This window comes from Cryptomeria japonica, chromosome 4, assembly GCF_030272615.1.
Source record: "Cryptomeria japonica chromosome 4, Sugi_1.0, whole genome shotgun sequence".
NCBI lineage: Eukaryota > Viridiplantae > Streptophyta > Pinopsida > Cupressales > Cupressaceae > Cryptomeria > Cryptomeria japonica.
Window position 1 is genome coordinate 129,796,963 of NC_081408.1, and position 72,089 is coordinate 129,869,051.

Genomic DNA, 72,089 nt, shown 5'->3' on the forward strand with positions numbered 1-72,089 from the left:
ATATTGTTAATATAATGAGAAAGAGAAAAAGTGCACAATGACAATGACAACTAGAGAAAGAATGAAAAAAAATAGAAAGAGACAAATAAAATAAGAGGGTAAAATAAAAAAGAAAGGTAGATTTGAGAGAAGTGTGCATAAGAGGAGGAGGTGACAAAATTTTCAATTAACCATTACCTTCCAACAATCCAAATATTTAACATAGCTACATTTGAGACACATCATAATCTAATAATTACTTTTAAGACCTAATGTACTTATTAGACACCATAATACAATTATTTTTAATCCTAATAATAATTCTAATCTTAACCCTTATTCTAACCCTACCTCAAACCGTAACACTAACACTAACCCTATTTTTATTTATAATTAATAATTATAATCTTTAATCCTAACCCTAATTATAATCACTAAGATTAACCCTAATCCTAACCTGACGATAACCCTAACTGCCATTATAATTATAACCTTATCCCTAACCCTATCCCCAATCCTAACCCTAAATCTAACTTAGAGTACAACTATAATCACATACTATCTCTAACTGCAATTTCTTAACTATAACCTAACCCTAACCCTAACCCTAACCCTAACCTTAAACCTAACCCCAATCCTAACCCTAACCCTAACCCTAACCTTAACCCTAACCCTAACCCTAGCCTCAGTTGCAATCTTAACCCTAACCTTCAATCTATCTCTAAGTCGAAACCTAACCCTAATCCAAACCCTGAACTAAAGTATAACCCTATCCATTAACCTAAACCTAACCACAATATAAACCCTAACCATAATCCTAAACTACAACTCTAACCCTAATCTTAAAGTCTAACCCTAACCTTGACTTTACGCCAAAAGATAACCCTAATACTAACACTATCCCAAACTATTCTAAACCTAACCCTAACCTTGAATCTATCTCTAAGTCATAACCTAACCCTTTAATCCAAACCTTAAACTAAAGTCTAACGCTATCCATTAACCTAAACCTAACCACGATATAAACCCTAACCATAATCCTAAACCATAACTCTAGCCATAATCTTAAAGTCTAACCCTAACCCTAACCCTACCCCAAAATCTAACCATAATACTAACTTTAATCCTAACCCTATTTATAACCATAATACTAACCATTAAATAACGTTTTATACTATCATCAAATAAAGTCTACTATATATCTTACATTTTATTTTTGTATATGTTTTAATCTTGCAACACATATATTTTTATTAAAAATAGTCTAAATGAATATATAAAATTTCATATATCTCCACATAATAATATAATAATACTATAATATAATTTAATTCAAGAAAAAAGATACTATTTATATACTACATTTATTTTATGTTTTTCATGTCGCTTTGCCAGTGATATCTTTCTAGAGACCTCTCGAGGTACTTTATATAGATAGATTAAATTAAAATTTAAGGTATATATGCTAATGAAATATATTTATTTAAAATATAAAAAGTCCCAAATCAGTCAATGACGTGTATATTGATGGCAAGAAATAAAGAAAAATGGTTTTTGACTACTAATTGGGCTGTGTGTAAAGCGTTTTTTTTCAGTCAAACAGCCCCTGTCAGGTGACAGGCTTTGAAATTCAGAGAAATTTCAGCTCTGACTGCAGCAAGAATTTTAAGACTGAATTTCTGAAATGTGGCGTTAGGCGTATATTACATGAGATGAATGAGAGAAAGTAGTCAACATACAATAAGAACTCGCCACGTAGATAGCTTCGTGGCGAAGCCTCGAATAAGATTCCAGAATGTACTAACTACCAAGCTCTTTAATCGAGTAATAAAAGGACAATGATTACGTTGTTGAATTTCGTGCTAGATTGCACATAAATATGGTCGTAGTATTTAAAGGGAAGGTAACTTTTGTTTGCTCAAACAAGGTAAGAGCGCGGATTCAAGGACAGTTGATAAAAATAGAAGATAAATGGTTTACGGACATGCACCTAAATTTTACTTTTAAAATCTAACAGGTACTTAACTATTTTTTAAAATCTTTTACTACTATTGAATAATATTTTATTTTTAATATTGAATAAAATAATTATAATAATGAAAGCCAGGAAATCACTATTAAGATTATAGGAAAGATAAATATATATAAGCTAATAACAATTTTACATTGATTAAACTTGTTACAAAATTAAAATTTTAAAAATGAAAGAAATTTGTTTTTTAATTTGTTGAAGTTAAATTCTTATCTTAATATTTTTATTTTAAAATTTATTTTAAAATTTGTTGAAAATGATCTATGATCTTAATTTTTTGTATAAGTCTGAGAATTGTGAAAATAGAAAGAAATGTGTAAAATCTTAGAAGGTGTTAGAAAACACATCAACATATCTAATTTCTTTTAAAAAAATATCTGATGTAATAGAATGGACATTTCTTCTTTTCTTTGTATAAAGGGTTTCACATGGATAACTTTATGGAACTCCTTTCTATTTGGTATGAGGTATAGAGAGCCTATGCTTAGGGTTGGAGAAGGGTTACCTGTGAATCTGATTCACAGGTGATGGTTTGTATGTTGACTATGTGGCAGTTGGATGAGGTCAATTGGTAGATAGCTCAAGTTCTTTGTGATTAATAATTTTTTACCCCTTTTTGAAAAAAGAAAAGAATATATATTCTTCTTTTTCCTTTCTTCTTTCTAATGACGAATCATGGAGTTTGATCCCAAAGATGAAAGAAATAAATCTCTCTCTATATAAAATATTAAAACTTAAAATTTAAAAGCAACATTATTTATCAAATAATTTTTAATAATTTATTTAAACTTTTCTTTTAAATATTAAGTCTGTCTTATTTTAAGATATAAAATAACTCTACCTGAAACCTACCACTTTGAGAGATACAATCTCCTTAAAATTTAAAATTTATTATAAAAATAGAAATTTGCGACCATCAAAATTGGCTTATTTATTAAATAAATTAAAAAACACAACACTTTTGTGATTTTTAATTTATTTAATTGTCTGCTGCTTAGTTTATTAAGGAGTACAGATGGGACAAGTAAACACACGAACTTTGAACCAGACAACTGTGCGCTCGTATATTCTTTTTATTACGGCGCACACGTTTTATACTTGCTAATTCTTCGTCTTATAAAATGAAATGTACAAAGGCTTTTCAAAGAACAACAAATCAAGTGGCAGTTAGCTTAAAATATGTCATGAAATCTCTCAACAATTGACTTTGGGTTTTATTGACAGGTCTAAAATGGTTGATGAGTACAAGGATTCTCATGATGATAATGTTCCTGCAGAATCTCTGTTTTGTGTTGGGTTGAAGAAATGTATTTGGATTTGGTGTTTTTGTTCCACAGCGAGGTGTCCATTGTTGGTGTGCAATGTGTGTGCATTGTGAAGTGGTAAGGAAACAACTCTCACATTCAATCTCTACAGTGATGATCAAATTGAAGGTGAAGGTTCCTTCAAGTTGTTTTGTTTCTAAATTGTCTTTGCCAGAGAGAAGGTCACTCAGTTTCAAAATTTTAGCTCCTCATAACTGTCAAGATTAAGGGACTGTTCCTCTGTATGTGAGGTATTCACTCTTATTTGTTTGTCTTGTTTTTGGGTGGCCTAACCCATGGATATCATATAAATTCAATTATTTATCTTCTCGAGAGTTGTTTTCTGGTTGCCTTTATTATCTGAACTGGTTTTGCTCAGAAATCATGCAGGCCTGGATATTCTAGTCTAAGTTCTCAGATTATTTTTCCAGAAAAGTCTCACTTTTATATGGGGCTGGATAAATGTACTGAGGATATGAAGGGGCTTTTGTTCCACAGTGAGGTGTCGTCATTGGTGTGCATTGTATGGGAGGTGGTGGGAAATCAACTCTCAGATTGAATTTTTGTAGTGACCCTCAAACTAAAGGTGAAGTGGTTGTTCCCTCAATTTTTTTTGTTCTAAGTCGTCTTTACCAGAGAGAAGTTCACCCAGTTTCAAATTTTAGGTCATCATAACTGTCAGGATTAAGGGCTCTGTTCCTCTATATGTTAAATATTCCTTTTCATTTATTTCTGACTTTTTTTTTGGGTGGCCTATTCTATGGACTTCATATAAACCCAATCATTTACCTGCTCCAGATTTATTTTTTGTTTGCACCTATTGCCCGAATTGGTTTTGTTAAAAAATCGGGCCTATGTGAATACTCTAGTCTAAGTTCTGAAATGGTGGATGTTTCCCTGCATTCTCATGATGATAATGCTCCTGGAAAGTCTCAGATTTATGTAGTGTTGGGGATGGATATTGCAGATTTGAAGAGGCATTGGTTCCACAGCGAGGTGTCGGTCGTTGGTGTGCAATGTATGGTGGGAAAACAACTCTCACATTCAATCTCAACAGTGATACTCAAATTAAAGGTAAATTGTTGGTTCCCTCAAATTTTTTCGGTTTCTAAATTATCTTTACCAGAGAGAAGGTCACCCTGTTTCAAACTGTTAGGTCCTCATAACTGTCAAGATTAAGGAGCCGTTACTCTGTGTGTAAGCCTGTGAGGCATTCCCTCTTATTTGTTTGTCTTGTTTTGGGGTGACTTATCTTATGGATGTAATATAAAATTCAGTTATTTATTTGTTCCAGAGTTTTTTGGTTGCATATATTGTCTGACCTGGTTTTGTTCAGAAATGATGCAGGCATGAATATTCTAGTCTAAGTAATGATTTCCATGCACTTTCATGATGATAAAGTTTCTGGAAAGTCTCAGTTTTATGTGGGGCTGGAGAAATGTATTGAGAATTTGAAGGGGCTTTTGTTCCATGGTAAGATTTCGGTTGTTGGTGTGCAATGTGCATTGTATGGGAGGTGTGATGTGAAAACAACTCTCACATCGATCTCTACAATGATCCTCAAATTAAAGGTGGGGTGGTGATTCCCTCATTTTCTTTGTTTCTAAACTGTCTTTACCAGAGAGAAGGCTACCCTATTTCAAATTTTTAGGTCCTTGTGACTGTCCTAATTAAGGGATCTGTTCCTCCGTTTGTGAGGTATTCTCTCTTATTTGTTTCTGTCTTGTTTTTGGGTGGCCTGTCCCATGGACATCGTATGAATTCAATCATCTGTTCTAGAGTTGTTTCTTGGTTTCATCAATTGTCCAAACTGGTTTTGTTCAGAAATAATGCAGGCATGAATACTCTAGTCTAAGTTCTGAAATGGTGGATGATTCCACACATTTTCATGGTGACAGTGTTCCTTGAAAGTCCCAAATTCTGTGTGGAGATGGAGAAATTTAATGGGTATTTGAAGGTGCGTTTGTTCCACAGTGAAGTGTCGGTTGTTGGTGTGCAACATATGGGTGGTGGTGGGAAAACAACTCACATTGAATCTCTACAATGATCCTCAAATTAAATTTGAAATGGTGGTTCCCCCAATTTTCTTTTGTTATTTAGTTATATTTTCCAGAAAGAAGATCACCTCTTTCAAGTTTTTAGGTCATCATATCCGTCAAGATTAAGGGGGCTATTCCTCTCCATGTGAGGTATTCCCTTTTATTTGTTTCTGACTTGTTTTGGGGTGGCCCATCCCATGGATATCATATAAATTCAACCATTTTTCTCCTCCAGATTTACATTTTGGTCACAGCTATTCTCTGAGTCTGAACTGGTTTGTGCAAAAATCGCGCATTATTGAATACTGTAGCCTATCTTCTGAAATGGTGGATGATTCCATGCACTCATGATGATAATATTCCTCGAGAGTCTCATATATGTTTGGTGTTGGAGAAATATATTGCCGCCTTCAAGAGACCTTGGTTCCACAGTGAGGTGGCGCTTGTTGGTATGCAGTGTATGGGGGCTGGTGTGAAAACTACTCTTGCATTGAATCTCTATAATGAACCTCAAAATTAAAGGTAAAATGGTGGCTCCCAGAAAAGATACCGTCTCAAAGTTTTAGGTCCTCATAACTGTTGAGATTAAGGGGGTTGTTGCTCTGTATGGGACGTATTCCCTCTTATTTGTTTGTCTTGCTTTTTTCCTGTCCCAGGGATATAATATATATTCAATAATTTATCACTTGAAAGTTATTTTTTGGTTAATTTATTGTCTGAACTGGTTTTGGACAAAAATCATGCAGGCATGAATACTCTCGTCTAACTTGGATAGTTCCATGCACTCTCATGATGATCATTTTCCTGCAAAATCTCAGTTTTATGTTGAGCTGGAGAAATGTATTGAAGATTTGAAGGGACTTTTGAACCACAGCAAGGTCTCAGTCGATGGTGTGCAGTGTATGGGGGGTCATGGGAAAACAATTCTTACCTTGGATCTCTAAAATGATCTTCACAATAAAGTTGACATGGTGGTTCCTTCAATCTTTTGCTTTGTTTTGAAGTTGTCTTTACCATGGGGAAGAACTTTTGGCTCTCATAGCACTATTCCTCTGTATGGAAGGTATTCCCTCTTATTTGTATTCGTCTTGTTTTTGGATGGCCTATCACATGGATATTATATAAATTCAATAATTAATCTACTCCAGAATTTTATTTTTGGTTCCATCTGTCATCTGGACTGTTTTTGTTCAGAAATTATGCAGGCTTGAATATTCCAGTCTAAGATCTAAAATCGTGGATGATTCCATGCACTCTCATGATGATAAAGTTCCTCAAAAGCCTTGAGATTTATTTAGGGTTGGAGAGCTGTATTGGGGATTTGAAGGGGCTTTTGTTCGACAGCAAGGTGTTCAGTCTATGGGGGTTAGTGAGGAAACAACCCTTGCATTGAATCTCTACAAGAATTCTCAAAGCAAAGGTGAAATGGCTGTTCTTTTAATTCTTTTGTTTTGTTTTTAAGTTGTCTTTACTAGAGAGAACGCCACCATGTTTCAAATTTTTAGGTCTTTATAGCTGTCAAGATTAAGGAGGTTGTTCCTCTGTATGTGAGGCATTCCCTCTGATTTTTTTGCCTTGTTTTGGGTGGCCTGTCCCATGGATATATATAAAATCAATCATATCTCTGCTGACCAGAGTTGTTTTTTGGTTGCATTTGGCATGAATGCTTTAGTCTAAATTCTGAAATGCTGGATGATTCCATGCACTGTCATGATGATAATGATCCTAGAAAGTCTCAGTTCTATATGGGGTTGGAGAAAAGTATTGAGGATTTGAAGGGGCTTTCGTTCCACAATGAGATGTTAGTCAATGGTATGCAGTGTATGGGGTTTCATTGAAAAACAATTCTCACATTGAAACTCTGTATTGATCCTCAAATTAAAGGTGAAATATGCATTCCCTCAATTTTATTTTTGTTTTATTTTTAAGATGTCTTTACCAGAGAAAAGGTCACCCTGTTTCAAATTTTCAGGTACTCTTAACTTTTAAGTTTAATAGAACTGTTCTTCTTCTGTGTGTGAGGCGTTCCCTCTGATTTGTTTGTCTTGATTTGGGGTGGGCTGTCCCATGGATATCATATAAATTAAATCATTTGTCTATTCCAGAGTTGTTTGTTGGTTGCTTCTATCATCTGAACTGTTTTTGCTCAGAAACCCTGCAGGCATGAAAATTGTAGTCTAAGTTCTGCAATGGTAATGATTATATGCACTCTCTTTATGATAATGTTTCTAGAAAGTCTCAGTTTTATGTGGAGTTGGAGAAATGTATTGGGAATTTGAAGGGGCTTTGGTTCCATGGTAAGGTGTCAGTTGGTGGTGTGTAATGTATGGGGTGTGGTTTGAAATCAGTTCTTGCATTTAATGTCTACAATGATCCTCAAAGTAAAGATGAAATGACAGTTCTGTCCTATTTTTATTTTTATATCGTAAGTTGTCTTTACCAGAGAGAAGGCCACCCTGTTTCAAATTTTTAGGTCCTCAAAACAGTTAAGATTTAAGGGGACTTTATCTCTGTATTTTTGGTATTCCCTCTTATTTGTTTGTCTTGTTTATGGGTGACCTATCTCATCTTTATAAATTCAATCATTTATCTGCTCCAGAGTTGCTTTTTGGTTGAGTTTATTGTCTGAACTGGTTTCGTTCAGAAATCATGCAGGTCTGAAAGCTTTAGTCTAATTTCTGGAATTGTGGATGATACAATGTACTCTCATGATGACAATGTTTCAGGAAAGTCTCAGTTTTATGTTTGATTGAAGAAATGTATTGGGAATTTGAAGGGGCTTTTGTTCCGTACGAAGGTGTTAGCAGTTGGCGTGCATTGCATGGGAGATGATGGGAAGACTACTCTCACATTGGCTCAATGCAATGATCACAAATACAAGCATTCTTTTCCCTTTACACATTTCTTCAATATGATGAGAATATAACCTATATAACTAGCAGTCATAATTAATGCAAAAATGTTCTAATTGGATTTCACTTGTGATTTATACACGCAGAACCTATGGAGGATAATCACTGGCAGAATATGAATATCCCATAGACAGAGGCTCTTTATTCACTCTTTACTTCGACAGAATACTTTCTTCCCCTATATCTGGAATCCATGAAAAAGCTAAAATTTCTGATGGTATTCAATTGGGGTACAAAGAAGGCCACAGAGAAATCCAGAGGAAAATTGAAAGAGATTAAGACAACCTCAACTCTCCCTCAATTTCTTGAGTTGTCCTATTTCCATTGAAATCCATATTAAGTTTTCACATCAAATGAACAAAATTTCTGATGGTTTACATCACTGCTCTTAAGAAAATTTCAGTATGCGATGGCTTGAAATAACTTCAGAGGAAGTAGGACAACTCGAGAAATTGAGGGAGTGATATGAGAGAGTTCTGAATCGTCGAGGTTACCTACAACAGTTTGTGAACTAAGTTTCGGAGAAGATTGGGAAGCAGTGGTTACTGACCAAGAACATTTCTATTCCAGATCTTACAGCTGAAATTATGGAAAGACACTTCAGTTTGGATTCTTTTCTCATCCCATCATGAAGCACAAGATCCAAGAATCTTGACATTTTGTAGTAAATTTTCATATTCACTTGTACAAATCAGTAGAAGGTGCTGTATATTTTCAGCCTATGATTGTGATAAATTAGTTTGGCATGTTCAATGCAGTAAACATTTATGGTGATTAGATAAATCCTAATGCACACTGGTTTTCACAGTACTCGGCGGTTTAGACTCTAGCCATTTTCTGTAAACTTAGATTAATCCAAATGATAATAAGTTTTGAACCAATTTTCACCAGTCTTGTAACTTGTAGGTACATATTTTGTAAATTTTTAATTAAAAATTATCTTCTTGTATTTGCCTACTATAATGTTTACGAGCTTGAGCTTGTGTATGGTGTGATATTAGTTCCATGCCTTTATTCTAGAACATCCAAGACGGGCTATTAATTTGCTGGAATTAACCATAATTAAATTTTATGGACTAAAATGTCATTGACCTACTTAAATGGGTATAGAATTCAATTTTTTTAATTTTTTATTTCTTTTACAGAAGGGGTAAAAATTTCTAGAGAGGATGTGGCATTGATCATTTGGTATTAAGAAATAGACTCCTCTCACAAATTCATGTAAAAATTATGAAAACATGAAAACATGAAAACATTTAAGACGAAAAAATTTTCAAAGCAAATTTTAATAATTTGGATCAATTTAGAATTCGTTCATATTGTTTGGTTGTGGGACTTAAACCATGTTTCAACTCAATTGTTAATAATGTAATGCATTGTTACCAATGTATTATAAAGAAACATATTCCTTTCATAAATTCTTTGATTTGTATTTTTTTGCTGGTTTGAATTCAATTTTTAACAATGTATTATGTTGTTTCCTATTCAATATAAATCTATGCAATCTAAATAGAAAATATGCAATCGGCATATAACAATGATATTAGGTACATAGTTATCTTTTTAGATTTATTTGTAGTCAATATAAATATACACTCCATAAATAACAATGAACACATATACATTGGTACATTATTGTCTTTTAGACTTGTTCATAATCAACATAATTTATACCCTATTCATGTGCATGACATTTAAATTGTGCATTGTTTGACAACCTTAGGAATGAATGACCACCATCACATAACCAATGTGATCCATACGACTTTTAAGTTTTCATGTAGTCCTTGTGTTGTTATTGTCACTAATCTCTTCCTTCTCAAGATTGTACTATAACATAAGAACAATTAACCTTTAGACAAGATTAAATAATTGTAGATCAAGTTATTGATTAATCTATTGAATGTGACTATTATTCAACCTATGTTTAACATACTAAAGAAAGGACTTCAATGAAAACATAGATACCTAAACTAAGAGAAAAAAATTATTCTATATCAAAGCATGCAAATATATAATGGTACCATATAAGATTCTAAATTTAATTAGATTACTCATATAAGAGCTACAATTTGGCATTTATAAGATGTGCTATCGAGAGATGTGAATTTACAGCTAATGTGGGATAATATGAGATGAAGTCACATGTATCTCCACCAAACTAGGAGAGTTCCAATCAAATCATGCAAATATAACCTACCTAAGCAAGTTAATTCTATCTCAAGTGCATACTATGTAATAAAAAATTAACTAAATGCAAAAATAAAACAAGTGCCACATAGTGGCTTTTAGATTTGTAATAGTAATTGAAAATGCTTTAACAAATAGAAGAGATTAATAATTTTGTAACGGTAACTTTAATTGAATCTTAACCCTAACCTTAAATCAAAAGTTTTGCCTATAAGCCTAATTGATCCTTAACCCTAACTCCAATTTAACTTTATACCAATCCTTAGACTAATTAAATATTTACCTTAACCATGTTTGAACTATAATCATAATTTAATCCTAACTCAAAAATTTCTTTTATAACTTTAATTTACCACTAATCAAATCACATTTCTAACTCAATCAAACTAGTACACATAAATGTAAGGAAGCAAAGGTGTGTAGAAACGCTTCCTACGCTAATCTTGAGAGGACGGTTATGCAACTTTCAACTTAAATATTACTAAGATATCAAGGAATGCACAATAAAGAATAAACAAAATAGCAATGAACACATAACACAGTGATTACCGTGGGGAAACCCTTATGGGAGAAAAACCCCACCCTCCAAAACTCGCACAATGTATTATCAAATCAAGTTGATTACAATACACTTGCAATGCAAGTTCTTACAGGAGCGCATCACCACAACTCGAACTCAGAGAGACTTCTTCTAGCATCGAGTCTTGCAAAAACTCAATGATCAAACTCCTCCCCAAGCCCTCCTTTTATAGTGATTTTACAACCTGGAAACCACTTGTGGTTTTACAAAACCATGGGCTTAACCACCATGCCACATGGTGCCCATTTTTGACATTTACATTTCCAAAATGGAAAAACAACCAGGTTAAAATAGTAATCCCGTCCATAATTTTGTCCCCTAGCTTAGACCCTCTTAAAAGTCACAAAATGAGTCATTAAGGCTCTAAAAATGGCCCACCTATATTCTACTATGGACAAGACTCATTTTTAACAACTCACTAACCATTTTCCAATGCATAAACATGTGGAAAACTACCTCAAACAAATTCTGGAATTTTCCAGAAAAAAGACTGCAAGGTTGAGACACATGTTTCTCAACAATAAATGTAGTAAATAAATGAGAGGCTTAGTAAAGCTATTAATTATATAATTTTTTTTTTTTTTTTAAAGGTAAGTGCTATCGTTAATGGGATAGCTCCCTATATTGCTGGAAAAAGAAGATTACATATATTTTCATGAATCAGACTAGACTAGCCTGTGCCTACTAGACACGACTATAGACCCCCAAGCTAGACAACCTTATATCCAGTCACATCTCAAAATTAAAACACAGACCTATAGCCAACAAGCCCATTACATTTGTCCACCAATTGCTTGGTATATATCACAACCGCATATTCACCTACATTGATAGCATTGCAGGTGGAATTCTCAGGAAGCCACCAATATTTGGATTCACTCAACCTTCTGAAAGGTGCTATGTTCCTGTTAAACACAACACAACTGAACACTTCCCATGCATTCTCCCCAAATGCCTTTATTCGCTCACACTCCTCCTTCCATACCTCTCATCTGGCCATCTCACATATGGAGTCACTATCGACGGAGCCACCACTGCTCACTTCATCCGTTTCCTCAGTTTCCTCCTCCGATTCTGAGGATAAGTAATTTTCAAACTAGAAATACACCTTCAAAATGCTCACTTTGACTCCCTCTTCTAGACTTAATATGACATTAGCAACATTGTCTGCAATGAATGGCTTCACAAATCCATCAAAGAGTTCGATCGCACATTCCCCAGAATCAATGACATCAACCAGGGGCATAAGGACTGCCTGCAGCACAGCTGCATCACACCAGTGTCTCTCAAAATTGAGAGTGATGCCCATTAGCCCTTAGATAACATCATAAACGTGATCTTCGATGATAAACAGGTTTCTTAGTTGTGTTCCCAGTGCATGTTCACAATGACACAACTAACCTCACCGAAATGAGCCATCCGCCACAACCTTACCACTGTGTACACCACACTAAAAATAGCACATTCAACCGCTGGGTTACATATCTTCTAGAGAGCACTTATAGAAAGATGCAAATTATAGATCTCAATCATTACAACTTCGCTAATATCTACTACAATCTAACTCTGAACTGAAGCACTCCCGAAGTGATGGGGTGTCCCAAACTATAGACAGTACTTTCCAAGGGGTAGGGCAAGACTTTTCCATGTGATGAACCTTTCTACCGCCAAATTTTAGATATCAATATTAGAACAGAGACTCCATCGATCCCAATAATTAGAGTCGTATGACTCTTTAAACTTCCGAGGCATATATCGGTGTCACCTACAACCCAAGATTGGGTGCTAATCCATATAAAGCTAGTTTATTACCCGACACCTTGGCATGGGGATTCATGGAAGTCCTTCAAGCATTGTCTTTTAATATCCTCCACAGCTGAGACTCGACTGAAAGAGACAGGATCATCATTATGTCCAACCCCAAGATTCGCCAGGTAGTTCGCCAATTGATTGCCTTCTCTATAAACATGCACAATTTCGTAGCAATCGATTGATTTAAGGTGGTCGTTTATTAGTGGCAACGATTTACTTAGTTTCCAGTTATGAAAACTTGACTTAGTAATCCCATTTATAATAATTTGTGAATCTCCTTCGATAATGATTCAAGAGATCCCATGCAGAATACAGAGGCATAATCCTGCCTCTAGTGCTCAGATCTCAGCTTCGTTGTTTGTGGCAACTCCAATGCCACCAAACAAACCATATATAATATTATCATGTTCAGCTCAGATCATGGTGCCAATACCGGACTCCCAAGGTTCCCCTTACTAGCACCGTCAAAATTGAGTTTTTCCATTAAGGCATCCCAGTTATTGTATATTTTAGGGCCTCCTTTTAGTATCTTTCCATTTATCACTTCCTCGATTGCAACTTTTATTTTGTCCACTAGCATTATATTTGATGGTGATGTTTCTTTGAAAATTCTTCTGTTTCTCTCCTTCCAGATGTACCATACAATCATGGATGGACCAATCATCCATAGATCTCTCCATTTTGACTTCTGTCTAATTGGCCAGGAAAGAAGGAAGTCAAAAAGCCTTTCATTTTTAACCGTAGTCCAATTGATCTGGTCAAGGAACCAGTTCCAACAAAATTCTGCCACTGGACAACTGAAGAGTAGATGGTTGGTTGTTTCTTCGTCAACACAACACATAACACAATGACTGGGACCCAAGATGCCAATAATTTTAAGTCTATCACCAGTGAGGATTCTACCATGTAAAGCAATCCACAAAAAATCCCCTACTTTTGGTAGTATTTTATTATTCCAACATAATTTATGCGGCCAGGTGTCACAGGAACCCCTTTGTCTTTGAACTTCGTACCCAAGTTTGGAATTGTACTCCCCAGATTTTGAGGCACACCAAAAAATGTTGTCATCTTCACTAGAGGCCGGTATTTTCCCTTCTTTTGTTGCTTCCCAAAGTTTTTCACATAATGAAGGGTTACCAATATTGATTTTCTTCCATATTTTTAGACCGTTTATGTCCTCGTGGTTTTCCATGTAATTGCATACATGTTGCCCTATGCAGTTCTCAATCATATTTATCCACTCCTTATCTTCAAATGATTCAGAGAGAGATGGAAACCCGTCCCATGAGTCTCTCCAAAACAATGTTGTTCTACCATTACCAATTTGCCATGAATTATGCTCTATGATAATGTGTCTGCTATCCCATAATAAATTCCCCGTAGCCGAGCCCCTTTTTGAATTGGCCACTGGGTAAGTGCACAAAGATGGTGGTCAAAAAGGGGGGTATAAGTGGACACTTTTTTTCTGAAATCAGATGAACCTGAACTTGGAGGCAAAATTTGAAAGTTATCCACTCAAGATATGAAGATAATCAAAGAACAAATATTGTAGTACTCTGAATCTAGTTTCCAAACTACTAAACTTTTTCAAAATTAGATAAGATTAAGGGGGTCAAATCCTTCGCGCACGAAAAAATGACCCTATTTTTTTTCTTCTAAAAAACATAACATAGTGTTTGACGTGTGCATCAAAAAATTCATAGTTAGATTTAGTATTTTGACAAATCCTTTGACAGAAAGATAGTTAAGAGTGAGCACTAGAAGATGTGTATTTTTTTGTAATTTTTTGTTGAGTATTTTTTTTGTATGATTTTTCCAATCAAGCACATCCTGAAAATTCGGTACCTGTTCGTGCGCGAAGCATAAGTTGCACTAAACAAATCGAAAATACATTTTTTTTTAAAAATTGTAAAGAATCAAGTGCACTACAATAATATATAATTTTTTTTAAATTTTGATACGTATATCAAAAGTTATTCAAAAAATGGTGCACCTATGTCTGTGAGAACTATGGAGACACTAGTAAAAGAAATTCAATAATAATATGTTATTGTTGTTCAAATTGAAAACAAATTATATGGTTAGAAAGCTTAGAAGATGGGTGAAAATATGGTGGCAATTTTAGAAATACCCACTTTATGAAGTCTAAACCTGATGATGACAAAGTCGATAAACTAAGTTGATAGAATAAAACACGTCAAAAATGAGAGAAATAGAGGGAAATCAAACTTCTAATCGGTACCTTTGTCATGCAGGCTTATTTCCAAGCCTAAACAGTCAAAAGCACGTATGGGGTACTTATCGTTTAAAAAGTGCGTACGAGGTACGTATAGTGTAAGTAGCGCGTACACGCTTGTTTCCCTATAAACAACGCGTACGCACTATCTTTACTATAAACAGCGTGTACGTGCTATCTTTACTATAAATAGCGCGTACGCGCTATCTTTACTATAAACAGCACGTACGCGCTATTGTATAATATGTGTATATACATACCCATGAAAGAAATCAAGTGTGTAATTTAATAGATCATTTTATTAGCCCACTATATGACCCCTTAGGTGTCATTAGAGGTCGTCTTGTTTCCTAAGAGGTCATATGGTATCCTGTGATCCCTTAAGACCCCTCCTCTTTCCCTCCCCTCTACTCCCCCCCTCTCCCTCTCTCTCTCTCCCTGTCCCTCCCTCTACCTCTCTCCCTCTCTCTACCTTCCCCTCTCTCTCTCTCTCTCCCTTCCTCCATACCCCTTCTTCTCTCCCACCCCCCTCTTCTCTCTCCCTCTCCCTCCCTCTCCCTCTCTCCCTCTCTCTACCTTCCCTCCCCCATCTCCCTCTCTCCCTCTCTCTCCCTCTCTCTCTACCTGTAATATGTTTTTCAGAAGAAAACAACAAGTAGGAAGAGAAAGAGGGAGAGTAACACAGATGATGTCCTGTAGAATGATAGTGGTGGGAATGCGAGAGTTCCCATGTTGTTAGACAACGCCTATCACCTAAAGAAATTAAAGTTTGTTGTATGCATGGCAATGGTAGTATATGATGATCATCACTTGTCAAACAGTTTGGAACGGTACATACCCATGAAAGAAATCAAGTGTGTAATTCCTATAGTCACAATCGAGATCAGCCTTATAACCTTGCAAATTTAATAGCATCATATGTTTTAGAACTTAGGTAGTACTCTTAGGGTTAGGTCAAGCTCTTACACTTTCTTTTTAGTTGTAAAGCATAAAAATCAAACCCTAGTTGCTCTCCCCTCTTCCAACTCCAAAGAGAGAGAAGGGAGGTCCCTAGGGTTGATGGTTTTCACTTGGGGGAGACTTTACATTCAAAAGAGGGGTTGAAACCCACAAGATCCAATCCCACACAATGCAAGATTGGATTCTGAATGAGTTTCAAGGGTTAAGACAGCAAGGCTACCCTCTTTTGTAAAGAATGTAGATAGAAAGATTAAGCTAGGAATGCATGAAAAGTGAGAAAGATTCACTTATAAACTAAGATAGGAATATAGGATGAAGCTGCGGACCTGGAATTAGTAGTAAAATGTCGAGACGACGTTGTCCTACAAATTTGAGCGAAAGTTGACAGGATGATGGCGCCCGGAGTGCACACGGTCCTTCGAAAAATCTGCGAAACGAAGGGGGATTTGTTCATCTCTGCACAAGGATTCCAAATCTTCAATTTCAGCTGCGTAACTGCAACCTACACACAGAAAAGCGAAGACGATTGGGGGGTTAGGGATTAGGGGTTTGCCCTTAGGTCAAACCCCGGTTTTGGAATTAACCAAGAAATGAGAAATGCTGTAAATGTAAATGATTGTAATGTAAAACAAGTACTAGTACCTTGTTGTAAGAATGTTTGTATTCTTACATGCGAAGGTGTAGATGTTGTTGTATGTTGTATGTTGTATGTAGTATGTTGTATGTGATCTCCTCTTCAATGGTTGAATCCTTGTCTTGAATGCAACACTTAGCCTTGAATGGAGACTTAGAATGATCAATTGCTTGAAGGAATGCTTGAATGTTTGAATGTTTTCCTAGCGCTTGCGCCTCTTGTACACATATGTCCTTCCTCTTCAAAATGGGAGACGAAATGTAGTTTATATACTTGCCAATTAGGGTTGATAGACTGATTTTTCCGACCTTAGGCCGACCAGGAAACAATATTTCCCGAATTGCAAACAAAAGACCCGAAGCCCCAAAAGAGACTGGGCCCAAAATAGGGCCAGGGACCAGGGCGCTGGGCGCCATGGTCCTGGGGGACCAGGGCATTGGGTGCCCTAGTCCTGAAGGACCAGGGCACTGGGCGCCATGGTCCCACCTCTAGGGACAACATGGTGCAAGGAGGATCAGGCCAGGGTGCTGAAAAAATGCAGTTTTTGGTGTCGTGGACAAGTTTCGGGGTCTCCATTCAGGTTCAGTGTTGCATCGCCATCGTGAAGACCGAAATGCAGTTGAAATTGCAAGTGTCACAATTTTAGGACGCTACATTAGTGAAGCCTCGTTGTTTGTTCGCTTGGAGTCTCGTTGTATGGTGTTCTATTCATAGCTTTAAATTTAATATATCATTTTATTAGCCCACCATATGATCCCTTAGGTGTCATTAGAGGTCGTATTGTTTCCTAAGAGGTCATATGGTATCCTGTGATCCCTTAAGACCCATCCTCTTTCCCTCCCCACTACTCTCCCCCCCCCCTCTCTCTCTCTCTCTCTCTCTCTCTCTCTCTCCCTCTCTACTTTCCCTCCCCCTCTTCTCTCCCTCTCTCCCTCCCTCTACCTCTCCCTTCCCCCCATGTTCTCTCCCTCTCTCCATCTCTCTCCCTCTCCCCTCTCCTCTCCCTCTCTCTCCCTCTCCCCTCTCCTCTCCCTCTCTCACCCCCCCTCTCTCTCTCTCTCTCTCTCTCCTTCCCTCGCTCCCTCTCTCTACCTTCCCTCCCCCCTCTCCTCTCCCTCTCTCCCTCCCTCTACCTCTCCCTTCCCCCCATGTTCTCTCCTTTTCTTCATCTCTCTCCCTCTCCCCTCTCCTCTCCCTCTCTCCCTCTCTCCCTCTCCCCTCTCCTCTCCCTCTCTCTCCCTCTCCCACCCCCCTCTTCTCTCTCTCTCTCTCTCTCTCTCTCCCTCTCTCCCTCTCTCTCTCTCTCTCCCTCTCCTCTCTCTCCCTTCCCCCCTCTTCTCTCCCTCTCTCCCTCTCCATTCCTCCATACCCCTTCTTCTCTCCCACCCCCCTGAGTGCGTACGAGGTACTGAAACTATTATTTCCCTGCCCTGCCATAACTTTTTTAAGGCTTAGTAGCACGTACGCGGTACTTATTACTCATAAGCACGTACGGGGCACTATTCCCATTATTCGTTACCCTGCGATAACATTTTTAGGTTTACTAGTGCGTACACGCTACTTATCAGCCCAGAATGGGAAAAAAGAATACCGTTGGGTTTGTCAACATTTTATGGTCTAACAACGCATACACAGTTATCAATGTAGCAGGTACACAGTTTATAGACATAGTTTTAGTTGCCCAAGAGCCTCAACGACCTCAAAAGAAGTTTTTGAGGTTGTTGAAGGCCCCACTAGAACTGTGTCTGCACTTCTATCACTGTTGTATACATAAAAGTAAGTGAATTTTTTGTTTTTGCATGATTTCAAATGATTGAATTGTTGTTTTTATTAGTTTTTTGTTTTTGCATGGTTTCAAATGATTGAATTGTGATTGTTTAATAGTTTGATTCCAAAAAATAGTGATAAGATGCATATTTATGGTTATTTATTTATTTTTGAACTTTTCTTTATATATATATATGTAATATGATTCTATTTAGGTCAACCGATCTCAACCATGGGAAATAACAAGCGAGGAATGATGGAACAATGAGAGGCTCAAAAGGAAAGACAAAGGCAACGCATGAAGAAATTATGTGGCATAAGAACAATGGGAGAAGAAGGTATTTCAACCTCAACATCTCAATTCGATTTACCAAATGAATATAATGCACCTAATGCAATTGAAGAAGAAAATTTGATAATTTACCATTTGAACCTAATGCAATTGAAGAAGAAACATTTGATAATTTACAGTTTGAACCTAATGCAATTGAAGAAGAAACATTTGATAATTTACAGTTTGGACCTAAAGCAATTGAAGAAGAAACATTTGATAATCTACCATTTGAACCTAATGTAATTGAAGAAGACACCGCATTGAATAATCAATTAAATGATGAACATATTACACCTTCTCTACTTGATGAATTGAATGTACATAATGCACTGATGTTAACACCTCCTAGAATCATTCATAGGAAACCAAAGTATCTAATTGACATTGATGAGAATATATTGAAGCAATGCCCAATAAAATGAATGAACGAAGTTGTAGGAGAATGGTTAAAAGAATATGGCAAAACTATTTTAAAAACTTAAATCAAAACACAATATGTCAATTAATTGTTCAAATGATTAAAAAATTAAATTTTAGAGAGACAATGAAAATTCTAGGCCTAAGATCATTTGAAAGTAACAGTGAAAGAACTATTGTCAGAAATCTATTTGATGCATATCAATCTATTGGTTCAAAATCATGTAGTAAAGATTCTAATGCTACTCGATGTGTCATTACATCAACCATAATGAGCAAGAAAATAAAAAAAGATCATTTGGTAAGCAAAACAAGTAAGTCATTAAACGTTAGTTGAACAACATTAAGTAAAGCATTAAAGAGGCGAGAACAAATAGAGGAACCTAACAATAATTCTCTTTGGGCATTCTCAGGTAGACTACCATGCAAAGACAAGGTTGTTGTATATGCACTAAAAACATTAATTGAAATTTTTTGGCATGACAACACAAGAGTATCGCCCAACCAAAGAGATGTTGTTAGAAGGCGAATTGGGTCTAAAAATCATGAGCCACATGCAAAACACTATTTGGATATGACTCAAACTAAATTTTATAAAAGATTCCTTCAAAAGTTTCCTCAAATAAAAATTTCTCAAAGATTTTTTGAAATGGCAAAACCTTTTTATATTAAGATTAATCATGTACGCACCACGTGTTGTTGTAGGATGCATATTGAATTTTCCATGCATTATGATATTTTTCATCATATTTGTTCTACTTTGCACACTAACATGTTTTGCAGGAATGTAGTATACAAGCACCTCCTAAGTTGGCAAGAGAATTTATTTCAAGTGTGTTATGTAATAGACATGATGGTTGCATTTATTATAAGATGCCTTCTTTGGAAGGTTCTTGTGCTATATGTGGTGGTTTGCAACTTCTACCAAGATGCATACATTTGGAGAGCACACATGAAATTGGTATGAAACTAGTTTCTTTCAGAAAATACAAGACAATCACATATGGAGTTAAAGATGGACAAACTTTGAAGAGATGTGAGCTAGTGAAAAATGATATATGTGTAGCTCAATTTATGAAAATGTTTCAAGAGAAACTAGTTTATGAGTACATAATGCATACACATAGAGCTCGATGGTTAGATGAGCAATTCAAGTTGTGTAAGGACACATTTCCTCTTGGCACCATTGTCTCTATCGTTGATTTCGCTGAAAATTATACACTACAACCTCAAAATGAAGTGCAATCCATGTATTATCACTCTACACAAGTTTCTATTTTTGTACACATAGAATTTATGCATGCAGATGATAGCACAGAGGAGGATAGAAAGGTTTTAAGAGAGTATCACTTCTATATAAGTGATGATCGTACTCATTCATCGAAGTTTGTACAAGGATGCTTTAAAGTTTTCTATGATAGTTTAAGGGAAAGGAACATATGATACAACCGACACTTAATATGGTCAGATAATTGCACCGCACAATTCAAGAATGCAAGGATGTTTTATTGGTTGACAAGGATGCATGTGACAAGCGGTGTACAACATTTTTGGAATTTCACTGAGGCTAGACATGGTAAGGGAGAGCACGATGGTGCAAGAGCATTGTTCTATATTCATTTTTTGTATATATAAATGCCCATGAGCTGATTTTTACATGTTTAGGGGCATAATTTTGTATATTTAAGTGGAAATGAGATGATTTGTACATATGTACATGCCAAATTTTGTATATTAAAATGGCGATGAGCTGAATAGCACATATTGTAATGCCAAATTTTGTATAAAAGCCCATGAGATGATTTGTATATAAAAATGGCGATGAGCTGAATTGCATATATTGTAATGCCAAATTTTGTATAAAATCCCATGAGATGATTTGTAGGACAATTTTTTGTATAACCAAATAGCTAAGAGCTGATTTGACCATATTTAGAGGCAAATTTTTGAATAATATGTGACAATGTTTTGTGACTATTTTGTGTGTCAATGTTTTGTGACTATGTTTTGAGTATATGTGATGTGTCCCTAGTCAATCACGAGCATTCTTGATTCTTGTATAATCATGGATAATTATTTGAGTCATTATCGGGTCATAGGGGTCATATATTGAGACTAGATACAATTTGTGCAAAAATTGTCATTGTTGTCAAAAAAATTGTCAACAAAGTTGTCAAGCAACTTCTACATTGCGGCGGTAGGGTATGACTCTCGATGTTATGGTTCTTTGGGATGCACGATAGGGCCATGCCTAGCGTAAACATGCCCACCCGGATGCGCTCACGACATTAGTTTGTGCACACAAGGAACAAAATCAATTCTAGTCAATCTTGCAACTTTTCCTTGCAAGCAACTGATGGTTTTTTGAGCAGGTGAAAAAATGCTACTAATTGAAAATGGCTCTGAGTCATCGAAAACCAAGATAGGCCATTTTAGAGGAGCCTCACGTGACCCCATGGGATCAAACAGATCAACCGTATGTATCGTGGATTGGAAGAAACAGTCCGTCAAATTTTGATAATTTTTTGGACTCAGGGCACTTGAGAGATCGCATCGGTAGGGTATGACTCTCGATGTTCTGGTGCTTTGGGATGCATGACAGGGCCATGCCTAGCGTAAACATGCCCACCCGGATGCGCTCGCGACGTTGGTTTATGCACACGAGGAACAAAATCAATTCTAGCCAATCTTGCAACTTTTTCCTTGCAAGCAACTGACGATTTTTTGAGCAAGCGAAAAAATGCTACTAATTGAAAATGGCTTCGAGTCGTCAAAAACTGAGATAGGCCATTGTAGAGAAGCCTCATGCAACCCCACGGGATCAAATAGATCGACCATATGTGTCGTGGATTGGAAGAAATAGTTCATCAAATTTTGATAATTTTTTGGACTTAGGGCACTTAAGAGATTGCGCCGGTAGGGTATGACTCTCGATGTTCTGGTGCTTTGGGATGCACGATAGGGCCATGCCTAGCGTAACAAATTCCCACTTGGACATGCTCGCAGTGTCGGTTTGTGCACACGAGGAACAAAATCAAGTCTAGCCAATCTTGCAACTTTTCCTTGCAAGCAACTGACGGTTTTTTGAGCAGGCAAAAAAATGCTACTATTTGAAAATGGCTCTGAGTTGTCGAAAACCGAGATAGGCCATTGTAGAGGAGCCTCATGCGACCCCATAGGATCAAACAGATCGACCGTATGTGTCGTGGATTAGAAGAAACAGTCCGTCACATTTTGACAATTTTTTGGACTCAGGGCACTTGAGAGATCACATCGGTAGGGTATGACTCGACGTTTTGGTTCTTTGGGATGCACGACAGGGCCATGCCGAGCATAAACATGCCCACCCAGATGCGCTCACGACATCGGTTTGTGGACATGAGGAACAAAATTTGACCATTGCGAGTGTGAGGGTGCTCTCACACCAAACACATTGTTGTTTATATTCATGTTGTTGATTTTTGTTGTTTATATTCATATTGTTAATTACATATGCAAATATTCATTTAAATTTATAAAAGGGCAGCACCAAATACAACGAATACACAATAATGAACTAAATACAAGGAATTTTGTAGGGTTAATTCAACATTTTAGAAATTTTATCAAATCATATTCCATGATTGCAATGCTTTATATCATATATTTTTGTTGTTTATATTCATATTGTTGATTACATATGCAAATATTTATTTAAATTTATAAAAGGACAACCACAAAATATAATGAATACAAAATAATGAACTCATTACACATTTATTGGATCGAATATCGATATTTATATATATAAAAAAGGTATGTTTGCCAAGTCAATACAAGTATTACAAAAATGTGGCATATGCCATGTCCAAATCAATATACAATAAAAATGTAGAATATATCTACACGTATTGGTCATTCTATGACCAAAACTAACACTATATAATCCTAAACTTGTGGTGGATCATCAAAATCAAGCCTCTTCGGTGTAGTACGCGGCTCTGTAGATGGCTACAAAACCACAATTCAAAAGCCAAGTTAGAATTCTTTTGTAGAAAATAGTTCACAATTAACAACATAACTATGCATTTAACTTTAATTCCTTTGCAATTGAAATTTAGATTACCTCATTAGCTGATCCGAGAGCTAATGTCTTCGTTCTCCTCTCCTTGTCACTCTTAGGAGTTTTCTTAAAGACATACTTAAATTGATCCACATTATGGTCGTATCGCGAAGGAGTCTATTGTAGATTAAATGTACAATTAATACAATGTACTAACATAAATATATCAAAAACACTTAAAAGCTATAATATAGAGAACAATGACGCACCTGTGCCTGAGATGCTTCTCCAATGGACTAAGGATGGCTCACCATCGATGTAGAAACTGTCGCTATTACCTATACAAAAAATGTACAAAGATTAAATACAATTAATATAATGATAAGCATTGAAGGTTGAAAACAATTAATTTTACATATCAAACAAAAGTGTACCGGATCCTGAGATGCTTCTCTAGTGCAAGGAGGAGGGTTCACCATTGACGAAATAGGTATGGATATTTCCTATATGAAAAAATTATAAGATTATAATATATCACAAGTTTACATGTACACGTGCATATAATCATGAAATCAAGAAAATAAAGTAGAGATACATACCTCCGCCCTCTCTTGATCTGCGGGCGAATCAGGTGCATTCAACATATCCACAAAGCTCAATGGCCACTATACATGTAAAATAGATGAAAAACACTAATCAATCTACAAACCCCAACTAATACTTGATTTCAACATTTTCAAACAATTGTACAACTAAAAATGTGTTCAATTACATTCTTCACACATTTTGGCATCTTCGAGGAATTCTTTTTCTTAGGACGAGCCCTAGATGCAGAGGGGGTACCCTAAAAACACAAAATTAACATGAGATATTAGTACAGATAATAAATTAAACATAATTTTAAAAATCTAAAATGAAATGACTTGCATATTCCATCAAAACAATACATAAAAAGAGTTGTACAAAATATGATACCGTATAGCCTTGTAGGCCAAAATCGATCGCTGAGAGTGTGATGTCATCAATCTGGGACATTTCGTCCCCTGTCAACACCTACAAACCAGAAATTAGACCAAACATTAAAGATAGTTAGTATATCTTGTATTTTTTTGAATTCAAAGTGTACTATTCTATTTTAACATGTTACAAAATTTATACCTCAGGCATCGAAGTTGCAGCTATGGTAACTGGGGGAGGTGTATGGGATACCGTTGCTACATCCTGAAATGAATATTATTTGTCTCAATTTAAATCGATGTATAAATGAAAATTCATTTATGTAATTATAAATTTAAAGTGACTGATAAATAAAATGTTATGAATTCAAATCAACACACCCGTGTCTGTGGCTCATGGGCAAACACCATGTCCATCAACTCATCTATCAGCGCGACATCCTCAACTGTGTGAGCCTGACATCTACAACCACAAATCATGCACAAATGATATGAGTATCCATCTGCACCAGCTGCATCATCTATCCCCGAGCATATCCTTGAGAAAATGACACACATATGCTTGATGGGCTCTCTGTCGCCCTCTAATGGCTCATCATCCAATACAATAGGGTGTGCTAATGATGTCCCATGTTGGATGATGGCACCACTCAATGATGTGGCTGCCTGAAGAGTCTATAGCTCCATCGACTCTTTCAGCTCTAATGGGATAGCCTGATGCACCTTGGGTTTGGGTGCTAGGGGGCGATGACTCTCTGCGGCTAATCGCCTACGGGCTCTAGGTCTATCTTGGGTAGAGCCACCACCTCTACCATGAAACTCTCTCATGTCAAAATAGTTTGGCCGCACATTGAGCACAAACTCACAATATATTTTTCTCAAAAAATATAATGGCACCTCATAATTATTACAAGGTGGATCATCAAAGACCATCCACCACCTCTGCCAAAAAAGATTCTTCATCTGCACATTGGTACACCAATGTATGGGAAACTTGTTTGCATTAAGAGGTAATGACTGACCAGTTTTGGGATCAACAAAAAGGGCACATATTTGTTGTTTAGAATTTTTTCTTTTTTTACTCCATCGTATGATAGCCCATTGGCATAGAATTGATGACACCTATCCCTAAAGATTCCCCATTTGGTAATTTCTGTGGAAACAACTATGGCACCACTAGCTAATGTTTCTAGGCTAGTGGCGAGGGATTGATGATGGTCAAGTTTAGAAGTTTTCAATTTTATAATGAATCTATTGATTTTAGATGTATTTTGTCCTAACTGATTAATTAATTCTTCTCGTGTTTTGGTTGTGTGGTCAAAAGGAGGAATTGGGGGTTGTTCTTGTGTGTTTTCAGGAGGTGCATTTGGTTGTTCTTGTGGGTTTTTAGGAGGTGCATTTGGTTGCTCTTGTTTTGGATTAGAAGAATTTGATTTTTGAAACAAAAAATGAAAAAACCTAATCAAAATTAATGAAATTAAATTCAAAATGTAAAACAAATTCATAAACTGGAAAGAAAGACAAAAATAAACAATAACTAACCTTGATCCATAGCCTGGAGGACAAATTTAGCACCCCATTCACGGTTTAGGTTAGAAAATGGGAAAAAATGAAGTAAAAAACGTGATTTACAGGTAAATGAGACCCAGTTTTTTTTTTAAAACTTTTTTTACTAGGCACCGCGTACGTGGTATTATTTGGATTATTAGTGCGTATGCACTCAGTTTCCTATAAGCAACGCGTACGTGCTAATTTTCCTTGGCGTAGCGCATACACGCTCATTTTCCTAAAAGCAGCGCATATGCACTACCTTTTCTAGGCTCGGGAAGAACAAACCTAAGCACGTATGCGGAATTTGAAATTTTAAAACCGCGTACGCGCTGCCTGTTTTTCCAATTTTTTTTGGGTGGTATCCACTTTTCTAACAACCATCTTTATGCACACGCCCCACTGTGAGAATTCGGTTAGGGTCCTCTGAGTCAAGATATTTCTTTTGGAACAATCCGCACCAAAGTTTTTGAGGTTCTTTGCACATCTTCCAGGAGAGCTTAGCACCAAGGGTAGAGTTTTCTAGCTCCATTTTCTTTAAGCCAACTCCCCCATTTTCCTTGATTAGGCATAATGTATCCCAATTGATAAGCATAATTTTTTTGTTATCTTTAGCCCTATCCTAAACAAATTTCTTGAGTAGATTGTTCAAACTTTTTCCTGCAGCGAACGATATTTTGAAATAGGACATATTGTATATTGGAATGGTAGATAAAACTGATTTGATCATGGTAAGTCTACCTTCTTCGGTCAACCACCTATTTTTCCCATTTTCTAATTTAGTTTGGCATGAGTTAATAACATCATCCTAGATTTGGGATTGTCTGTATCCTTTGTTAATACCAATACCTAAGTATTTGATCGAGAGCTCTGCAATTTTTCTATACAAGTGTTGTACAATTCTGCCTTGGGTCATCTTATTAGTATTAAAGAAGAACAACTGAGATTTTTCTTTATTCATAACTTGACCCGAAGCCATTGTGTATTCCTCAAGTGTTCTCTTAATGCCTATAGCTTCTCGAGTGGATGCATCACCAAATATGATGGTATCATCGACAAATTGGGAATGTGTAATTGCCTCAAATTGCTCATGAACTTTGATTCCTTTCCAAATGCCTTCACTATGCCTCTTTTTTATTAGCCTCCCTAAAACTTCTGCCATGAGAACAAAGAGTGAAGGTGATAATGGATCTCCTTGTCGCAAACCATTTGTGGCTCCAAAAAACCCGCTCAAATTACCATTGACAAGAATCGAAAAGTTTATTGTGCTAATGCAAAATTTTATGCATTCAAGCCATTTAACTGGGAAACCAAATCTAGCAAGGACATGCAAAAGAAAATTCCAAATCACCTTATCATAGGCTTTGGCAACATCTAGTTTAATAATCATACCTTTCCATTTTTCTTTATGGAGTGAGTGTATGACTTTCGATACCAAGATGATGCTATCCGTAATTTCCCTACCCGGAGTAAATCCATTCTGATTTTTTAGATACTAGTTTTGGTAGTAACTTCTTCCATCTTTCAGCCATTGCCTTTGATATTATTTTGTAGATGGTGTTGCATAATGATATTGGGTGAAAATCCATCATGGAATCACAATCTTGTTTCTTAGGAATACGATTGATAATGGTGTGGTTGATCTCTTTCACCATCCTATGCTTTTTCTGGAATTCTTCAACCACATTCCAAATATCCTTGCCCATGAAATCCTAATATTTTTGAAAAATCTTTGTCGTTATACCATCTGGTCTAGGTGCCTTATGGGGATGAAGTGAGAATGTGGCACATTTAATTTTCTCCAATGAGTAAGGAGCAAGTAGCATATCACAATTAGAGCAAGTAATTAGGGGGTTAATGACTTCCTCAACTATTGGTATTGAGCTCAAGTTTTCTTCCTCAGCTCTGCCCAATATTTCCACATAGTAATTGAGAGTAATTAGCTCAATATCTATAGTCAAAGTTTTCAAAATCCCATTCCCATCCTTAATCAAGCATATCTTATTATTGATCCTTCTAACCTTAGAAGAAGCATGAAAAAATTTAGTGTTGAGATCCCCCTTAGCTATCCAAAGTTCCCTAGATTTATCTTTCCAATATAGTTCCTCCCTCTTCAAGATTTCCAAATACTGGGCTTTGAGTGTTTTCTCCAATTCGAACTCCACATTGGTCATGCCAAATCGCATTACCCGATTGCCAATTTCTTCTAGTTTTTCCTCAATTCTACTTTTCTCTACAAAAACATTTTTGAATGACACCTTGTTTCAATCTTTAATTTTATTTTTCAGGAACTGAATTCTTTTGACAAATTTAAAGCAAGGGGAGCCAAAGTAGACATTGCCTTCTTGCCACCAACTTTTTAGATTGTCAATGAACTTCTCATCCCTCCACCACATGCTTAAGAATTTGAAGTAGTTCTTATGTCTACGAGTATCCTAAGCAATGGATAAAGATAGTGGTAGATGATCTGATCCAATTTGAGGCACAATTTCAGTTTCTAAAGAGTAGTTGCCACTTATCCACCATTCACCCACCAAGAAACGGTCTAGCCTTTCTGATATATTGGAAAAGTTTAGCCTTCTATTAGTCCAAGTGAATCTACCATTCTTAGGTACGATATTGACCAACTTGCAGTTAGATACAAATTCTCTAAAATCCTCCATCACTTTCGAAGGTTTTTGAAGACCACCCACCTTCTCATCAATGTCCAAAAGAGCATTGAAGTCACCAACAACTATGACCTTGCCTTTTTCCAACAGACTAGCTTGGTTGGAGACCTCATTCTAAACTTTTAGTTTTTCCTCAATCTTAATAGGTCCATAGATGTTAAATAACAGACAGGAGATATTGGATTGCTTGCAGACAATGATGCACACCATCCAGTGATTAAACAAGGCAATGGGATGCACTTCAATTTTGGAGGGGTTCGACATGATTCCCAAGCCTCCATCCGAACCTCTGGCATCTTGAAAAATGCCTTCCCACTTAAAACAATATTTGATGAACTCAACCACCTTTTCCTTACTTAGCTTTGTTTCCTATAGAATATATACTTCTGAATCAAGCTTGGCCAAAGTTCTTTTGACTAGGCATTTTTTATCAGGGGCTAAAAGGCCCTTGACATTCCATGAGGTGAGCCTCATCTTCCCCCAAGGGAGGGCTTACCTCTCTTGGTAGGATTCAAGAATTTCAACATACTTACACTGCCCTTCTCATTCGCCCTCTGCTCCCTAATCGTCTTGTGACTTTTCCTCCCTCTTGTTCCTTTCACTCTTCCAAGGACAATATTTGTTGACTGGCTGATGTATCTTGGATCCACTATATTCAGAACATCACCATCAGTAACTGACTCAGATGTATCTGAATCACACTCCTGCAAAACCTCCTCAACTATGGGGTATTCCATTGGATTCATCATTGTGTCATTATTTGGGATGATGTTACTATCCAATGGGATGTCTTGTGTGGGAATCTCCGTGCTTACATCTTGGTTTGCACCGATGTTGATGGATTTAGGGCCTTCTAAAAGCAAGGTTTCAGGTTCCCAATTTTTCTCTTTTACCTTCGATACCTATTTTGATTTTTTTTTAGGGTGATTAAAGGCCTTTCTTACAAATAGTCTGCATTTGTCGGTGCTGTGAAATTTACTTCCACATCTCGAGAAAGCACTAGTTTCTTTTTCAACTTCTATGTGCTATTTCCATTCACCATCTGTAGTGAGTAACATAATCGAAGAGGGAATTGTCTTCACGACTGCTATTTTGAGTCTAGCATATGTGTATAAATCTCCCTCACCAATATCTTCATCAATTTCCAATAAAGTACCAAGGGATCTTCCAATCATTTCCAAACATGCCTCACTCCAGTATTCTATCAGTAGGTTGTACAATTGGATCCGTACTGGTTTATCATACAACACCAACGATGTAGGGTCAAAGTTCAAAGACCAAGGCTGAATATACAGTGGGTGATCGTCCAAGAACCAGTTTTGAAGGCTAATGAAGTGATCTCTATCTTCTTCTTTGGGAAAAATGACAACAAAGAAGCCCTTGGGTAGGAATTTTATCATTATGTGCTTCCCCTAATGATTCTCTACCCAGGCGCGAATATCTTTTCTTGATAATTTTGGCCCTATAATTTTTGCGATAATCGCATGTCATTCGAAGATCAGTTTTTCACTTCCAGTGTTTTCGGTTAGGTCAATTTCAATACCGCGGGATGAGGCATCCTTTCCTGTATACTAGTAATGATTTAAATTTCCACCGATGTTGTCAATGCTTCCTTCAAACTTTGCCTGCTCATCGCCATGCTCATTTCAATCAACTTCTAGTATTCGCGAATTAACAAGATTTCTTAGACTGACGTCCTCTACATCTCCTTTAAGCTTTTCGCATGTGGTCTTCTGAGTTTCGCTCTCCATTTTTTTTGTACTTCCTACCTATGATTGCTTTGTTATTAATATTAATTATATAAATTTATGTAAACAATATTTATTTTTTTCAATTAAGAATACTATAACTCTTCTAAAATTTAATTTGAGAATGTGATTAGTCAACAAATCATAAATTATACTTAAATAGTTATAAAGAAAATTTAAATATTTACTGTAGCAAAAGAGATGGAAGTGATAACAATTTTTATTTATATTACATTGTATTAATATTTATTATATTATTTTTCATCGATATTCATTGTATTATCTTTTAAACATTATTATTTTGTATTATCTTACATTAATATTTATTAAATGAGATTGACGCTTTAGGTGTATGGCAAGCATTCATCGTCTCGCCTCGTCCCACCCGGAACTAGAGTTTCCCACCCCCCCTACCATTCTATAGGCTAGGTTTATCTAGTAGTGCTTTCCCTTTCACTGATTCCACCTGCTAACTCCCCTCATAATCTAATCTTATATCTTATTTGTATTATAAAAATGTTAATTTTATATTATTAATGTTAAAATTATTAGATTATTATTTTTTATTATTCTAATTACTAATATATTATATTTTTGAATTATTATATTATTATCAATATTAATACTTTAATTATTAGAATATTTTTATTCTAAACATATTATTATTGTTTAATAATAATCTTTATGACTATATTAATAATGTTTTATTACTTTGTAATTGATAACTATTCAAAATATTTTCGCCTAGTTTCAATATTTACTATGTGAGTTTGTTCTTACCATTCTATAGTAGTTACTAGTTACAAAACCAAATAAATCAACAATAACTAAGCTAAATAAATCAACAATAACTAAACCAAATCAATCAACATATATGAGTATTAGGTGAAAGTATATGAGTGTTTAGTAACTCATACAATATCATTGTTTTAAATCTAAATTGAGCAAATACAATTTAATTTTCATCATCTCATTGATAGAATAATAATAACTTTAGAGTAAATTTAATTTTCATCATCTCATTGATAGAATAATAATAACTTTGAGTGTAACAAATAATTCATAAATATAAATATATAGTACTAGCCTAACGACAACTACTAATAATGTACGAACATTACATAAGTGAAACTTTAAAGCTAGGTAGAAAAGATAAATGAATGAAACTCAACAAATGTGTGGCTATGTTATATAGTCATACATAAAATGTATTTCTTAAAGATTAAAAGAAATTTGCAACAATAATATACCATTTCTATATAACTCTCACTAAAAAGAAATAATGTAAAATACTTAAGTATATATCTATCTAATACTCAAGTATTCAAAATCTCCAAGTGCAAAAGAATAACAAAGAGAAAACGAAAGATAACAATAGATGTATCATAAAAATCTCTCTTAAGAAAAAAACTCATCTTCTAATCCAAAAACGCATACACAACTCAATATTATCTGAACATTACAATGCATGTGCAAATTATCTATGCAAGACTTATGCATTCATCAAATCAAAATGATATTCTTCTTAAGTTAACTATCAACTCTTGTAGCTCTAGGTTTGCACTATTATAGAGACATGTGAGCTGCTCGTATTAAGAGGTCCCTTCATACTTGATTTGCATTAAACAATTATCTTCTTTTTTGTAATCAAATGTGATGTTCACATAGCTAAGTATCAATACTTAAACTAGCTACACCCCTGCATGCAGGGTACGGAAAGATAGCCTTGATTACAGGTTGTTTACAGTTTTGGCCCATTTTGCTGACTTGAGGGATGATGGAGTTTGGCAGGTTGCTAATGATCCAGAGCGGTCGAAACACCTCTCCCTAAATAGTAGGGGCCTCCCCGAACTCCATTTCTCCTCTGAGCCCGAGGAACGGAGTGACGCAGTGGAAACAAGTCCAGTAATGCACGGGGTTCCAGCCCTCTCCCTGGACAGAAAACGACGTCTGGGCATCCCGGCATCAAACAACCAACTGGCAGCAGTGGGGCAGAGCTAAGTATCAATACTTAAACTAGCTACACCCCTGCATGCAGGGAACGGAAAGATAGCCATGATTACAGGTTGTTTACAGTTTTGGCCCATTTTGCTGACTTGAGGGATGGTGGAGTTTGGCAGGTTGCTAATGATCCAGGGCGGTCGAAACACCTCTCCCTAAATAGTAGGGGCCTCCCCGAACTCCATTTCTCCTCTGAGCCCGAGGAACGGAGTGACGCAGTGGAAACAAGTCCAGTAATGCACGGGGTTCCAGCCCTCTCCCTGGACAGAAAACGACGTCTGGGCATCCCGGCATCAAACAACCAACTGGCAGCAGTGGGGCAGAGCTAAGTATCAATACTTAAACTAGCTAAATGAATAAAAGACACTAATAAAATTGGCCAGCACACCACAAAAAAAACGAAAAAAAAATAATGAGGTTGAAACCAAGAGAAAATGAAAAAGACTCTTGGAATTAATGAACATGAGCGTGTTTGAGTTCCTTTTAGTAAAGCCAATTAATGAACATGAGCGTGTTTGAGTTCCTTTTAGTAAAGCCAGATACTTGGGTGTAGGGCTTTCGTTTATAGCTTTTATATCTCTGGCTAATGGAGTCACACAGGACTATTTTGAAAGGTAAAGTTGGTTGTTATAACTTTTTATGGTACAATGGCAAGAATGGTCAGTTTTTTTCACTAGGAGGAGTGGTTGATGGTAGATGAATTCATACTTAAGATTGATGTTAGTAGAGTTGAAATGTTTTGCACTTTGTTATAGAAATGCCAATGTATGTTTTTTATATTGAACTTGGTGCTACATTGTTTCAATATGCAAAGTTTTCTATTATCTAGATAAAAAATTTAAAATACAACTTATTTTCTTTATTGGAAGAATTGTATTTTAGTAGTTCCAAGTTTTGTGATTTGTTATTTCAATATGCAAGGTATTTTGATGATTGACAAAAAAATACAACTCTCTCTTTTTGCTACAAGAAGTAATTTTAATTTCTCTACACATTATGTAGACACTAAAAAATGGTCAACACCTACGTCTCCTATTTTTAACATGTTTTCTCATCATGCACTCAGTATTTTCTATTTGCCGATCCTGTCTCATTCTTCTCTCCTTCAATTTAATCATTTCATATCCCATTGATATCATTTTGTACCCATTTCGATCCTATGATATCAATTTGTCCCAAAACCTATCCCAATGATGTCATTTTGTCCCCATTTCGATCCTATATTATCATTTGTCCCAAAACCTAATCCAATGACATCAATTTGATCTCATTTCATGTCCTATGGCATCATTTTGATCCCATTTCATGTCCCATGACATCATTTTGATCCCAATTCCTATCCTTTGACTCATTTTGACTATTTCTTCCCAATTCTTTCCAATTTTGGCGAATTTGATTCAATTTGACTCAATTTGACCAAATCTTTGTCTCTTGACATCAATTTGACTTGATTCCCTCATAGGTTTAATTATTTATTTTATTAATTAATTAAACCTAAAATTCATATTAACACTTCTTGTAAGATAAATAAATATTTATTTGTTTATCTATCAATTAAATAAATTTGTTTTATTTAATTGCCTAACTGAAAAACATGAGGAATAAATTAATAAATTATATTTATTTATTTATCATATTTTTCCTCTTCTCAAGTGGAGGTAATTAATAAATATTATTTATTAATTTATCATATTTATTTTCTTTTCATGTGGAGATTATTAATAAATTTTATTTATTAATTCCTCCATTTATCCTCTTTGTGGAGATAATTAATAAATTTTATTTATTAAATACTTCATATTATCCTCTTTTCTTGATATGCTTGATCTCTCCAAATTTTTCTATTTTAGCTCATCTTCTAAATGGCAACTTTGAGTTGCATTCAATCATGTCCATTCAACTTCCTAAAAATCAAATCGATCTTGGCCATTCAATCAAATCCGAATTTGTATAAAATGAGGCCTCACTATTCATTCAAAGGGACAATTTTTCTAGTATTACCGTTGTTATTCTATCTAAATTATCTTAGATAATCATGATTTCTAGTTTTCTTGCTATCATTCTATCTAAATTATCCTTCCTTTCATTCATATTTGTGCACTTTGCATTTTGAGAGTGACATGTCAACATTAGAGAAGAAAGAAGAAGCAGTGAGGCTTCATCAAAGGAACGCATAAATGATGGTTTGATTTGTGTTTTCATTCATGTTTTGGTTTGATTGTCTTATTGGTTAGATTAAGATTAATTAACATGATTTTATGAGTTGTGATTTGCTTTCATCATGTTTATAGTTGAACTTGATTTCCTATTTGATATTCTAGTGAACCCAACGCGAATCTCTCATCAAAATCTGATGATCTTGTGAGTTTTTAGTTGCATGCAGGTGTCAAAGGGCAGATTTTTCATCTTTTGTGCATCTAAAAGCTAGAGGTCTACATAATTGCAACCCAAAACTATACAATTCAGCTTCCTTTTTGTGCAATTGAGCCTTCTTTCTATGCATTTGAGCCTTCTTTCTATGCAATTTAGCCTTCTTTCTGCACAATTGGGCCTTCTTTTTGTGGAATTGGGCCTTCTTTATGTTCAATCGAGCCTTCTTTCTATGCATCCGAGCCTTCTTTTCGTGCAAATGGGCCTTCTTTCTATGCAATTGATCCTACTTGAGTTTTCCATCCTCGTTCACATGTAAGGTTTTGAAGATTTATTGTTTTGCTTATAATTTTTTCATTTGATTTGGATGTTTAATGATCAAATTTATTGATTGAATTGACTAAAATGGGCTACAATATTCACATAGACTAAGTAGGGGATCAATTGATAACAACCATCTTTTCATTTTATTTTGAAAGATTAAAATGAACTACAATCTTCACATAGCCTAATTGGGAGATCAATCAACTACAATTGTTCATTTCAGTTTGAAGGGTTAAAATTAATCATACACATAAGCTTAACTAGGGGGTTGAAAGAATTGCAAATCAATCATATAAGCTTAATTAGAAGGTGAATGGACTACAAATTTCATCTCGCTTAATTAGGATCACAATCAACCACAAATTGCACATTTCATTTTGCAAATAGGATCTCAAGGGGAGATATTAATCTAGGTAAAGTTTTAGATTATGAGTCAAACTGGTTCTTCTGCTTCAGAATGTAATCTCAATAATTCAATCGAATTTGGGTTTCCAAGACAAACATAAGGATATAATTTCAGAATTGAAAACTTGCTTGGAAATCAAAAACAAGCTTTACAAAATACATGCAAATGAGTTTCATCCTAGAAGAAGAGGAAGAAAGAGCATAGTGCCAAGAAGATGCTCTTCGGAGGATGTTTATCCTACAATGAAATCAAGCTCCTCAACCAGCTCCAACACATTCTCGACAAAATTAAAATCCTATTTTTAATCAATTGGAGTACTTATATGTCTTATTTAGGGTTCTATTTCATTATTTAACTAATTTATTTCTTTGTTGTGTAGTTGGAGCCTTGAGCTACACAATTAAGCCTCTATCGTGTGAAATGGAGCCTCTAATATGTGCAGTTGAACCTCTATTCTACACAATTGATTGGTAAGGGTTGATTTCTATTTTGGTTTTTCAATTAGTGTTGGAAGTTTGTGATTTAGTTTAGCATAGAGATTTACCTATTGCCGATCATTTGTGTAACAATTTGGCGATCATGGGATGAAGATTGAATGAAACAAACTACTAATGAGTTTGGTGCAGGATGCTTGACAAAGATTCATAACTCTAAACAATTGTGTATTTATTTTTTATAGATTAGAACACATTTCATCTTCATAATGGAATGAACATGTTTTTTTTTTGTGTCTTGTGCGCTTGCACTGTGTAGGGTGGACCCACAATTGCACTGAGTATCCTCTCCCCTTGCCTTCAAGATATTGGGTGTAAGAGAAAAATGTTTATGACACTCGATTTTTCTTTTTTTAGTGAAATATATTTGGGGATTTCATCACCTCATAGTGTATTTCAAAAATTGAAGCACCTTTAAGGATTTCATCACCTCATAGTAGGCTTTGAGCGACATTTCTCTTTGGGCCATTATATAAAAATCTTTTGCCAAAAGGTCCATACAGCCGAAGTGAAATCTAAATTCAAGTCTTCTGATAAGGGTTGTAAGAGCTTTAAGTAGCTTGCTTTACAAATCCTTTATGTGGCTTTGTTCCTCAAAGAATGACTAAGAACCAAGTGTTTTAAAAACCCAAAACCCATGCTCATTAATTGAGGGAATGTGGGTCGTATCCTAAAGATATCCATCATATACCCTTCATCATGAGATATGAAATTCCTTGATCAAAAAGGTTTCTGAACCTTCGGGGAATGAAATCTGGTGTGCTCGTGTCATGGTGGGGGAGCCAGTGTCACTAGATCTCTACATATCCACTTTGTTTATGGTATTTCTATATAGCAAGGGCTTTAGCCAGTAGTATCCACTTTCCAACCTAATTTCTATATGCTTTCAAGTGGTTTCAATTGTTAAAACTAGTAATCTTAAACATGGGCTAATCTAGACCCCCTTCAATTTTATTACTTTGATTTTATTTCAGAGTCAAGTAATCAAGCAACCATCTCGTCTACTATTTTTTACATGAGCATTCATTATAAACATTTCCAATCAAAAATCAAAACCTCATTTGGAACTTCAAACATTGCAAATTCAAAAACCTTGTCCAAAATCCAAAACATTGCAAACTCCAAACAATGTCAAACATTGCATCCTTGCAACTTTAAAACATGAGAGATCTAAAATGTTTCAACCTTGCATAGGTTTCATCTTAGGATAAACTTTTCATAGTTGTCATTATCGTAAGTCTTAGATTCCTTTCCTCATTATCTCATATCATTTCAAGATAAATTTTGCATGATCATTATCCTACCTAGGTTTTAAGCCCATCTTTGCATGATCCAAAATCATTGTTTATAACAATCTCAAAATCATCTTAGGATAGTATTTTCATAGTTTATCATTGTCATAAGTCATAGAATCAACGATTACCTCAGTTTGCATTATCTCCAATTTCAACACATATCCATAAGTCAAATTCTCATTTTATGCTATTTACCTCTCTCTCTCCCTTTGACATCAAGGACAAAGGTTGCCTTTGATGAAGAAGAAAAGAAAGAAAAATAAATGCGTTCAACAACAAAATTGTCAAAATTTCATACTAGCGCAAAAAAATTCTCAATTGTTTTTCTTCTAAAATATCTATTTGTATTTCTCCTTAAGCTCCAGAAGGAGAACCTTCCAAGAATGAACTGCTAATTTAATGCTAATAGGTAAACTTCCATACTCCACCAGCACATCAACAACATGAGAAAAAAATATCTAGAGAAAATGGATTCTTCTCATACTCAATTGCATCACCAAGCAATACTGAAAAGTGTTCTAGTTTAGCTTCAATAATTTCATTAACTTTCTAGAAAATGCTCACATAATCTTATCTCTACCTTTGCAAAAATAACAACTTAGCCTATAGGGAATTTACCTTTTTCCTTTTCTCTCCATCCTTGTCACTCAAAAAATCAAATGACTTTCTGATAGAACTCAATTTTTCTTCAACAATTTCAATCTTTTATTTATTCTTCACCATAGCAACTGGCCATGAAAGGCAATATCTGTAAACCTTGATGGCACTGCTGATACAATCTATCATCTTGTTTATGCATACGGATAAAGTCTTCCTAGCATCTTCACATTTTTCCAACATTTCTTTCATGTTATTAGCTTCTTCTTTTGAATCTTCTTCTTCTTTCTCTACAACCTCTAATTCTTTCTTAACTACAAGGGTTTCTAGATCATCCAACCCAATGACTTCTTCCCATTTCAGCACTTTCTGCTTCTTCTTAGGTTTCGAAGAACTGAAGAACTCAATCTCTTTCAGTTTTCTCTTTTCGGAGGCTAGACTCTCCTTAGCTGAACCGGTAGCAGGGGATACTAGCTCAATACTCCACATATCCAAAAATGATTTGAAATAAGCATCACATGCATCTTCTCTTTTATGCAAACTATTAAGATATTGAAAAATCTGTCTTACAACCGGGTTTCCAAATTACTATATCACATTCTCCTTAGTCGAAAAAGATCCCAGACAATACATAGCAAATTTTTTTTAGCAAACCAAACCAAAAGGGATAACCTTGCTCTTTTGTCATTCTGATATTCTCACACAATTGATTCTTTAATAATTCTCACCAATCAAACACATCTTCCATAGCAATCTTCAATGCACCATACACTACAATAGCCGAAGTAGAACCTTCCCTATTTCTGAAATACTCTTTATAGGATATACCATATGCCATATACATCACAATGGGATTAATGATTTTGTCGATTAACAATGCTCTCTGGTTACTCGTTACATTAGTTAGGGCTTCAACCTCCTTGTTTTTTACTGTCTTCTTAACTAACACAATCCCACTATCACATAAGCCAGTAGTAGCCAAAATAATGTCCTTCATGATTGAATAGGGTTTATCCAAACAATACATTCATTCGACACATGACTCAAAATCAACCTGATTACTTCCTCATTGTCAAACCATGACAACTCACTCCACAAATCCGTTCTTTTATGACTTAATTCTTTGACCTTCTGCAAATTTGCTTCAATTAGAATCCTTTCCATTTTTCTAATATTCTCCGTGTCCAACTCATCTAGCCATACCTTTCCCAAAGTCTGAAAACTTTTGCAACTTGACTCTCCGATAATCATTTTTTATTCCATGATTTCTCTTTTTTTTTGTTCTTTGATCTTTAATTATTTCTCCTTCTCTTCAAAATATTCTTCTTCGCATAATGATGAAAATGATCTCAAAATCCCAAATTTAACTTACCAATTTCGTTAAAGGTTTTTCTACCAAAAGATTCCTTGTCGATGACATTAGCACAAACATTGAATTATCGGATTGCATCTTAAACATAGTCATCCAGACCGATGACATGAACCAACTTAGAAGAGGAGACCAAAAGATTTTCCTTGAGAAAATCCCCCTAAGCCAAAGCAAAAGCTTAGTTACCAGAGGAAGAGGTGCCTGCATCAGATTCTGGTATACTAGGCTTTCTCTCATTATTCACTTCCTTCTTTCTCCAAACCATGACTTCCTTTTTCTTGGATTCACTAGACTTCACCACATTCTTCTCTATTGACTTCTCCATACCACGTTCATTTATGCACTGATTAGCATAATGTCTAGATTGCATACACTTATAACAATTGATGTTCCTTTGCAATGAATTTATTGAATGTATTCTAGATTTGCACTGATTAGCTTTGAGACCATAACCATTACATAGATGATAATATCCATGAAAGTTATTATTCACCTTATTCATTCCAACCAGATTATGATTTTGACTCATAACATAATTTCTACAGTTATTTGCTTTGTGACCAAATTTATTGCAATTGTAACATTGAATGCTTCTAAAGTCTGCAGCCTTATGACCAAATTTATGGCATTGAAAATAATAACCATTGAATGATAGATACCTTTGTGTATTTGGTTGACGAATCAGTAATCTCCTTGCAATAGATCTCTGATTTTGAGTTTTGCTTGCATCTTTAGGTTTCCTTTCTGCTTCAAGTTTGACTTCCTTGCCTTTGTCTTTATCATTCTGATTTGAACAATCACCAGTTTGAAATCATTGTGGACAATCTTGTCTAAATGATCTTTCCGCATATTAATCAAATCTTCCAGCAATTTACCACTTTTAAGAAATTTACTTTCTACCTTCAACTTGTTCACTTCTTGTTCTTGCTTCTCACATTCCTTAGTTTTCAACTTGATTTATTCTTTCAGAGTTTACTCTATCTTGTTTTTCTCCTCAATCTTCATCATCAAATGTTTAATGGTTTCGTTTGCCTACTTCAACTGATTTTAACTTCCTTATGTCTCAACTTGAACTTTCAGATATGTTCTCTTAGATTTTTCACACATTCATTCACTACCTTCAGATTCTCTTTCAAATCTTCATTCTCAGATTCCACACTTTCTAGATCTTCAAGAACTGTCTTCAATTCCTCATCTATATGATATTCTTTAGTCATACTCATCAGTGTCATGATTCAACCAACAAGGATGTCCCTCAAGTGGTTGAGCTATCTATTGGGGGTCCCACAGATATTGAGAGGGGGGCGTGAATCAGTATCTGACCGGTAATAAAAATTTCTTGAGTTAAAACATGCAGAACATAAATAACAGTGTACCGGTATGCAAGAAATAATGCAATAAATAGAATCAAGAATATCCACATGAAAAGTACACCATAACACAAGATGTTTAATGAGGAAACCCGGTGTGGGAAAAACCTCAGTGGGATTTGTGACCCACAATATTCACTCACTGGCCAATAAGAGAATATTACTTACAATAGGGGCCTGCACATGCAGGAAGGCCAACTGCCTAGAGCTTACTGCTCAATGGGAAGTCACATTGACTTACAATGAGGATTATACTAATCCAATGACTTGTACTGCTTTACAATAACATCTTCAATGCCAGATTCAATACCGGTTCCTGCTCTGTTCTTTACATTTACCCTTGACCTATATTTCGCACATTAGGTCTGCCTAATAATTTTCTTTATGCTCCTTACCCTCACTTCTACAAATGTCTATAACGATCTCCTTTATATACAAGAGTCATTTTACAATTTGCCAAGTCGGCTTACAATAATAAATAAAATATTACATAACAAAAATCTTGTCGGCCTCTGTGCCGGTATACATGTTTTCTTCTGTGCCGATGCCGGTGTCCTGAGTGATCTTCTGATGCCTGTGCACTAACTTTCCTGTGTTATACTTTGCCGGTATGATGTCTTGCCGGTGCCATAGGATTGCAAGGTTGCCTGTGTAATGCTTTGCCGGTATAATGTCTTGCCGGTGCCATAGGATTGCAAGGTTGCCATCAATGAAAAATCCTTCAATCACATACAATGTCTCATTGGAGTGTCCATATGCCAACAATCTCCCCCTTTGGGATTAATGGCAACACTCATGAGAAATTTCAAAAAGTGTGCAAAAATGTGTAGTCCAAAAATGTAACCAAAAATGTTTACCAAAAATGTTTACCAAAAATGTGAGAGCTCCCCCTGAGCATATGATTCCTGTATTTTGAACTTTCTCATCCCACTACTCCCCCTTTGGCATCAATGACAAAGGTTGTCAAGATGTCAGTAGAGTTTGTAGGTTCAACTATCCATATCCTCAACCTTGTAGCTAGGTAGTTATTATCTGAAAAAGATCTCCCAAAATTAAGTTTATACTATCCATAAACTTCTTACTATCTTTTATTGTCGTCTCAGTTCTTTTTACTGTACCGGTGAGATGCTGCAAATGCTCTGCCGGTGTTTTTCTTCCCTGTGTTAATGCCTCTGAAATTTCCTTCCACAGAGATGCTAAATAGTCCAATCTTGGACTCAGTTTAGATCTCAAATGCTTTGCCTTGTTTATTATTCTCTCTTTCTCTCTTTCCAATTTGAGCAATTCTTCCTCAAAATTTGCTATCTTCTCTTCAAAAACTGATAATGAATCAGGTGAGTTTACAAAATTGTCTGCAAGCTTATTTATCTCATCATGTGTCTTGCTTATTTTCTTGTCAATATCTACAGTCAACAAGTTTGTTTTACATGTATCTTTATACAGATTTTTGTATTCTTTCAACAAACTACATAGTTCCGGTAGAAGTGTGTCAAAATCTCTGTTACACTTCTTTATTTCCTCATCAAAGAATTTTTGTTTCTCTTTTTCTACCTTATCCTTTACTGATTCTTCCTTTATTTTCTCAATGTTTTTAGAAATATATTTACACAATGTATCCAATTGTCCTAAAGAATCTTTATTATCTATGTTACAGTTTGGAGCTATTACCTTCAAAATTGGTATAGAATCATCAATTGTCTTATAAGCCTGTGAGCTGCAGTCAGTTATTTTCTTGATGGAGTCAAGTAATACCTAAGTTACATTTGTTGACTTGAATGTTGATGATGATCCAATAATCTGAGTATCGATGGAAGTAACCATGCTTGTATTGACCTCTGGCAGGTTAGTTTGTGTCTGCATTTCTTTTAGCACTGATTTTCCTACTTCACTACTTATCGGTGGCACTGATTCCTTATTAACCTGTTCTGGAGCCTTTAGCTCTATTGGTTTCTCTGCATGTTGTGTTGTCTCTATTTGTGCCTCGGATTCTACCTTTTTCTCTGTATTTTCTGTCAGTTTCTCTGTTTCCCCTGCTACCAAAGGCTCATTTGCCATATCTAACTTATTAGTTGTATCTTTATCTACTATTATGTTGATTTTCTGAGTATCAACATTTATAGTATATAGGACTTCGGAATTAGGATTGCTATCCTCTACATCCATACATTCTGCTGTCGGTTGATCTTCAGTAGTTGTAATTTTCACTGGTGGGGGTAGGTTGTCTTTAACTTTTATGCTTGGTGGTGCACCAATTTTGCCTTTCCCCTTGTCCCTGTCTTTCTGATATACCTTTATAGGTTTAGGGTTCCTGTATTCTTCTTGTTTTTCTTTGTCAACCAGGAATATATGCAAACCATTTTCTGTTTCCTCTGTGACTTCAGTAACTCTTCCTGCCATCAGTGAAATATGCCGGTGTGTAGTAGAGAATACTGACCGGTTTGCCTGAGCAATCAAATCATCAATTTCCTTGGGAGACTTTACTGGATATACAACAAGTAGCTTCTCAATTTTTATTTTCTTATCTAATTCTATCACTTCTTGCCTTCTAGCCTCAAGTCTTTTGAATAAATCATCAGGAATTTTGTTTGCTACTTCCATCAAAAATTTCTTGTACATGTCCATATGCAGTATCACACTATTCTCAACTTGCTCTTTCTCATCAGCAGTTAGAGTATCATAAATTTTCTCTATGTTTTTCAGTTTTCCTTCCTCTGTGATTTCATTTAACAATATATCAAGAGGTGTCAAGTCACTATTTGTCCTTTTCTTTTTCTTTGGTGTCAGCTTTTTCTTTGGTGTGGCCTTCTAACTAGAGATCTCACTGCTTGTTGCTTCTGCCTTGTTCTTCTAGGTGAAGGAGTGGTTGCTGGTGAGGGATCTCTTTTTCTAACAACTCTTTTAAAAGTCGCTGGCATGTCACCTTCCGAAGAAGTACCTACCGGTGATAGATGAGTTTCAGGTTGTGGAGCTGCCAACTCATCTTCTGTTATACTGGTTTTCTTCAGTACATCTTCCTTAATGGCCTTTGGTTGTCTAGATCCTTTCCTCACAAATTCCTCAACCTTCTTTACTCTTTTCTTTGATTGTATTTGGCTTTCTATGGTCTCAGCACTACCAAATACTTCTTCCTTAGGTTCATTGGGGGCTTCTAGAAGTGCTTTAGCATAAGTTTCAACTATGTGATCATTTGTCTCATAGCCCATCTCAGTTACCCAAATTGTCCTTGGGATGACTGCTTCCATCCAGATTTCATCTTTCTTAATAACAAAGCATATGTCATCTTTGTATTTGTCTACTATTTTCTAAGATAACCTTATTCTTTGCTTCATTTTGGTCTTCAATGCTTGGAAAAAGTCATGAATATTGTTCTCCTTGTTCTCACCCATGTTATTGAATAGTTTTGTCAATTGCTTTCCTATCGGTATGTCATATCCAAGTTCTTTATAACCTATATCGGGAACTTATTTTGTTATGTGTAGCATTAGGCATACTAATAGATTTCCAAATCTGAAAGTTCCTTTCTTGTCCTTCTTGATTTTTCCAAGGTTGTCAATCAGTTCATCCTTCAACCATTCACAGATGTCAATTTTTGCATTGTCTGTAACCATATCATAAGCACTCTTAATGCATAAACTTGAAACTGAGTTAAGTCTATTAGCATGTGTGGCCTTGTAACCTAATATCATACTTATGAATCTCACATTGATATCTTTTACATCATTAACCCTTAGAGATCTCTTATCGAATGTTGCACCAGTTAGGTTTATAACTAGGTCATTTGGAACCTTCTTGGTTTTATCTAGTCTCTTATCGGTGGTCAGTAACCCTGTGACAACTTTCACAGCTTCCTTGGTGATCTTATGGATTGCATCTAGCCAGAAAAATTCTCCATGAACTTTGCTTAAAACTCTCCTAATCACATCCTCAGGAAATTCAGGAATGCTAAGGATTTCTGTGAATCCTAGGGTTTCAATAACCTTGTGTTCATCTTTAACATTGCCGGTATCATCACATATCACGGTTTTATACATGGTTTTGATTTCCTCATCTCCTAACTCTTCAATGTTGCAGTGGATGTACATTCTAGGGTCTTTAGCATATACAACACCTTTAGGGATTTGAGAAAAAGCACCTAGGGTATCATCCTTCTTTGCTATCTCGGGGACTAACTAAAATATGGGCCTAGGTCTTTTGATTACTTCAACAATAGTAGGGTTTGCTATGTATTCAATTGCAGAGGTGGATGCCATGATTAAATACCTTTTTCTGCCTTGGGTGGATGATTGCTTGGAGTGTGCTTGCTTCTTGCTCGAAATGTCTTAGCTCAGAATCTTTGCGCTCTCTGAAAATTTGAAATCACGGTGAAATGAAATGGAGGCAAAACCTCATTTTTACAATGTCTTTTCACCATCTACCTCATTAATTGCATTCCGGTTAAGTATTCACTTAACATTATCTGCCAGTAATAAGTAATTTTCAACTTCTTATCTCTAACCGAGGGAATAATTAGCATATGTGTCATTTGATTGCCAAACCCTCAAGGAAATTTTCTTCAATTAGATGAAGAACTTCCTGTTGGTGGAGCACTGCTCTGTCCTACCGGTGAAGCATCACTTTGTCCTACTGGTGAAGCATTGGTTGGTTCTACTGGTGGAGAAGTATTCCCAATATTTAGATCAGCTTTTCTAATCCATTGTTTTAAGAATTCGTGCTTAACCTCTTCAACTTTTTCTTTACCTTTCAAGCTAGCACTTTTGTTGTCTACCGGTGTTCCTTTACTTCTACAAAATTTAGCAATATTCCCAATCTTGTTACATGCATAACAAGTTACATTATTCTTCTGAATAGCTTTCCCATAACCTATGTCGGTTTGTGTTCTGCATTGATTTGATAAATGTCCAAATCTTCCACAAACATAACATCTCACATTCATTCTGCAGTTTTCAGAGTTGTGACCAACTTTGTTGCATTTTGAACATTGACCGGTGGGTGTGTTGATATTCTGATAATTCCTAGATCTACATTCATTTGCTCTATGACCATACTTATTACAATTAAAGCATTTTCCATTGAATTTATAAGTATTAGGTTGTCTTACCAGTTTGCTATGATCCTGAGTATTTGCAGTACCAGAGCTTTCACCAACTTCAAAGCCAATTCCAGAAGTGTCACCTTTAGGTTTTTGATTCTTCAGGAAGGTACCAAGTTCCTCTGAGCTTTTCTTGATTTTTTTTTTGTGTTGATTTGCAGTTTCCAGTTCCCTTTCCAAGATTTCTTTTTGTCTCATTAGTTCATTTGAGTCATTCTGAGTATGCATCAAATCTGTCTTCAACATGTCATTTTCATAGCTAAGTCTTGTGTTCTCATTTGCTGCATCACTTAGTCTTCTGGTCAATTCTTCTTCATTCTTCTTCCTATCCTCAATCTCTTTGCAAAATCTCATAGTCATATCCTGCATTTCATTTTTTGTTGTCATGATCTCTTGTTTCAATTTTCTTATCATATCATTAAGTGATTCCTTTTCATCATTTTCATTTTGCATTTTTTCACAAAGTTCTCTTCTCTTATTTCTTGCAACAGTAAAATTTTCTTGAAGTGCCTGAATGATATCCTGAGCTACTCTTAAATCATCTTCTAATTTGATATTCTTCAATTTCTCTACATCATAATCTGTAAGAGCTCCTTCAAGTTGCTTCATCAGATTTTCCATCTTTACCGGTGTCAAGATCTTCCTCAAGCTATTAGGCTTCTGAAAATAGAGGACCAAGCTTTGATACCAATTGTTGGGGGTCCCATAGATACTGAGAGGGGGGGTGAATCAGTATCTGACTGGTAATAAAAATTTCTTGAGTTAAAACATGCAAAACATAATATAATAGTGTACCAGTATGCAAGAAATAATGCAATAAACACAATCAAGAATATCCACATGAAAAGTACACCATAACACAAGATGTTTAATGAGGAAACCCAGTGTGGGAAAAACCTCGGTGGGATTTGTGACCCACAATATTCACTCACTGGCCAATAAGAGAATATTACTTACAATAGGGGCCTACACATGCAGGAAGGCCAACTACCTAGAGCTCACTGCTCAATGGGAAGTCACACTGACTTACAATGAGGATTATACTAATCTAATGACTTGTACTACTTTACAATAGCATCTTCAATGCCAGATTTAGTACCGGTTCTTGCTCTATTCTTTACATATACCCTTGACCTATATTTTGCATATTAGGTCTGCCTAATAATTTTCTTTATGCTCCTTACCCTCACTTCTACAAATGTCTATAATGATCTCCTCTATATACAAGAGTCATTTTACAATTTGCCAAGTCGGCTTACAATAATAAACAAAATATTACATAACAAAATCCTGTCGGCCTTTGTGTTGGTGCCGGTGTCCTGAGTGATCTTCTGATGCTGGTGCACTAACTTGCCTGTGTTATACTTTGCCGGTATGATGTCTTGCTGGTGCCATAGGATTGCAAGGTTGCCTGTGTAATGCTTTGCCAGTATAATGTCTTGTCGGTGCCATAGGATTGCAAGGTTGCCATCAATGACAAAACCTTCAATCACATATAATGTCTCATTGGAGTGTCCATATGCCAACACTATCAACAATGGACCAAGCTCTGATACCAATTGTTGAATTGGTTAAATGGACCAGAATATTGAGAGGGGGATGAATCAGTATTCCCACACTTTAAAAACTTTTACTGCTATATCAATCTCATCAACATGAAATAACAAATGCAAAATAAATAAGCAACACAACTACAAATTAAACACCGGATTTTATATGTGGAAAACCCTAATGCTAAAAACCATAGAGAGGGTTAACTCTCAAGATCATATACCTATTTATATGTTGTTTACAAAAAGGGTGGTTCATTGCCGGATGGTTCACTGCCAGATTACAAAGCGATTCATTGTTGGAATGCTCACTGAAATAAATATAATGAACTAAGGAAAGTTGCATCTCCAAATATATAAAGTTAGTTCCAATATAAGCTCAAATGTCAACTTACATAAAATTGTAGTAGATTTGATAAGGGAATACTGCAACATTGTCCATAACTACCTACAACAAATCCGGTAAAGGATTACTGCATCATTGTCACTACACTTTGCTAAATCAACTACTTGTAGGAAATATAGTAAAGGATTACTACAACACTTTCTACACTCTGACTCTTCTTCACATGCCTCCGCTCATGTATATTTCTCGCATACTCACTCTATCACTTGCATACTTCTTATTCTTGTACACATCACACACATACTCTGCTAAATACCACACACACACTCTCTCTCTCTCATTACTCACTCACACTCTCTGCTCTTCTTTAATTACCACACTGTATTGCTTTCCCACATCCTCACATCTTCTATATATACTAGTAAGAACATACACCAAGATATTATGTTGGCCAAGCACAAGTGATTTACACAATAATGTATTGCTAGGATCAATACATTATCCAAAACATTCCTCAACAAATAAAGAGGATAAAAAAATTGGCCTTCACTAATCTTCTACACACTTTCTTCACATACTTCATCTATCAAAATGTGTGCCCCAATTACTAGAACAAAATAGGGGTCTACCAGACCTAAGGGTACAGACCCATAAGAACAAGCTCCAAGAACAACAACTCTTAACTTCATGATATAGATACCACAAATTCTAAAACATAACACAATGTAATATAATCAACACAAACTGATACAACCAATATGACTAATATAACTGATATGACTGATACCACTGATATCATGTGTGTGTAGCTATGTTAATGGTAGATTACCAACTTTTCTTTCTCATTGATTTGCATGTTACTTTAGTATATGCACCAAAGAGTTCGTGTTTAATTACCATATCTAGTCACACACCCTATACTTTTTAAGAATAAAGGTATTGATATATGCATGCCTTCTTATGATCCTTATGAGGAACAAATTACTCACATGTAATAAAGCAATAAAAGTGAACAAGGGGAAAATCTATAAGAGGGAAAATGGTGGATTCAATCAAAACATAAAATAATGTAACCAAATATACTGAAAACCATTATACCTTCATGAAGATGATCTCTTGCTCCTCTGATAGGATCTTCGGGGAAGTGATGAATGCACCCCTTCCTCACTTGATTGGATTGACCATTGTGATAGGATGTAGATTTCTCTCAACACAACAACAATTATGGATGAATGGATGAGTGGAGGGAAACAAAATGACTATAATGCAGATGCACTATGATGATTCTAAGCTCAAATGGACAACATGTGATTGCATATGAGATTATTGTAAATGTAGGGGAGGATACCTCAATTTATAGATTTGAGGGAGGAGAAATGGAGGGCCAAGATTGAAGGAAAGTGATGGAGAGGATTGAGAGGACAAGGTGTGGGATCCAAGATATTTTCCATAAAGGTGTTTCTTGTCCCCACACTCCTCAAGGTGCATAGGGAAGAGTCCCCAATGCACTTTGAAAGAATAAAAGGAATTAAAAATTCCTTGGGAAGGGGATAAGGAATATAAAATTTCAAAATAGAAGATTGCATGGGAGAAAGGGAAGAGAAAGGAATTCAAAGTTCCTTGGGAGATGAGAGTTCATAGGAAAGTGGGAGATTTTGAAATCCTTGAAATGACCAGAGGTGGTGCATTTAAGGCTTGGAAGGTGAGAGGGGAAAGCCATTTATGGCAAATGGTTGACTTTTCTCTTATCATGATGATTAAGATTTTTCAAATGATTAGGAAGAGGGATTAAGTGAATTAATAAGGGATCAGAGTGCAAGTGGGAAAGTTAGGAGGATTTAACAAGAGGAGACAGAATGAGTGGAGGAATTAAAAATTGGAGAATAGTGATAATGAGGCTTCTAGAAGAATTAATTAGTTTAAGTGGGGATTAGAGGAAGTGATTTGTAGGAATCACATGACTTAAGTTAATTAATTAAAATTAATTCACTAAAGGGGACTTAGAAGAATTAATTATTTGGATGACCTTAGAAGAATAAGGGAATAACTAATTTATTTGACAAATCAATTATTGGACTATAGTGGCATGATTAATTAAATTAAATTAAATTAATAAAATAGGAAAAACATAATTAAATAAATTAACTATGTAGATAGGATAAATTAATTCAATATTTACTTTAATTAATTATAGACATCTACATTTTGCCCTTTTTTTACGTAGCGACAAAATTGGTGGTGGGTAAAGACAAAAAAGATGCCCTAGCATGAAGCGGGTTGTGTATGCCCCCTCGAGAATTTGACTTGAAAATTTTAAAAAAAATTAGGGAAAATTATCAAAAAGAAGAAAAACAACTATTGGATAAGAGTGATGAGAGAAAAATAGGAAGAGGAGAGATTTGGAGGGGAAAGGGAAGAGAAATAGTGATGGGGGAGAAAAAGGGCAAAGTGGGGCCCTTATATAGGCCACATGGGGCCCAATGAGGGGTCATTGTCACACATACACCTTGGAAATTTAGAGAGCATAGAGAACTTGAGGAAAGATGACACGTATCCCACACCATGAGCACTGTGCCAAGAGAGTCAAATATTTTTAGTGATTGGTCAAGTACGACCCACTAGTATGTACCCTAATCCCACTGTCATTTTGTAGGTAGGGAGTTAAATAGGGGTCATAAATAGGGTTAATGTCTGGTTGGGACGTAAATGTCGATCACTATTTTGATGGCTACATGGGGGAATGATACCTATGCAAACAATCAACTTCTATGCAGGCGCTAAATTGGCTAAAGAAGGACGATCCTTGCCCACACAGATGAATATTGTTTGTGTAGATGTTAGTCTCCAAGGAAATAGAGAAAGAAGGGAAAATATTGTGGTTCAACATCTTCGCCCTACGAATGATTTATTTGCCATTGTTTTGACGTCTCTTCTAGGGAGAAATATCGTCTCTGCCTAAAGGCGAAAAGTCGTAAAAGGGATAATGGGAGGGAATTGGAAAAGGGGTCTGGTGATCATGGGGATGCCCTAGGGGTAGAATAGGTTTTTAAATAGGCTAGAATAAGAGGAAAATGAGGTGATTCTGCTAGATGCATGAGGATCCCGACCTGGTTACTTCTCAAGAGCACTAGCCCCCGACGACGAGGCTATTCCGACAGTTGAAGAGAGACAAGTGAGAGATATTGAGCATAGTTGGATTGGGGTTCATGGGGAGATGGTCGTGGATTCGAGCTCACATAGTGATGATGACAATGCTCATAGAGCATTGGGATAGTGAGACATGTACCTTTCACCTGCCTACAGGAGTAGCCAACATCACATAGCTAAATGTCTAGTAGATCCTGAAGGTGCCCTTCAGAGGAGTGATCCTAGAGTATAGAGTAGACCATGGGCATCACTACTTTCACAATATTTGTGACTGCAAGGACCTACCTATGGACCAGACAAGGATGTTGTTGGATGTTGCTGAGAATTTTGCTAGAATGATGTGTTGTCTTTGATGTCAACATATTCTTCTGTGTATTATAGTGTTGCAGTTTGGTTGAATGAGTTGGTTTAGCCTATGTATTATAGATGAGTTGATGCAGATTAAAGGCTTTTTGGTATGTTTTCTATAGATGGTTCATTCCTATTTTCAAAGGTCCACATGATATTTTGATTGAGTTATGAGATCCAGTATTAAGGTTGATATTCAGTTGTTTGTGTTATTTGGTATTCTTGTTTGTGCTTCGAATTGCTCTAGAATTTCTATATCTTTAGTTGCAGATGTACGGGATGTGTTCTAGACATTGATGTGTGTCCTCAATTCAATTGGTTCATGATTTGGAAATACACAAGCAAATCTTTTAGGTTGACAATTAGTTATGATAGTGTTTTTGTTCTCCCATAGTGAGATGATGATGATTTTGGTAATTCAATTTATTGCAGTTGTTGTGGTGCAATTCACGTTGCTTGTGAATATCTCTAAATTATTTTCTATGCTTATTTGTGGTTCGTATTGATTAATGTGTGCATTATTGAATATTTTCTTTGTTCAATGATATTCTTCATGTTACGTGACATTCTTGGTGGTTGTAGCGTGTTGCAGATGATCGAGGCATAATTGTTCAAGGTGTTGCATATTTGTGGTGTTGATTTGAGTCCAAACTATGTCTTAGTCGACATTATTTTGGTATACATGTATTGTTGTAGCATGCGAGGTTATTGTTTTGTAATTTGTATTGAGGGTTTAGTCGACCTTGAAATATAGGATGATGTCTTGTATAAATAAATGTAATAATCATGTAAGATCTATGTCTATGATCTTTGAGGGTGTGTACATGATCAAGTTGTATGTGTGAATAAGTGAGTTGATCTTTCGTAAGTGTGAAGGAGAGAAGAGTAGTCACAAAGCAAACTGTGTGCTTAATCAGAACTATACTTACACATATGGAGATGCTATTTTCATAGTTCATGCAATCTAGATTGTTGTTCGAATGTTTTGTAAGTCAATGAGACTTCCTGTAAGGCAGTGATCCTTCCCTAAAGGTTGTAGCCTTTCTAGGTTTCTTGTTTGAGAAGTGTGCTTGAATGCATGTGAATTCTCCATTGTAGTATTTCATTTACTCCTAATAAGGTATTATCTCATTATGGGTAGGTTCCCACTATGGTTTTTCCCTTAACTGGGTTTTTTACGTAAAAATTCTTGGTGTTATGTGTGTTGTTGACGTGGTGTTTTTTCATGCTTTAACTGTTAATTATCATAGTTGATTTGTGGTTTAAGATGCAGAAAGTTTTTGTGCAAATTGATTCACCCCCCCTCTTAGTTTGTTGCATTGTTTCTAACAATTGGTATCAAAGCTAGATCCTCTAGAATAAGCTTAACCACTTGAGGAGATCCTGGATGGCAACCTTTGCTTTCAAGAAGGATAGCCCAAGAGATGATGGAACGAGCTAAACTCTCTAGAAAAGCTGGATGCAATGTCATTTGAGATGCATTGGAGAAGACTATTGGAAAATTACAAAGAATGTATATAATATTCCTCATAATGGTCCTACTACTCCAAATGAGATAAAGGAAGAATAATACAATACTAGAGCTAAGGAAGTATTATTGAGTGCCTTGTTAGATTTTGAGATGACAAATGTGATGGACTTAAAGACTACTCATGAGATCTTGATAAAATTAGAGACCTTGCATGAAGGTGATAGTCATGTGAAGATTGCTAAGTTGTAGAGCTTGAAGGGTAAATATGAGAACTTGAAGATGAGTGAAGATGAGAACATTACTTATTTTAGGAAGAAAGTGAATGATCTTGTGTGGAGAATCAGATGTGTTTGTGGAGTGTTAGAAGAATCAGAGATTGTTGCTAAAGTGTTGAGATCCTTGCCTCTTGCTTACAAACATAAAGTTGTTGCTATTGATGAGGTGCAGACCATGACAAATGTGACAAGAGACACGTTGATTGGTAAACTTTCTACTTTTAAGCTACGTGAGTTTGGAGACTTTCTTCCTAAGACTGAATATGCATTCAAAGCTACTATTTTTGGGAAGCAGAGATATGATCCAGGAGAAAGTTCTACAAGAATATCTATATATGAGAAGGAGTTGAAAGAGATGGAAGATGAAGAAAGAGAGCTTGAAGAACTTATTGCCAGAAGATTGCCTAAAGGTGTCGGTAAGTATGAAGGAAAGTTACCTCTTAAATGTTTTTCAAGTAATAATATAGAACATTTTGCATCAAGGTGTCCAGAAAGAGATAGAAATTATAAGAATCCATTTAAGCCATATAAGCCTAAATATCAGAAGAAGTGTTATCATGTTTCTGATGAAGGTGTGACAGATGATGAATCAGATAAGGGAAATTCAGGAGATGAATTTGTGTTCATTGCTATCAAGGAAGATGATCGTGTAACTATAGATTCTACAAGTTGCATTAATGAGAAGAAAGCTTTAGCTACTAAATTAGAGGAGAAAGATGAATGGGTAATTGACAGTGGTTGCTCTCATCATTTGACAGGTGATAAGAGTAAATTTGTAAACTTTGAAAAGTATGATGGTGGTATAGTAATATCTGGTGATAACAAATCTTGTGTAATTATTGGTAGAGTTCTATTTCTCTTGATGGTAAGCACAATACTAATGATGTGTTGTAAGTTCAAGGATTAAAGCATAATATTTTGAGTGCTGGTCATATGGTTGATAAGGGATATAACTCGCAATTCAAGAATGACAAATGTGAGATCTAGAGTAGCTCTGAAATTGAGATTGCATCAGGGACAAAGACTAAAGGTAATATCTTTCACTTGAATGCTCCAGTGGTAAAAGTTGTTTGATTTCTTAGAGTGATGAAAGTTGGTTGTGGCATAGAAGGATGTGTCATGTAAATTTTGATTGCATGGTTAAGATAAGTTCCACTCAAGCTATGAGATATCTACCGAAGTTGATAAAGCCTTCTAATCTGGTATGTAAGGAATGTCAATTGGGGAAGAAGCCGAGAGTTACTTATAAGAGAAAATAATATATTTCTAATGGATTGTTGGATCATGTGCATATTAATTTGTGTGGTCCTTATAGAGTGAGAAGATTATAGGGTGACATGTATTTCATTTTTCTGATTGATGATTATTCAAGGATGATGTGGGTTACCTTCTTAAGGGAGAAGTCTGAAGCATTGGAGAAGTTCAAAATTTTCAAATTCAGAGTTGAGACTGAGACTGGATTGAAGTTGAAGTGTTAGAGATCTAAGAGAGGTGTTGAATTCACTTCCAGTGAGTTTAATGCATATTGTGAAGAGCATGGATTTAAGCGACAGTTATATACTCCTAGGACACCACAACAAAATGGTGTTTTGGAGAGGAAGAATAGAATAATTCAAGAAGTTTCTAGAATCATAATGATTGAAGGAAATGTTCTGCATGAATTTTGGAGAGAAGTTGTGAGAATTGCAATATACACTCTTAACCAAGTAAATGTCAAAGGTGATACTGGTAAGACTCTTTATGAGTTATGGTTTGGTCATGCCCCTATTGTTAGGTATTTCATAATTTTTGGTAGTAAATGCTATATCAAAAGAGATGGAGACCTTGGAAAGTTTGATTCTACATGTGATGAAGGAATCTTTCTTGGTTATTCTACAAAGAGTAAGGCCTACCAATGTTATAATAAAAGATTGAGGAAGATTGTTGAAAGTTCTAATGTGAAGCTTGATTCAATGGTAATGTGTATTAGATTAGATCTTGTGGATATGATTTTGATGATCAGGATGTCAATTCAAATAAAGGAAAATAAGTGCAGATCCAAAGTCAAGTTCAGATTGCTCCAGAATAGACTGAGAATGAAGGTGAAGATGCTATAAGTATATGATGAAGTTTGGATTCAATAAAGGTACTGCTCATAGTAATTTTTATTTCAAGATTAATTAGAATAACATTTTGATTGTTGGAGTTTTTGTTGATTACATTATCTTTGGAGGAAATGATTGCCTATGTAATAAATTTACTAAAGAGATGCATAATGAGTTTGAGATGTCTATGATTGGTGAAATGAAATTCTTTCTAGGATTGCAAATTACTTAGTTGGATAAAGGAATTGTTGAAATTTTGTTTTGAGGACTCTAAGCCTGTTGGAACACCTATGGTGACCGGATGTAAGTTGACAAAGGATGATGGTTCTTTGAAAGCTAATCAGACCAGATATAGATCTATGATTGGTGGTTTTTTGTATTTGACTCAGACTAGACCTGATATAATGAATGTTGTGTGTCATGTTGCTAGATTTCAAGTTGATCCTAAGGAATCTCATATTACTAGTATAAAAAGGATATTAAGATATTTGAAAGGGATAGTTGATTTTGGTTTGTGGTATTCTAAGAATGATGATTTCACTTTGAGTTCTTTTACAGATGTTGATTGGGCAAGTGATGTTGATGATCGAAAGAGTACTACAAGTGGTACATTATTTTTGGGAAAGAAGTTGGTCTCTTGGGCAAGTAAGAAGTAGAATGCTATTTCTTTATCTACTACAAAGGTTGAATACATTGCTTTTGCTAGTAATTATACTCAGGTAATTTGGATGAAGTAGATGTTGAAAGATATAGGAGTTATTTATGATGAGCCTATTTCTATATACTGTGATAATTCAAGTGTTATTAATATTTCAAAGAATCTGGTGTTGCATATATTATTCATGTTTCATTTCTTGAGAGACAAGATGAATGAGAAAGAAGTTAGGTTGGAGTATGTATCTACAAAGGAACCGATTGAAGATATATTTATGAAGTATTTGCCTAAAGATACTTTTGAGTATCTCAGAGAGAAGTTAGGGGTAATTGCCCCTCCTAATAAGAGATAATTTCTTTCTTTGTAGTGATTGTTTTTCACATTTATATGTTGCCATCAATGTCAAAGGGCGAGATTGTTGGATGCTGTTGAGAAGTTTGTTGGAATGATGTGTTGTCATTGATGTCAACATATTCTTCTATGTATCCCAGTGTTGTAGTTTGGTTGAATGATTTGGTTTAGCCCGTGTATTGCAAATGAGTTGATGCAAATTATAAGGTTTCTGGTATGTTGTCTATAGATGGTCCATTCCTATTTGCAAAGGTCTTCATGATATTTTGATCGAGTTATGAGATCCCATATTAAGGTTGATATTCAGTCATTCACGTTATTCGGTATTTTGTTTTGTACTCCGAATTGATTTGAAATTGCTATATCTTTAGTTGCAGATGTATGGGATGTGTTCTAGATATTGATGTGTGTTTGAGGTTCAATTGGTTCATGATTTGGAAATCCACAAGAAAATATTTCAGGTTGATAGTCTGTTATGATAATGTTTTTGTGCTTTGGTAGTGAGATGATGATGATTCTGGTAATTCGAGTTATTGTAGTTGTTGTGGTACAATTCACATTGATTGTAAATATTTCTAGATCATGTTCTATGCATATTTGTGGTCTGTATTGATTATTGTGTGCGTTATTGAAGATTTTCTTTGTTTGGTGATATTCTTCATGTTATATGACATTCTTGGTGGTTGTAGCATGTTGTAGATGATCGAGAGGTAATTGTTGGAGGTGTTATGTATTTGCAGTGTTGATTTGGGTCTAGATTGTGTCTTAATTGACATTCTTTTGGTCTGCATGTATTGCAATAGCGTGTGAGGTAATTATTTTGTAATTTGTATTGAGTGTTTAGCCGACCGTGAAATATAGTTTGATGTGTTGTATAAATAAATATAATAATCATGTGAAATGTATGTATGTGATCTTTGTGGGTGTGTATGATTGAGTTGTATGTGCAAACAAGTGAGTTGATCTATTAGGAGTGTGAAGGAGAGAAGAGAAGTGTTGTAGAGCAGACTATGTGCTTAATCAAAATTGTACTCAGGCATATGGAGATGCTATTTTCATAGTTCATGTAATCTGGATTGTTGTCTAAATGTTTTGTAAGTCAATGAGACATCCTGTAAGGCAATGGGCCTTCCCTAAAGGTTGTAGCATTTTCAATTTTCTTGTTTGAATAGTGAGCTCTAGGTAGTGTTCTTGAATGTATGTGCATTCTCCATTGTAATATTTCATTTACTCCTAATAGGGTATTATCTCTTTGAGGATAGATTCCCACCATGGTTTTTCCCTTAACCAGGTTTTCCACATCAAAAATCTTAGTGTTATGTGTATTATTGATGTGGTGTTATTTCATGCTTTAACTGTTAATTATAAAATCTAATTTGTGGTTTAAGTTGCAGAATTTTTTTGTGCAAACTGATTCACCCCCCTTCTAAATTTGTTGCATTGTTGCCAATAGATGTGGCTAGAAAAGGTTATTTGGATTCAATGAGTTCCATGCTTGGTGTTGTTTATTTTCATATTGATTAGTGGGTGGATGATGCCCGACTTGAGTGACCATGGGTTCTCAGTCAGATGGGGCCCTTGTGTTTACTACATGTTGGAGGATTGTGTGGAGTATGCATGGGGGCCGCTATGCTCAACTAGTTGTATCGCAACATGCATATGTATGTCTACCAGGTTATAGGAACCTCGACATAAGAGTCACCCTTCTACAGATCTGGACTTGGGAGCACATTACAGTGGCAAGACCCATTGGAGTCCAGGATTAGTGATGACAGTTCCCATATGTTGAATGCTATAGAGGGCCACTACATTATGTTTGGGTCAGTGTAATGTGGTATTGGAGGAGGATTTTTGATGAGCTTATGTTCTTCACGTGGAGGCCCCTTTTGGATAGTGAGAGGTGGAGAGGTGATCGGTAATTGGCATTTGTTCATACCGAGTGTTGGTTGTTTAGTCGGACCATACATGCCATCAATCAATACCTACCCCATCGGGTGATGAGATAGTTTGGTCATGTACAGGACATTGTAGGTCATGAGCATACCCATCCCTGGATCACATGAGAGACAACCACATGGGGACAAGCAATAGGGCCACTGGAGGTTTGTCTGAGTTGGATAGGTTTAGAGATGATCCCTTGGGTTGAGCGGCTACAGGCTGGGGACGACTCAGGTAGTACAGGAGCCTACACATACTAGTGGGAGGCCCATAGACCAGTTCACTTGAGCATTCGTGGAGTTCTAAAGGACGATGAGGTTGCATCATTGGTGGATGAGGTTGTCAGCGGCTAGGGGGATACACCGAGAGAGGGGGAGGCTGTTGGAGGAGGGAGAGGATAAAGATGAGGAGGGGGAGGGCGAGTTCGATGACAAGTGTGAAGGAGGAGGGGCAGAGGGTAGCAGGAACCTCAAGTAGAGGTACCTTTCTAGGTACAAGTGCTAGCAAGGTAGATTGGAGCAGCACCATAGGATCAAGGTGTAGGGTATGATTTAGAGCCGATGGATATCCCAACTAGGGAGGGAGGGGAGGAGGGAGGATAGGTAAAGTAGGGATAGGGAGGGAAGAATCTACATGATGCTTTCGATTAGGCTCGCTTGGAGAGACACAGAGAGAGATAGAGTGCAAAGTGTAGAGGATCAACTTGTTGTTGAGAGAGGGTGGGTAGAGAAAGAGAGGGCTCAGGTGGATAGCCTTCAGGAGGAGGTAGATTGGTTGAGGAGGGAAGGAGACACACTAAGGAAGGATCTGTAGATTTTTATCTCTGAGAGAGACAACCTAGAAGTATAGTCTGATGAGGCCAAGCAGATGCTCAAGAAGGCATGGAGTGGAGGAGCCATAGGGCAGCTCCGAGAGGAGATGCTTCGGATGGACAATGAGCTCGAGACCCTCCAAGGATGACTTAACAAAGCAGAGGCTAATGCTACCAGGTTGAGGAGTGAGACTGACATTTCCCAATAGTTATTGGCTCCTAGTGGATTAGAGCCCGTCTTGATTGAGATCACGACAACAAGATAGTAGGCAGAGAGGATGGGGAGAGAGATTCAGTATTATCGAGACCTCTACCATCAGGAAGTTTTGAGCGATTAGTGAGCACCCTCGTATGTAGAGAGAACCTAATCCCATTGGATGGAGAGCCAACAGTTAGGTGCCTCTGTGGGGATGAGGGTTCTAAGAGCATCATGTAGGCCCTCTGGTGCAAGTGGAGGGGATGGGGGGAGCACAACTTAATGATCAGTGATGTACATGTGAAATTTTTGACCCTTTGGGGATATCATTGTATCATTATTGGACTCATTACTATTTTTTGATACATATATGAGATGTTGTTTTGGCAGCGATATGTATATAGACTGTTTATTACTGTTTATTATGGACTTTGTTATTATTTATATATATGATTCATGTGATCTAACCTATTTGTGATGCAAGATGGATGTATGCTCATGATTCTATATGATGTTCCTAACATGTTTATGGATGCAAGATGAATGCTACATGATATGCATGTATATGTCGTGATTATATCTAAAATGTGATGGATGCGGGATGCATGTATATGATTGATTTATGTGATATGTGATATTTATATTAATTCTATGATGTATGTGATGCTGTTATGATTATTGTAGATGGAGGAAATGGATTGAATATGAGATTCAATCTTCCAGCATCCAACAATGAAGTTTTTCTTGCAAAACACACAAATACAAATTGAAATCTAAACTAGAAACACACATGCATGCTATCAAACTCTACTCCATAGCACTCCTATTCCTCAAGATTTCACATTTAATCTATATTTTCTCTCAGAAGCACTTATGCAAAAAGCTATGAGGAAATGGAGATTTGAGAATGCAAAGATAGCGGATAAGATGTCAAGATAATGGAATGCAATCTGGCATAAGTTCGACGCATAAAGATGAGATGCTCAAATAAGAGAGAGGGGCTTGTTTAAATAGATATTCTCTAGGCGAGTTCATGTTGTGGGATGAATATGGGATAATGCAAGATGAGTGGTATAGGGAAGATGAGTAGTAAATGAGAAATGGTAAGTGGTAGGAGGGGATATTTAAGGGTTTTATTAAATAAATAGAGAAATGTGTATAATGTGAATGCATCAAGGCATATGGATGAATATGATATAATTTTTTGTTTATTAAATTTAATGGATAAATGGTAAGATATTAATAATAATTTAATAAAAGATGGGAATTATGAATAATGAATTATTGATAAATAATAGTGTAATAATGACTCACCTGATGTTCAGAGAAATTTGAAATTAAATGCAGACAAATTAATGGAAATTTTTATGTGTCTACATTTTGCCCCTCTTTGAGACAATGCATCGTGTCACATTGTTTCAAAGAAAATGATCAATTGATATATGTCCTAGAGGTGTCTTGGTAAGGATGATGATTGATTGGTTATGCCCCCTCGAGAGATTGATCGAACAGAATGATGGGGATTGATCTCTTGATAGATCATGAGAGAGAAGATTGGATGATTGATATTGCACAAGTGATTAGATTGAGATGTACATTTGATAGAAATGCACAGTTGATGAGGTGTAACTGAACAATTGATGGAAATGAATAGTATAGCCAAGTTGATAAGCTGATTAAGCTGATAAGGATTGATGCTAGTGCAAGATAAGGTGATCCAACGATTGATTGATTGATCCAGGGTATTAAGATTGTAAGAAGCAAGGTGGTTGATAAAGAGATTAAAGATTCAAAGAAATTGCATTAGTTAGATAAAGTGTTTGATTGACCACACTGGAATAAGAAGAATGAAGAAGATGATGAAAGAAATGATGAAAAAGATAGATGAGAAGGAGGATGAGAAGAGAAAAGTGATGATTATGAAGAATGATGAGAAAGAGGATATGAAAGCGATGAGAATTCTTGTTCTTTTTAAGTGCTTGTATCATCATCGAGGTTATTATAGCAAAAAGGCAAAAAATCATTTGGATATGAATTAGATCCAAATGAATCAGTCACACCAATTGCAAGAAAGAAAATATATCAAACAGTAAAGGAATGCCTCAGTGTGTATCAAACCAATATGTCCTCGATGATATTAAGTGATCATATCCTTGGACGTGTCATCATATTACTAAGGAACAATCCACAAGCATCAAAAAGGTGAAGATGCCCCATCCTCGCCTTTCTAGTCGAGGACATCCTAGAAAATCCAAAAGATATGTCACCAAAAAGGAAAATAAAAAACAATCAAGAGAAAATAAGCGAACAATATGTTTCATGTCGAATGATTTTTTTGTTCATAGTTGATGGGTTCGGGTGTATAAGTTGATCAGATGTTGTTCTGTTTGCTCAATTTAAGTCTCATCCCATCATGAGCTCATTGAAGTTCCAAAGTTGCATGCTTGTCTGAAGTGTTTGTGTCATTGCAATGTTTATTACATGTTTTTGGATTTTTATGATTTTTAGGGTTTTTATGAATGTTTTAATTTTTAGGGTTTTTTCAAGATATTTAATGATTTTAATGGTTTTTTCAGGACATTTTATGATTTTTATGGTTTTTTCAGGACTTTATGATTTTTTTCAGGACATTTTATGATTTTTAAGAATTTTTCAGGACATTTTATGATTTGAAAGATTTTTTCAAGACATTTTATGATTTTAAAGATTTTTTTAGGACATTTTATGATTTTAAAGATTTTTTCAGGACATTTTATGATTTTTAAGGATTTTTCCAAGACATTTTATGATTTTTAATGATTTTTTCAGGACATGTTATGATTTTTAATGATTTTTTCAGGACATTTTATGATTTTAAAGATTTTTTTAGGACATTTTATGATTTTAAAGATTTGTTTAGGACATTTTATGATTTTTAAGATTTTTTCAGGATATTTTAAAAGATAGTTCCTCCAACCATGAGACGTTGACTATCCCAACCCATTCCTAAGGTTAAGAAGATTCCCCAATGAGGGATAAGACTAGTGTAGTATGCGCGAGAAGCATTGCGCACGGGGCATGCAAACAATCCACAAGCTATGGTGGGGGGGGAGGCTATCATGGAATGGGAGAGAAGATATGGATAAGGCATGATCAAGTAGAGTACTGAAGGAAAGAGGAGCCAAATATTTACACATGGCGCTAGTTGTCCGGTTTTCACCATGGTACTTTCCCAAGGCACCTATTTGCCAAGTTTTCACCAATGGACGAACTTATTTTTCTTTACTCTTTTTTTTGTTTTGCATATTTTTTCAGCATCTTTTTCTCATTTTTTTGTATTTTTCAGGATCTTTTAAAGAATTTTTTTTGAAATACTCAAGCATAGAATCTACAAAGGTGAATGCTATTGACTAGATCTTCAAGCGGTTCACCCTCAGGAGTTTCTAGTTGATATGCTCCTAATCCATACATAGCAGTGATAATATATGGACCAAGCCAACTAGGTTCAAACTTGCCCCTTTTCTCTCTATCTTGTTGGTTCTTTGGATTTTATTTAAGGACAAAATCACCAACTTCAAATATGTGAGATCTGACTCTGTGGTTGTTATTTCTACAAATGCGTTGTTGATATGCTTTGAGGTGATCAAAAGTAGTTTGTCTTTTTTCATCTAGCAATTCTAAGTCATGCAAGTGGGAGACTTTGTAGTCTTCATCATTGATAAAGTTATGCAAAGAGACCCGCAGGGAAGGTATCTCAACCTCAATGGGCAATATAGCTTCAGAACCATAAACAAGGGAGTATGGAGTGGCACCTATGGGAGTGTGGACACTCATGCGATAAGCCCACAATGTAGGGTTCAATTGGATATGCCAATCACGACCAACTTCATTGACTATATTTTTGAGGATTCTAAGGATTCTTTTGTTAGAGGCCTTAGCCTAGCCATTACCTTGAGGATAGTACGGTGTGGAGAAATGGTGTTGGATATGAAATTTCTCACAAAGCTCACGAACATCTTGGTTCTTGAAGGGATGACTGTTATCAATAATGATGGAAAGGGAGACACCATACTGACATATGATGTAATTCAAAATAAATGTGGCAATTTGTTTTCCAGTGATATGGGTAAGAGAAACAACTTCAATCCATTTTGTGAAATACTCAGTAGCAGTGACGATGAATTTGTTCCCATTGGATGAGGGTGGATGGATTTTGCCCATGAGGTTGAGTCCCCACTGACAAAAAGGCCAAGATGTAATAAGCAGTTGTAATTGCTGTGCTAGTGCATGTATCAAGTCTCCATGTATTTGGCATTGCTTGCATTTCTTAACAAACTGATAAACATCCTTCTCCATAGTAGGCCAATAATAACTAGTACACGAGTTTTTTAGCTAGGGTAGGACCACTCCAATGTGCCCCACATATACCTTCATGCAACTCTCGCAAGGCAGTGTTGGCTTCATCACGCTCAAGAAATCTAAGTAAGGTACCATCAAGACCCTGACGATATAGGGTGTCAGCTAAAATGACATAATGTGCGGTTCGACGAATAAAAGTTTTCTGGGCTTTGTTGGATAGATTAGGAGGTAAGTTATTATCATGTAAGTAGGCATAAATGCCTCCATACCACAGGGAATGAGGACCAACGATGAGACATATCATTTTAGATTGTGTTACATTGTAGGCAAGCTCCAAGAGTGGTTCAACCAAGAACTCATTATATTCAACATTACTTGGCATTATTACAAGGGAGGCGATTGTAGCCATTGCATCAACTACTCTATTGTTGTCCTGAGGAATTTTCTCAAATGTGATTGTGGTAAAGTAAGCCTTGAAATCATCTACCATTCTCTTGTATGGCACCAACTTTTCATCCTTTGTCTTATAATCATCATTAACCTATCTGATCACTAACTGGGAATCACTGAGAACACACAAATCTAAGATTTTCCATTGTACAACCATACGGAGCCTAGAAATTAATGCTTCATATTTTGCAATATTGTTGGTATAAGGAAATTGTATTTTATAAGCCTTTGGTATGCAATCCCCTTGCAGTGTGACGAAGAGAATTCCTGCACCAGAGCCACCATGTGTGAAGGAACCATCAAAATATAAAGTCCAAAGGTTTGAAGATTCCATGTTAAAGATTGACTCATCAGGTAGCTCTATAACAAGTGGATGATCATCTGTGACAGGAGCATCAACGAGTTGATTGGCTATAGCTTGTCATTTGATTGATTTTCTTTCTACATACTCAATGTCAAACTCACTAAGAATCATGACCCATTTAGCCAACCGTCCTGTAAGAGCTGCTTTACTCAGAAGATATTTAAGTGGATCAATTTTTGCAATGAGCTTTGTTTGGTGTGTAAGCATTTAATGGTGCAGTTTCTGTGAGGCAAAAACTATAGCAAGACACGCTCTCTCAATAGTACTATACTTAAGCTCATATCCCACTAGGGTACGACTGATGTAATATATTGGACATTATTTTCATTCAGAGTCATGTTGAGCCAAAAGTGCCCCTGGTGCTGTAGCAGTAGTAGATATATACAATAGTAGAGGCTTGTCATCTGTAGGAGGTACTAACACTAATGGTGACATTAGGTATTCTTTGATCTTTTGAAAAAATTGTTCACATTTGTCATTCCAATTGAATGAAACATTTTTATGTAGCAGGTGTTGAAATGGTTGACACTTATCTGCCAGTTGTGTTATAAATTGACGAATAGATTGGAGTTTCCCTTGTAGAGATCTCAACTAACAGATATTCCTTGGTGGTGGCATCTCAAGTATGGCTTTTAATTTTTTAGGATCAACTTCAATTCTCTTAGATGATACAATGTATCCAAGGAGTTTCCTAGAGGTTACCCCAAAGACACATTTCTTTGGATTCAATCGAACTTTATATTTTTCCAACCTTGTAAAGATTTTATCCATGGTTTCTAAATGTCCCTCTCTGGTGTAAGATTTTCCAAGCAAGTCATCTACATAATCTTCCAGATATATATGCATCATGTCATGAAAGATAGTGGTTATTGCACATCGACAAGTAGCTCTGACATTCTTCAATCCAAAGGGCATGACATTCCAACAAAAAGTTCCCCAAGGACAAGTGAATGTTGTTTTGATCTGGTCTTCTGGAGTAATTTTGATCTGATTATAGCCCGAGAACCCATCCATGAGGGATAACATCTTGTGTCCTATTGTGGAATCCACTATCATGTCAATATTTGGAAGTGGGAAGTCATCTTTAGGACAACCTTGATTTAAATCCCTGAAATATATGCAAACACGGACACTCCCATTAGGTTTTGAAATTGGTACTAAGTTTGAAATCCATTCAGTATAGTCAACAGGTCTTATAAATCCAGCATCTAGAAACTTTTGTAATTCTGCCTTTACCAATAGTGCCACATGAGGATGCATTTTTCTCAATTTTTGTTTGACGGTTTTTGCCCCTGTGGTAAAGACAAGTGATGCATAAATAAATTAGGGTCAAGTCCGAGCATGTCTACATAGGACCATACAAAATTAACTTGTCTTTCCTTGTAAAACTGGATATGCTCTACTCTCTTTTCAGGGGTCAATGATTTTGCTAGATGTATAATCTTTGGTTGCTCTTTTGTGCCCAAGTTTGCTGGTACTATCTTCTCCACTAACATAGATAACTTTTCATGGTATAATGCTAGGGGAAGCATGTCAAGCCTTCCATCCTTAGGTGCCTCAGAGTGGTTTTCACCTTTGGATACGTCCTTTATTTTTACTTTTTTGGGGTCTAATAGTGCCGCAAAGTGGTTTTCACTAGAAGACCTATTGATATTTTCCATAATTTTGTGACTAAAAAGCTTGGCACCTTCTCCAAAGTAAGCTGCACTGTTGAGCTCTATGGTGAATCCATCCCTATGATCTCCAAGGGGTAAATCACTTTGTTCTCCAAGAAAGTTGATGATTGCCTCATTATTTTGAAAAACATCTAACTGGGGGTCTCCCTTGTGCTCCCAATCAATAAGTTGTGAGTGAACAAGAGGTAAAGGATCATGATTAGGTTCAAGGTTATAAATAGGCTCAAGGGTACAAATAGAATCATATTCATATATATCAATTAAATCATTAGAGTCATCGATGGTACCTTCCTCATTAGTCTGTGTTGCATAAGAAGACCCACCTACCTCACTCGAGTTACCCTTAGTACTCAAGGTCTTATCATTTTGCGTATCATACCCTAGACCAGGAACCTTAAGTCCACCATTAGGTTTGATCGGTTCAAGTATACCTTATTTATGTAAACCAAGAGGACTGTGACCATCATAGCCATATCTTTTCATTATTTTCAATCCCTTTCCATATTGCTCAGCTGGTATTTTGACTTCAGGTTCTGCAATTTGTGCTTTCTCTATATCTTCATCTTTGTATAGCCATCTCAAGAGGTCCTCTTCTTCCATTTCATCATACAAAGCTCCCCATTATCTAAAATCAATAGGTTTACAGACTATAGTAGTTGTGTTTGCTATGGTCTCAGTCATTTGTGGTTTTCCATAAATGCGAGGGGACAAAGGTAGCTTTCCAATGCAGAGAGAACGACTCATAGAATACTCCCCTACTCCATGGTGTTTTACTTTTATTCTAATCTCATCCTCATTGGATTTGGAAGTGGATGCTTTTGAGGATTCAGGATCGATGTATGCTTGGGAAGGAGGTGCTTCACTGTTACTGGGAATGATGGATTCAATCTTAGAACTCAAATTGTTGCAATACATAAAAGGGTTTGGATCTCCTGGTATAGTTACTTCAACACCATTGTACAAAAATTTAATACATTGATGGTAGGTAGAAGGTACAACTTGCATTGCATGAATCCAAGGCCTTCCAAGGAGAATGTTATAGGTCAACGAGAGATCAAGGACTTGAAAAACCACATCCTTCACCACTGGTCCCACTTTGATAGGAAATGTAACTGATCCCTTAGATGAGCATTCCTCTTCATCATATGCCTTTATTGTAATATTTTTCTTTGGATCAACTACATTTTCATCAGATCCAAGCTGTCTAATCAATTTCAGAGTACAAATATTTAAGCCTACTCCTTCCTCTATCAGAAATCACTTGATCTTAACTCTATGGACAAGGACTTCAATATGTAAAGGTGCATTATGTGGTTGTTGGATGGACAAGTCATCATTCTTGGTGAAAGTGAGGGTATGAGGGGAGGCAATATGTCCCACCATAGCTTGAAATTGATCTACATGTAGGTCTGTAGGCATAGTAGTGGTAGCGAGCACTTTATCAAGGATGGATTTACGCTCAAGGGATAAGTGTAGCAAATCAAGTATATAAATATGTACATGCGTCTTCCCTAAATGCTATATAAGGTCGTATTGTTAAGATGGTGTAGCAGGTTTAGAATTAGATCCCTTAAGAATAAATGTGCCTTTGCGGGTGGTAACATTGCAATCAGTTTCTTTCCCCTTATGATAAAAGTGTTCACATGATTATCGACCTCACTGATGTTGTTTATGGTATAGTCATATTTAGCATTGGTATAATTCACATCATCACTAGATTTTGGTGCCTTCCTTTTATCTTGGTCATGCTTAGGGAAAGGATTTTTGAATATCTCATGATCGGAGTTACTGGAAGGAGTATGTCCATCAACTAAATTTTTTCCCTCATTAAGAAGGTCTTGCATGACATGTCGGAGTTTATTACAACTGTTATTCTTATGACCCTTATGTCTATGGTAGTTGCAAAAGTGATCATCATTCCACCATGGGGGTTTAACTTGAGGATTGTATTCCCGTATCTCTGGCAATGCTATAAGATTATTTTGAAGAATTTCTTTCAATGCCGATTCAAGCGGTTGTCCCAATGGTGTAAAATTTCATTTAGGGAAGCTTCTTTGTTTTTCTTTTCCTTTGTCTGAGGATGAACCCTTAAGGTTGTAAACAGGTGACAATTTTTTAGTATTCTTTGCATCAACAACTCCGTCATTAACCACATTCTTGTTCTTGTCCCAAAAGGGTGTTTTATGATTTGAACTTGATCATTTGTAATCTTTATCTTCGTTTATCTTTATAGTACCATCGTCAATAAGTGTTTGTTCGATGTGGAATCCCATGTCTATGACCTCATCAAAGGTGTCCAAACACTTGAGGCGAAGTTCTCTTCCAATTTCCTTGTTTACATTGCGACAAAAGAGGTCAACAAGTTGCTTATTGAGAATGTCATAAGGTGTTCTTTTGGTCAAATGTTTTCATCTTTGTAAAAATGATATGAAGGATTCTCCTTGTCTTTGTTTTATGTTGAAGAAGTCCATCATGGTCACCTCATGTTCGCAATTGTAAGCATAGCGTGAGACAACTTATCAGCCAATTCTTGAAAAGATTTGATAGTCGGAGGTAATCGAGAGAACCATTCCATGGCACTTCCTCCAAGACTGCGAGAAAAGAGTCTCATGAGGTATGTTTCATCTATTGCAAATTCTAAGGTAGTGGCACAAAATTCTCTCAAGTGATCTCTAGGATCTTCATTTCCTCTATACTTATCCAATTTTGGTATTTCCCAATGACTAGGAAAAGGTGGCATCAGAATATTCAGATCAAAAGGATAGGGACATATGTCCTCAATAGAAAACTTGTGTGACGATGCCTTCTTATTCTTGAGAGTGTCTATTTCTTGTCTCAATGATCTCAATTCAATCAAAATGGGATCATTGGTAGGCATAGGTCTCAATGTTATCCTCTCCTCATTGTTTGTCCTTGCAGGTCTAGACTCACTAACTCTCGGTTTGTCCTTAATTGTGAGCAATGATATGTCAATATAAGGTGACAGTTTAATTCCCTCGTCAGCAAGGGCTTTGAACTATGCTTGTGGATCACGTTTAACCACCTCTTTAAGGAGTTTAGTAAATCTATGGTCATGAAATGCTTCGTCAATAGTGGATTGAGTTATTTCTTCATCGCTTGTTTCACTGGTCGCAATGCTAATGTGTTCTTCTTCATCAAAATTAATAAGGTCATCTCCATCTTGAAATAGATGATTTTGAAACATTTTGATTCTCGAGTTAGGAGACATAAGCGATTGTTTTGATCTTTGACCTAGGACAATGTATGAAACTCTAGATGGAATAAAAACCCTAAAATGCAAAGGGGGAACTATATGATATGATTTTGAAACATTTTGATTCTCGAGTTAGGAGACATAAGCGATTGTTCTGATCTTTGACCTAGGACAATGTATGAGACTCTAGATGGAATAAAAACCCTAAAATGCAAAGGGGGAACTATATGATATGAGTGAAATTGGGATGCAACTAAGAATCAATGTAAAAATGCAATCTATGTGATAGAAAAGTGATGTGCAGCTAAACCCTAAATGGGATATGAGAATAAATGATGTTTGATGCAAGGACTAAGGATACTCTAGGTCTGAAAATATTTCCAATGTGGGTTTGACTTGTGCTATGATGGATAGACACAAGGATAAGTTATCAAAGAGAGGGCATGGTATGATAGGAGATGATGAACTCCAAGCGGAATACCAACTCAAAGACATTGATAGATTCCCTAAATCAAGGAAGATGCACCTCAAGTGATAAGGGTGATTGATGATCAAAAGTTGATGTCAGACCTAAGACGAGAAATCCTAAGTGCAAGCAATGTTTTTTGGGATTTTTATTTTTATTTTTTTATTTTATTTTGATTTTTGATTTTGGTATGCAAATAATAATGAAATGCTTGGACCAATGATGAAATAACCTAAGGAACTTATGCAAGGTTTAAGGTTATGTCCTAAAGGAATGATGGAAGACTATGCAAATATTATGGGTATGATCTAAGGGGATTATGCATGGGTTTGATCTAGGGGGATATGCAAAGACTAGGTATGATTAAATAAGATATGCAAGGATGAAAGGTGCAACTAGGTGAAGAGTATGCAAGGACCTAAAAGGTATGGCAAGCTAGAATGACGTGACTATGAGAGGACCTAAAAGATCAGAACTCCAAAAGTGATGCCTCAAGAGATTTGAAATGATTGTTTTGAGAACACAAGTTCAACGTTTCAAGGACAATGTTGTTTCACAATGTTTTTACTTTACAATGTGGATGTATACTTGAAAGCTTAGACCAAGGTTTTTTGTAAAGTGTTTCAATTTCAAGTGTGGTGTTGATTGTGAAATGTTCTTGTTTTTTTGTGCACACACTCAAAAAACATGGCAGACAAAATGTTTATTTGATTTTGCAATAAAAACATATTCAAGCACAATCCTAAGGCTGGCGAGGACAATAGTTGTTGAATCTCACTTGGGGAGTTACCCCGAGCTACGCAATTCAGAGCGGATACTTAGATGCTTGACCCCACTGACTCCACCCTCGACACTCACTTCTCTGGGGCAACCAAGCATCAGTCCCCATGAAAACTCCTCGTGGTGAACTTTGTATCTCTACTAAGAACCTTAAGAATGTGAGCCGCTTCAGAGGTCCAACCTCCTACATCAACAACTAGAAGGTTTTTGTCTTCTAACACAAAAGGTGTCTAGTAAGGGCATCCGTTCGAGTGGCCATACATGCAACAACTTACGCTCTGGTAAGGAAGGCTCCCAGGCTATAGAGGTTGTGCTCTATAGGGTTTATGGGGAGACATGCCATTGGTATGAACTAATCAACACTCGTTGCTTGCAACTTTTGTCACAAACACATTTATTTATAGTGGTTCGGAAGAGCTTGGCTTTAGCTCGTTACCACTTGGGTCGTTCCCTCTCACCGAGCCTTAAGGGCTTCTTGGAAGGTAGGTCCTCTAAAAGGTAAAACAAAAAGAGCCTATTGCTCAAGACACAAAAGACACTGGTTAATTTTAAAGCACCAATTCGAAATGTGATCTAAGCTAAAAAAATTAGACAATATGTTTCAAATCACAAGTTATTTGACAAACATCCTGCATCAAACAATGTCAGTGGTTTCAAGATATGATTTTCGACAAGCGATGATGGATTCCCTGCACAAATTATTAGCCCTGAAAGATTAGTCACCAAATAAATAAATAACATGCAAAAAGGAAAAAAGAAAAAAAAAGACACACTAAGACCAAAGACAGTGACACAAGCAACAACTAACAAGGGCGCAAAGCAATGATTCTACTTACAAATGAAAACAAAGACCCTAACTAAGAAACAACACAAAGACCCTAGCTAACAAACTAAAAGCAAGAACCCCACTAACTCAACTAACAAAGACACTGAAAACACAACTAACAAGAACAAAATTAAAACTAATTAAAAAGAATTAACAAACACAAATGACAAAAACACAAAATGAATTAACTCACTAACACAAACAGAAGTGTACACACTAAGTAATACAAACAAATTACAAAGATACTAACCAAATCAAATGAGAACAAAGAGACTATTAACAAACTCACAATACTAACACTCTAATACAAACTAACTACACACAAAAATAACTCTATCACACAAACCAAAAATAAAACTAAACTCACAACTAACAAAAACAAATAGCTTTTAAAAAGCTGAAAACTAATTTACACTAAAACCATATCTAATATAAAATGAAATAAAATTAAAAACCAACTCATTAAAACTAAACCAATTCAAACTAAAAGCTAATTTAAATTAAAAGCCAACCAATTGAAGACAAAAATTAATTAAAAACAAAAACCAAATCTAATCTAAACTAGAGCAAATACAAAAATAACTACAAACTAAAACAAATACACATATAACTGACACGGCTGCAACATTTTTATCAAACCTTTCAATGTTTCAATGTAGATTTTTTTCAATGGTTTTGGGGAGATATTTCAATGTTTAAGTGCAGATTTTTTCAATGGTTGAGTGCAGATTTTTTTAAAACATACGTACCCGCAATGTATGAACATTTTTCCAGCTATGTAAAATGTGGAATTATGAACAACGTAGCTGAATTATTCACCAAACAAATGCCTCTAACTAAATGTATTCCCACAATATACCATAACTGCAAAAGGAATTTTTATGAAAACATTTTTATTTTAAAAACAGTTTGTAATAAATGTCTGCTGAAAACGGCTGTGTAAACGTGGCACAAAACAGATTCGTTTAAAACAATTTTAAATGCACCAAAAATAGGTTGTAGGGTATGCACAAAATAGATTGATCTAAACTCCTCGCCTAGGCTGCATTGATGTAAACAAAATATAAACCGTTTTATGAAATCCAGAAATGTGCAGGTAAGATGAGCACATTGGAAAAATAGACCAGACAGCTAAAAATGTTTCAATGATACTGATCGATGAGATACAAATTGATGCAGTGTGGACAAAGGATATAAATTGTTTGATGAAATGCTGAAGATGCAACATGGAAGCAAACTTGAATGGCTTTACAAACATTCAAGCAAGTGCATTTATTGCTTGCATAAGGTGTTGGAACCCTGTAAACAAATGTGAAGCAGAAATAAAGC

The 72,089-nt window shown here is 35.9% G+C and overlaps 1 long non-coding RNA gene across 1 annotated transcript; it reads right to left on the reverse strand.

Annotated features, from left to right (window-relative positions):
- Positions 1–24,013: 24,013 nt before the first annotated feature.
- Positions 24,014–24,417, reverse strand: LOC131874810 (uncharacterized). Its single transcript, XR_009372170.1, has 3 exons — positions 24,397–24,417; positions 24,214–24,291; positions 24,014–24,082 (listed from the first exon to the last, which is right to left on the reverse strand). It is a non-coding gene; the product is annotated as an uncharacterized LOC131874810 (long non-coding RNA).
- Positions 24,418–72,089: the final 47,672 nt, after the last annotated feature.